The following is a 67,328-nucleotide window of genomic DNA, read 5'->3' as shown; positions in this document are numbered from 1 at the left end:
GTCACGCCTCTGTCGTCACTTCGTTACGCCCGCCTTCTGACTCTACACTTCATGGTGATTGGTCCGGCCAGTTTTAGGAGAATCCAGCCTCGAGCCTTATGGAGGGTAACTAGACCCACCCTGGCAGAGAATTAAATTCGTTGCCGTGGGTTGTGTAGCGCGGCTAGGCTAATATATATATATATATATATATATATATATAAAATCAGGGTTTCTGCAGGGCATTATAAAGCATTAATAGTCATTAAGTTGATTTTGTGAAAATTACGGCTTTAAATTACATTATAAATCATTGAATTTGATTCTCAGTGGCATTAAAAATTCTTTCTGCAGTTTTCAAGAAAAATATTTGACAATAATAACATGTAATTATAGACTGCGATTCGTCAGATATGTGCATCCATGTAAACATGCTGAAAAATTGCGATAATTGTTCCAGCCGGTCAGGTACATTGGCCAAAAGCTGCATGTTTTTTAAAGTGATCGGCAGGCTGGACCAGGTGGAGGAGAGCTGGGAAATGGGGAAATGCAAATTCCAGAAAAAATGGCTAGAAAATGTGGAATTCAGAGAATGACTGCAGCCCGTGGGTGGTCAGGGGTGGTTTCGGGATTCAGGAACAGTGAAATGTGAAAAATCATCTTTTACAAAAAAACAAACCTGTATAGTTTGAGTTCAAGTTCGTGGCATTAAAATTGTTTTAGAAAGAATTAAATTTGACTGGCTGATTTCTGCAGAAACCCTGATAAATATATATAAACTCTGTGACGTCTAACTTTTTATGTATCAAAGCAAAATAAAGTAAATTTCAGCAATGACTTAAAAGAGAATCCACAGAACATCTAAAGCAGCTAATATCTAGAGTGAAAAATAAATATTTTTCTTCTTAGCAATGTTTGATCAGAAAACAGAAGCACATCTCGAGCTTTAGGAGTGCCAGTAAAAGTGCTTGTATCAGTCGTGTGGTACATGCAGACACTTTTTCTGATACGCCCTTCATCACTCACACACTTGTGGGGCAGCTGCACCATTGCTTGAGGGGAACAGTGGTTTGAGCTTGTGATTTCATTTGTAGGTCAGCACATTTTTATTGCTGCTTGGGCTTTTAGTCCTTCACGACAAACAGAACAAAATGTTCTCGTTCAGTGAGCAGAGAACAAGAACAGCAATGTGGAGCCTCTGTAGATGAAGGTCTGATGTGGGTAACAAACAAGAGATCTGATTGCCGTAGGGATGAAGTCATTCATGGTTTTTTGACTCATACCTTCTGGTCTGTACTGTGCAACAGCAACATATGCATTAAATGGATTTCAAAGTGAGTGCTGAGGTTGTGCTGTCTGTGTGCAGGTTTCCAGTCTGGAGCAGCAGCTGGAACGAACCCGGTTATCTCTGCAGGATGAAGTCAGGAACAGAGAGCAGGATGTTCAGCTGAAAGACAAGAACCTGCAGGAGGTGAACCAACAAAACGCACAACTCTCTGAGTCTGTCAGGTAAGAACACCTGCACAGGGACACTGACAAGGACATAAGATGCACAATTTGTTCAATCAGATTCATTTTATGTACTAGGACAATGATTTGTGACGTATCACTCTAAGACTTAGACTTTAGACTTCCACGTTTAGACTTTATTGTCCCTGTGGGGAAATTCTTTTCCACAGCACCATTCAGCTTGACATTGTTCAACATGTCAGTGTAGTTTTCACTCTGGACAGATCACCTTGGCTAGGCTTTTGCTTAGTCGTGCTCATTTGCATCTCAAGGTTCTGTATCTTTGTCCTGAGGGGAGGGGGGTGAGGTATGTGTTCAGTGGGTGTGTTATGTCCTGTTCTATTATGTTTGCAATTCATGTAATGTCCCTGTTCTTTAATTCTGTGAGGGTTGGTGTGGGAAGACTGATTATTTTGGAGACTGTGGTTGTAGGAGCAGATTTGGAATTATTGTAATTATAGTGGTGTCAGTACTCGCAATTGATTGTCAATTTTGCCTATAAAAGGTAGGAACCTTTGTGGCTAGGTAGAGTTTCCAGCCGGAAGGGACAAATCAGTTTTTGACCGCGGAATGCTGTATTTGGAATGCTGTACACGGAATGCCGAACTGTGAAAGACAACTTATGAATGGGAGCTTGTGCACTTTGGAGTTTTTTGGAAAGCCAATAAAGACACTGTGTGGAAGGCAAGTTAAAACGAGTTGGACATTCATTTATTAGTACGGTTATTAAGCGCGTCAATTACGTTTTTATGATTCCCGGTTGGGCGCTCTCAGTGGCTTAAAGCTTTGGCTTAGCCCCTTTAAGAGTGGTGGTTACGCATATGAGTTTGGTTTTGTTTGTAACAGTGAGCATGTTACAGAAGCAGGTGGAGCAGTACAGGATCATAGACTGGATGATGGTTTGATACAGCAACAGAAGGAGATGAGGGCAACATATAGTCCTTTCAGTTTATGGATGGCTGAGATTAAAAGCTTGTCATGTAACAGAATTGCTTAATATTACGTTCAATGACAGATGTCTGTAAATGACCTGAAAAACTATGCTTCCCCTAAACTTGTAGTCAAATGTGTATTTAGAGCTGTTTATTACAGTTTGTGTGGAGCTTTTGTTGCTTGTGTGTTCGGGATATTTTTACTAGTGCTCTGTTCTTCAATACAATGAAACTCCTTTGGGAAACAGTCTTGTGATTACACTGGATCCCGTTTGTCTTTAGGCGTGAAGCAGCCCTCCCCTTACCTCCCCCATGATACAGGAATGTGTGTATATAAGTGGGGATCTTACTTGTAATTTCACTCTGCAGGGCTGCTGGCTAGTTTCATTTCTGTGATTCTAAAAGCCGGATAGAAAATGTTGGACATGCTGGGTGTTTAAATGACCCGTGAAAAAGCTCTGTTTAGATTCTGCAACATTTCTGGTGGGTTTTTCTTCTCTATTACGCTAAGATGGGAGCCATGCTCACACTGAGGTAAGAAAATGTTTAGAAATGGTAGAGAATATGGCATGTACCCTGATTAATGCTGCCTAACATTTTTTCAGTATCCTGTCGTCTCTTTTTTCAAGCAGATTTTTTTCAGAACAGATTTGTTTGGCTCGTTTAATACTTGTAACTTCTGTTCAAACACACTGTGTATTGTTTATTTTAAGCATGTGTCGCTTTTGATCTTTGCCTGCTGCAGCCATCTCACATCAGAGATGAAAGAGTGTCGAGGGGAGCTGGTGTCTAAAGACTCAGAATTGGAGCGTCTGAGGAGGGACGTCGCCATCAAGACTTCTCAGATCAACAGCCTGGAAGAGAGTCTGCACCACACGAAGGGCCAACTTGTCAGCAAGAGTGACATGGGTAAGGCTTGTAATTTTGGCGTTACTTATATTTAACATTTTTTGGAGGTGACTCACTCTTTGACCTAGAACAGAACACACTGTGCTGATTTAGCTCTTAAGTTGGTTTTATAGTAACTTAACCCAGACTCTGAGGTGGAGCTGGGCTGCTTCGTGCTCTCCTTTACCGTCTGTCTTTGTCTCCTCTTTCCCCTCTCGCTCCTCCCAGTTATGGATCTTGAGGAAAAGCTCCACCGCTGTGAGGCGGATCGGCTCGGCTCTGTGCAGCGGGTCCAAATCCTGGAGGGCCAGCTGCAAACGGTGCGTGGAGAGTTGGCGGACACTCTGGAGCAACTGCAGGAACTCAGGGACATTCTGCAGAGAACCCAGACCATTTCAGATGAGCGGCAAGCCTCAGTGGAAAAACTGACTGTTCGGCTTAGGTGAGGCCCTCATGTGAAATATACTTCTGCACGCAGGGAACAAGTTTCAAATGGAAGGAAACCTCCTTGTACTGTGCTGTTCAGATAACATCCTCCACTGCGTCTGACTCATCTGTGTTTTCCACAGCATCCGCATTGTACATGTGTATCACAAGCACAACAACAGACACACAGTCATCGACCTTATTGTTGTTTCAGGTTCCCACTAAAAGTCTCATGCTTTGTCCCGACTACATGAATATCTTCATAATGTCATTGCTTTTTGTTCTTAAATTGAAACTGCTTCTTAAGTCTGGCCATTTCCTGGTCCAAAAGTTTTTTCAAATCCTAAAAGCAAACAATTAGTGAGGCACAATTGAGGGTTTAAAGAGTATAAGTTCTGTCAGCTCCTACAAATTAGTAGTGGCGGTCAGACATCTGTGAAAAAGAGAATTAATGGGTTTGGAGTAAGTAGTAAGCTAGTTGATATTTAAGGCTGAAGTATTCCTGAAAACACAAAATGCTGCTGTAATGTTGAACATAAGCAAAGATGAAAAACTAAATGTCTGTTAGCAGGTTGTGGAAAGTTAGTGAAGTGAACCTACATGTCATAATAATAATTGTCCCCCACCTACCCCAGCTATTGTAGCTACAACACTGGCAGTGTCTTCTAAGGTGTTGGGGTGAAAATGTTTTCAGTAAATGTGCGAATTGCAAGACACATCACTTGTGAAGGACCAGTCGGTAAAGAAGTCCCAAAAGTGGACAAAGTTGCAGCAAGGAGAGTTACCATGATACCATGTACGACACAAAGTTAGTGTTTAATTAATTTGTACTGATGTTGTTGCAAGGTGTGAATTATTCGCTTCCAGAATCCTAATCCTATGCTGAAACCTTGGTCGACCAGACAGTAATGAGTTAAATAGTTTACAACACAAGTGTTTTAAAGCTCAGCTGAAAGGTGTGGTTTAAACAGATGGCGCCAATAAAAGGCAGAAGAGTGATAGAATGACACTTGAACCCGGGTGTAATCAAATAGGAAGGGACAGAGAAACCTCAGCCAACACAAGTAGAGGCTTGAACCCAGAAACCGTGTAATCAGAAGCTCAACACGTGATGTCTTAACAAGCTGATATGACTTATGTGCATTTATTCTGACAATATTCTTTGTTCTTTAAGATTTAATACATGAATCTTTATTTATTGTCTTTATCAAAGGTGAGCTTGTTTAATGTGTCATTGAATTGATTAATTTACACGTATGCTTTGTCATGGGATATTTTCTGTTTAAAACATCGACACAGACAAAAACTGTGTACATTTAAATCACATATGTTGTGCAACACTCATGAATGAACAACAGAGATAAAACAGGATGCTGCATGTCGTTGGTCTCTTTATCATTGCTTAGATTCTCTTTAGTCTTATTGTGTTCCAGAGACAGTAAATGTCACATGCTGGTGACTTAAAGAATAGACATGCAGAGGATTTTTGCAGAATTTAGGCAGTTGTCATGATCCAGATCACAGTCAGCTCCTGTACATGTGAGAAAGACACTGAGATGTTAATTAGATTCTGATAACCGTCTTAGTAAGAGGATGTTTGTGTGATTTTACAGTGAGACCCAGAGGGAGCTGGAGGAGAGAACTCACGAGGTCTTAGACCTGGACAATGCACTGAAGGAAAGACAGGGGGAGCTCCAACAGAGAGCAAAGCTGGTACAACACCATCACATGATCTGTGTACATTTAATTTAATTTGCAGACTGTGTTTTACTGCCATGTCTCCTCTTTTTTTTTTTTGTCCTGTCGTCCTCAGCTCGGCCAGCTGGATGTGGCCATCAAAGAGCACAAGCAGGAGATGGACAGGAAGGTGGAGTCTCTGCAGCAGAGGCTGGAAGACAGAGCGAGCGAGCTGAGAGAGGCACAGAGGCAGTTCACAGACAGAAACATGAAGGTCAGGACTCCCAAAGAGCAACACGATGCAAGAAAATGTGGTTTATGTGTCGCTATGCCAGCTATAATAGATGTTTGAAAATGATTTTTGTGAACAGTTTTTTACTACAAGTTTTGGGGGGAAACCACAACTGTATTTGAGAAGGTAAAATTAAAAAATAGGAAGATAGAAAGAAGGGATTGACATCACATAATGATGTGTACTGAACAATAGAAATGTGAGTAATAAGCGTTGTGTTCTATGTGAAATATAACCTTTGGTTCGCTCAGTGTGAGGCTCCACTTGAAAAAACAACACAATAACCAACAGGTGGGAGTTCAGTCAAACTTACACTCATTTTTGTATTAGTCATTTCTGCACAGTTTGTTGTGCAACAAAATGGATTGTAGTGTTTTCATATTATGATTTAACAAACAATAAGTCATTATAATAAAACAGTTATCAATAATTATTCATAATTAAAAATCATTTTTGCTCCCACTGCGTGTACTTATCTATTACCTCACTGTCTGATCTGTGGAGATGTTCACAAAGTGTTTTGTCTCACCATTAGGAGTTTTCCTAGAAGCTTCTACCAAGTTTCACTTGCTGCCTGTAGTGATAGGATGTAGAAATAAATTCAAATTCACTAAATTAAAATTTTAAGTTGCATTTAATTAAACAATTTCAAATACATTTTTAACAAGTTATTAAATATTTTTTAAATGTTCACAAATGATTAAAGTATACAGTTTATTTTCAAAATATAATTTGATAAATTTTTATTGCATTTAAAACTGAATGTAAAATGTATTAAATCATATCCAATAAAGAAAATACATAAATAATTAACCAATGTTTTAAATACTTTTTAAAACCATGTTAACTATAATATTGACTTTTTTTGCCTTAATAATTTTTCTTCTGATGGAGTATCATTTAACACAGAATCCACACGTCGTACAATGATGACCATGAAATCTAACTTATTCAGTGCTTTACAAATTAAGGAGGATTCAGCTTTAGGATCAACACCCTCCTTATTTCTAAGAGTTTCTCCTAACTTACTAGTTAGGAACAAATGTTTGCGTTTTCATTTATTCTGTGTTGAAACTTCAAAGAATTTCAACAGTAATATAGTCTGCATGTTTTAAGAAATCTGGTGCAGAGCAGTTTATAGAATTGAAACAAGCAATTGAAATGAGATGTTACGATGTCGATAATCACACTGTACTGAAGTGAGCTCCTGTGTATGTTTGTGTTGATGGTTTTAGGAGTCACAGGAGTTCAACCAGCAGCTTCACGTTTATCAGCAGAAACTTCAGAAAGTCCAAGAAGAGCTTGAAGAAACTCAGAGTCACTGTGAGGCTCTGAGCAGAGAGCTGGACTCCACCAAACTGCTGACCAAAGAGACGGTAACGATCATGAAACCATTCTACACCCACCTAGGGCTAACACTATGACAGTCATGACACGGCATCTGATTTGAGTCAAGAAAAGAACCAAGACAAGATTTCAAAAGTATCGAGAGGTCACGCCGTTGGCAGAATTCATCAGAGGAGTTGAACATCTTAACTTTGCATCCCTGCTGTACTTTCACTGCCAGTAATTCGGTCGTGGTGTGTGTTACTGCAGGAGGCCCAGCTGTGTAGTGTGGAGGAGGAGCTGACTCTGAAGGAGGCAGACTGGCTGCAGTCGGAGGCCAGGCTGAACAGCATGGTGGCGTCTTTGGAGCGGGAGCTGGAGCTGGAGAGGGAGCAGCACAGCAAGGAGGTACAGTAGCTGCTGGAGCTTCATGACTGGTGTCCTCCATTAAATGTTCCAATTGGAAGTTCTGTTTAGACCACACCTTAAACTTTTAACTAGGGCTGTCGAAAGTACCGCGCTAATGTGGATTAATCCTTCATCATGATTAAAAATTGTAATGCAGTTAACCCATCTGCAGCACGGAATGACTCAGAATCCCTGAAACGTCTCTGGTAACGCATTTCAGGCAGTTTGTCCAAGTAGCCTTGCCGTTGTTTACGCCGCTGCACAAACACAAATGGGCAGTTGATCCGGTAGTGGCAGAACCAAGCAACTCCACATGGAATACGCAAAACAGCACGTTGGCCGTCCCAGTGAGAAATGTGAACGCTATACACATATATAGATGAGAAACATGATTAATTTTGATTGAAAATTAGTGATATTTAAACATGATTAATTGACATAATCCGCAACAACCCGGTGATTAATCTGATTAAAAATTTTAATCTTTTGACAGCACTACTTTAAATGTTATGCAGAAGAAAATCTCCAGCATCAGTGTGCATTTAAAGCAGGTTTTGCTGGATTGCGGGTTTGTTGATTAAGTTTTTTTTGTTTGTTTGTTTTATTTCATTCATTTGTAAAATAAAAAAATGTTTCATGTAAATACAAACAGTCACCAAACAAGAATGAAAGGGAGCAGAAAGAAGACAAGTCTTACTATGTCTGATGTGTCCTGCTCTGCTGTCTTGATGAAGCAACACCACTTCTGCTCAGAAGAATGTCTGTCCGTGTCTCTTGTGTCAGTGCGGTCTCTGTCTATGTAATGACGGAGTTCTCAGGCTCTGTGGTCGTCACTATTGTTCCTCATCATCCCTTTGTCTGTCTGATTTCATTTCCTTATTTTTAAAATTTCTTTTTGACTAATGTAAGCGATGCATCATGAGTTCCTTGTTTCTTCCTCATCTCTTTTCCCCACTGCTGAGAACATCTGAGTTCCTGCTTCTGATTTTGATGTTATTATTAACTTCTTTGAGCTCAGCAGATGAATCATAAGGAAGCTTTATATTCATGTGAATATAACGACACATCATCGATCAAGCAATCGCCACTGTGATGTTAAAATCCACACACCTGTAACTCGTTTTATCTCAGCTGGTGTTTTAATCTTGCCGGAAAACCGTTCGTGTATCAAAAATATTATTTATTTACATGAGAAATGTCAAAGAAAATTAAACTAGCTTCAACACAGGGCGAGCTTATTAACACAAAGCCGCTCCATAAGCAAAACGCCACACCTTTGATTTTAGCAGAACGCGAGACACCAGCACAGCCCACTAGCTGCTGATCCGGCCCACTGGCTACGATGATCACGGTGGCTTGGCTTTTACCCATCTCCACTGATTGTGAGGTAGCTGCAGGTGCACCTGGTCACTCCCACTGGGCATAATCTGTAAGAACGGGGAGAAAACAGAAAAAAAAAAACACACAACCGACCCTACCTACTCACATAAACACACACAAAGGAACGTACCACTCTCCTTGTAAAAAAGCTCCTCCATTTGTTTCCCTCCCAGCTGGAGTCTCTGCAGCAGACCCGAGGTCAGCTCCTCAAAGTGTCGGAGCAGATCTCCTCCTCCATGCGCTCTTCCCAGGAGCAGCTCACTGTTAAACTTCAGCAGAGCCAAATCCAGCTCTCGCAGGCCAAGGCCCACTGTGACCGGACCAAAGCCCAGCTGGACCAAACTAAGACTGAGCTGGATCGCACCCGGAACCAAAGCAGTCACCTCCAGACACAGTTAGACCAGAGCCAGGCTCAGCTCCTTCAGACTGAAGTCCAGCTGGAGCAGAGCAGAGTCCACAACAGCCGCTTACATGTCCAGCTGGAGCAGCTAACCGTGCAGTTAAATCAAACCCGGGTCCAGCTACACGCCTCTGAGAAGTCTGTGCAGACCTCCACTGACTCTCTGCTCATCAAGGTAGACTTTTTAGTGTTACTGAAATAAAAGCTGCTCACTGGAAGTTCTTTAGAATATTTAATCAAACTCTCTGTTCTCATTTTCCGTTAGGAGTCTGAGGTAACTCGTCTCCAAGCCAAAATCTCCAGTCTGGGACGAGCTGCTGACCGACAGAACCTCTTCAATCACGCGCTTTCTCTCCCTTCTCTGCACAAACTCACTCCAGAGCACTCTCCTCCTTCCTCCCCCAGTAAGCTCCAAACCACAGTTCACTCTCCCTCACGTATTCACTCAGTGCTCCTACGCTCCCCGACACACACACAAACCAGCTCATCACCTCCTGATCACATACACCTCCAGCCCGGGTCAGCCGTTCTGTCTGAGAGCAGCATCAGCTCCTCTCTGGACCTTCCTCTGAGCCTGAAGGCCACACTGAGGGAGGCTCTGAGCAGCAAACAGCCGTGGGAGTCCTGCTCACTTTCCAATTCCTCCTTCTCAGACACAGTGGACCACAGCTGGCAGGGCCTCTCTGCTACCGAGGCCTCAGCAGCGTCTGACCTCTCCTTCAACCCGCTCACTTACATGGTGGACAAACAAAACGTTGATATGGAGGCTACCTCGATGCAGGAGGAAGGAGACGAGCCTCTCAGTGAGTCCAGGAGGGATTCTGAGAGCACACTGGTGGGTCAGGAGGAGGAGGTGGACATGAGCTCACTGACGGGGATGCTGAGGTTTGTTAATCAGACGTTAGCCATGCAGGAGGATCCTTCTTTACGGAGCTCCACAAACCCGTCACAGACCTGACGCAGCCTCACACTCCAGGTAAAAACACTCATTTATTCAGATCAGATACTGATGATCTATGGAGGTTTTTCTATCTTATGACATCGTAAATAATACATCTTTGGATTTTGGATTGTCAGTCAACACATTGGGCTCTGGGAATTTTAGTATTCTTTTTTTCTAATATTTATTGACAAAATATTTTTAAAAAATTGCCCCACCAGATTCTGTAAAAGCGAAATCTCTGGTGCAGCCATGAAGCCATTAAGGGAAGCAAATCAAGAATGGAAGTATTGGATATTATAGTATGTGGAGACAACAATTGTTTTAAAGGGGAACTTCGTGTTTTTTTCAACCTGGGGTCTGTTTTCATGTCATTTCATACATGTGAGTGATGGAGAAATGTATTTTCGACACAGCTCCAGTATTTAGCCAGGCAGGCAGCTTAGCAGCTCAGCTAGAAGCTCGGCTAGCGAAAAGTATGGGGCAACTTGCCCCCCCCGCGTCAAAGTCCGCCCTAATGTGCTTTTTGCCCCACACTGACCGGCTCAGATAGCCTCAATGAGTGTCCCACAACATACTACAGATGAGAAGTGAATGAAAACCTCCACATTACCTGGCGATCGCTCTTTGTTGTGATCTGTATCCAAATCTCTCTAGAAAGCAAATCTCATTCCGAAATCGCGCGAGAGCTCGGTAATGTGGAGGTTTTCGTTCACTTCTCATCTCTAATATGTTGTGGGACACTCATTGAGACTATCTGAGCCGGTCAGTGTGGGGCAAAAAGCACGTTAGGGCGGACTTTGACGTGGGGGGGCCAGCTGCCCCATACTTTTCGCTAGCCGAGCTGCTAGCTGAGCTGCCTGCCTGGCTAAATACTGGAGCTATGTCGAAAATTAATTTCTCCATCACTCACATGTATGAAATGACAAATGAAAACAGACCCCAGGTTGAAAAAAACGAAGTTCCCCTTTAAGTGTTGTTGATAACATCTGTAGTTGATTCCAGGTGTTTTTCCTGAAAACAAAAGCATTTTTTTCTTCTTTATGACTTGTGGCAGTGTAACTTTACATTCAAAAAACTCAAAAGCGCTTTTGAGTTCTCTGACGGGAGCAAAAAATTCTCTGCTTGGAGTTCACAGACTCAAAACCCAGCTTTAAAAGAAAGCTCTTCAATTTCCTTCTCAAAATATTAGGGTAGCGTGCCATCCTGATACCAAGAGAGTGTGTTCAACAGTTCAGGGGCATAAAAAGACAATCCAGCCTTACTGGTTCTTTTATGGGACACATGAGGAGCATGAAATTATCTCTGATGTAGGGAGGAGCAGAGTTATTTAAAGCTTTATAAACAAATAAAAGCACTTTAAAATCAGTCTTACATGTTTATTTTTTCCTTTTAGGGGGACGTCAAGGAGCGTAGTGAAGAAGAGCTGTTTACATCGATGTGTGTCTGTTCATGTATCGTAGTCTCATATTTATTAAATCTGTCTTCTTGGTGTGTTTTTACCATCAAACTGTGATATTAAATGATCACATGAATGTAGCATTTTGTATTTCATGTTGTATTTTTTATATATTTGTACAGAGTTTTAAATAAGGTAAGCGAATTAAAGAGTTTTTTTTCAAGTTTTTCTGTGTTTTTAATTCTTTATCTATCGTGTTAACTCTTAGTTGCTCTCCAGAGGACCGTGAAACTCGGCTCTCAGTAGAACTGCTTCAGATGTTCCCAGGCTGCTGGGTTCTGTGGGGTCGTGTTACCAGAACAACTGGCTGTTTGCCGTCCAGCAGAGGAATTTTCTGGCTCAGAACTCTGAATCTAACACGGGCTCAGGCTGGGTAAATTGGATTTTGCATTCACGTGGTTACATAACGATAACACGAGAAATGTTTGGCTGTTCAGGATTAGTTTAGCTCCTTCTACACTTTTTACTCACCAGATTAGCTGCTAGTATGATTGTTTGTATGAGTTTAGCCATAGCTGTGTGAAAAGAATTCTGTTCTGTGTATGTTTTGTGCTGTATGTGGAACACTTTCCTGCTGTTAATTGCAGATTCTCAGTAATCATGTGTATCTGCACAAGACTGATTGTCTTTTTGAAGTTCTTATTAGCGTTTTCTCTTTGGGGAAAAAAGACTTTCCTTATCTTGTTTTGTCTCCTGACATCTTTTCAGATGCACAACAGATAAACAATCTTTTACAATACAACACATTGTTAAAGTTTTAAGCCATGTTTTGTGAACTTTTAGGCTTCTGATGCCTTACAAAAAACAGTGTGTAGTCAAGATCACATTTTAGTTGAGGGGATTTTTTTCCCTTTAAACTTCTCACATGGTGGCATTTCAGTAAATGTTTGCATGATTCAGTCTCACCAAAAATCAAAGATCAAACAAAGACCAAAAACTAAAAGAGACAGCTTTATGGATCAGAACTTTATTTCTTCTTTCATCTCATGTTATTGAGCTTCAAGTCTCTCAGATTTATCAACAGTCCCTGTTTGTGCAACTGCATTTAAGTAGTTCAACCTTCCAGCCACTACAACAGTAATTACTGATATTGTAATGACTTTACTTTGACCACGTTTTGCTGAAGTGCTTCAGTTTTGTGTGTAACTTACAGAACAAGTTTTTAGATATCTGTATTGTTGCTCTTTGCTTAGTAAAGGATGTAAATTTAGTTGCCTGAAGTCAGCACAAATACTGGAAACATGGACAAACAAAATCGGCCTTCTGGCACCTCTTCAGTGGTTTGGTGGTTGCCTGGCAACCTGACCATGACAAAAAGAGTCCAGGAAGTCAAAGCAGCCCGACAAGAAATAGTTCAGTACCGAACCTCCTGTTTAAACCACAAATAGTGGTTTATACGTTGCTTATTTGCAGAGCACCGTGTTGATAAGAAACATAAAAACACTTTTTAAAGTACATGCTAGGTTAATAAAGAGTCTAATCAAATACAAGGGGATTATTTGGAATAAGATAAGGTGCAAAAAACCTCTCACGGTGCAAAAAAAGTTCAATGTCCAAAGGTACATTTGTTTTGCTGTGCCCATTTGGGTACAACTTGTCAAACGTGCTGAACTGTTCCTTTAATACTGAGTACAACATGATTTAGACCAGACCTTAAGACGGCATAAAAGCTAAAGTCACAGTGAGATTGCGTGTTCCAGATCATTTAAGGTCATACATGAGGTGTTTGCTGTGGGAGGAGGACCATCAGTAGGCTGGTTTAATGACACCGAGTGATTTCCTGTCTACATACGAGGGGTCCAAGGGGGGCGGCTGTCCATGTTTACACTTGCTCACCGCTGGTTACTGCAGGTTTTCTCTTTGAGTTGTGTGCAATAGAAGGAGACAAAGGCTGTAATCATTTCGGTCAGTAAGCCAACATGCTGGGAGGCCTTATGTTGTATGGACAGATCACTGAAGCTGCTGTGAACCATCATTTAGGCCTTCTCTCTTACTTCTAGCATATATATAGTTCTAGACAGCCTTTCTGTTCTCCGTTTTTTGTGTGTGTTGAAAACCTTTCTGAGTGTAGAGGATGTGGTTCAGCCAGCGGTAGGTTGCGTGCAGTGGAACTGTGCTCTAGTTCCTCAATGAAACATCCTACGTGTTTGTAACAGCAGTAAGCCTCTACAGCTTGTCTGCATTACAGCTACATGTTCTACGTTTACACAGATATATCACTTCTCTTTTATTGGAGTGGCTGATAACATTTCACAGAGATGATGTATGGGTTCCTACTTTCCCACCGGCCAGGATTTGTGGTGGAAATTACAAGTTATGTTACAGTATAGGACTGTTTCTCTGTCTGCTCTCAGACCGTTGGTACCGCTCAAAGAACAAAACAGTGCACGGATGACTCCTAACATCCACTGTGTTTGTATATAACAATTATATGACTGCATAAGTTGAGTTCAGGTGCTCGTATTGACACACTTGGCAAGACACCAGACACCAATGTGAAGTAAAATTGGTCATAAAGTCACAAGTTTAATGTTGTGACTTCTAGTACTACAGGAAATGACACATTTTAGAATCTTAACGGTGTTACCAAAAACAAACTTTGAACCATAACATAACAGAGGTCAGATTTTGTAGACAATAATACCCTCAAAGCAGCTAATAGTTTCTTAGAAGAGGCTTGTACACACGTATTACTGTTGTTTCATGTTTTATATTTTGTGTGGAAAAAAGACTAAAAACAAGCAGAACTTTACTTCTTGCTTCATAATCCAGATTATTATCAGGTTAAGGGAGGTTGTCAGACAACCACAGTGAAAGCTGCAGGAAATTGATTCTTATTACAAAAGTCTGGTGCATAATGTACAGTAAACCATTAAACTGTTGGTTGAGAAGAAGTATTCAGTGATTAAAATATCAATTTAAAAGGTAAAATAAGTGATTCACCACCTTCAAAGTCAGCATAAGTCCGTATTTGCTAGATGGAACTTTGCTGTTGCAGCGGTAAGTATGTATGGATTGGTCTCAATCAGCCCAGCACACCTGGAAGCTACAAGTTTACCTACTTTTTTCTTCGCAAAAATGCTTAAACTCTGCCGGGTTGATCATGAGAGGACTGCTCTATTCGAGTCAAGCAATAAATTCTCAGTTGAATTGACCCCACAACAGTCACCTGTTGTCTTTAAACCATTTATCTGTAGCTTTGGCTGCATGTTTCGGGTTGTTTTTTTTTTTTACTGGAAAAACTCTCCTAAATCACAGTTCTGCTGCACACCGCTCCTGGTTGTCCTCCAGGATTTCCCTATGCTTTGCTGCTTTCATTTCACTCTCTACCTTGCCAAGCATCCCCACATCATGATGCTGCCACCACCATGCTTCACAGTAGGAGTGGTGTGTTTGTGATGATGTACACCAAACATAGTATCTATAGCATCTGATGGCCAAAAAGCTCTAATTTGGTCTCATCAGACCAAATAACTTTCTGTTGACTTTAGAATCTTCCACATGTCTTCTGGGGAGCTCCAGTCAAGATGGGTCTAATGGGTGGCTGAAGCTCGGTACTCCTTTAGAGAAATCAGATTTATCTTGGTGGCCGCCCTCACTAGTTTTTACTGAGGGTTACAGGACCCGCACTAACTAGCTGCTGCCTTTAACTTCACAAACAATTGGTTTCCCTCAAGTTTAAGTTGAATTTGGACTGCAAGACTCTGACCTTTAAACATTTCTACTACTTCTAAATACATCTTTAAGTTCTGAAGACACCCGATTCTGTCTTGATTTGGAAAGACTAGACTAGGTTGAAGTGAAAGCGTTTGGATGGAATAACTGCACGAAAAGTTTGCACAGTCATGAGAGCGCATTTTCAAAACGACTAGACAAAGGCATCTGCACCCGTGTTAACCACATTCGAGGCAAATACACGAGAGCGGCAGGAAATAGGAGTCTGTCTGGCACACACCTGAACCACAGTGCACGAGACAATGGTGAACGGTGATTATCAAGTAGAGCACATTCTGCAGGACACTGTACAAATAAATGATAGTGTCATAAATAAAGCAATGAGATCCTTGTTTGCTCTTGTCATCAGGATGTTGGCTAGTAAACTACAAAACCCTCTGACCTTTAGAATCACAACATTGATAAGACAACAGTTTAACCCTCGTGTCATCCCGCAGGTCATAATTGAGCTGTTTTAAGTTTGAAAATGTGGAGAAAAAAATATGTTTTCACAGTGAAACTTCTGATGTCCAAATTTTCAACATTTTTGGGAAATCTTGGAACATTTTTTTGGTGGAAGAAAAGAAATGTTAGAAGTGTTTAAGAACATTCACAAAAAAAATCAACCAAAATCCAGATTTTGGTTGATTTTTTTTTTTTGTGAATGTTCTTAAAGAAAATATTAGAAGTTTTACTGATATGTATGTAATCACTTTAGATCACTTTGGATTTTTTGGAAGATTTTTACTCATTTTATGAAAGTATTTACAAGAATTTTCTTGTCCAATTTGGAGGATTTTTTAATATAAAACTTTTAAGGGAAACTTTTAAGGAATTATTGGAATTTTCTTTCTGAAGGTTTTGCAAATTTTCAGAAATTTTGGGAATTTTTTTGCTGATTTTTTGGATTTTTTTCAAACAAGGAAACAGTATTTTTTGGTCTCCATAAATGAAGACAACAGGAGGGTTAACTTCCTGTATTTACTCAACCAAAAGTATAGATGCTTATTGAGTTCCATCTACTGCTGCAATTTTTCTAAAATAGATTCAGTTTTGGTGGTAAGTCTGCCAGGCTGCCTCACATAAATTTATCCTGGGGTCAGTCTGGTAGACAATACAGGTTATCTTCATCCAGGCCTCTGACAGCTTCCTTCATAGGATTCAAAATGACAAATGCCTCTCTGTAGCGGTCGCCATGGAGCTGAGCTCTCCTTATCTGATTGCCCACACACACAGAGGAAAGGTACCTGGTCACACCCTCCTTCAACTGAGTTTTCATGAACTTCCTGGACCACAACAGTCGATCACGTGTTGTTTCATCAGCTGGAGCAGTGAGGTTTGAGTCAGCGTGATGAAAAGGAACCTTTAATGGCTTAAAGGTTATCTCCTTCCACAGCGGTCCACTATCACCAAAGTGCAGCTCACTGGTTCTGGCCTTCCCCTCGTTTATTTGAACTTTCATAAGACGAAGTAGGAGGAGGAGGTAACCTAGTTATGTTTTTTATGACAGCTAAAGGTCGGAGACATGTGCTTCTGTGCCTCCAGCAGGTTGTGTTTGGCTGACATTTCTGGTCAGTTCTCAGTGTTTCCCAAACTAGTTATCATGTATTTACTGTGGACTCTTTCTGGTACAAGTAAAAGGCAAACAAGTGAACAAAATCCACATTCCAGCCCCTCTCTATTGTTTAATATGTACAAAAATGGAAGTGTAAAAACAGCACATTGTGGTTTTACAGGCCTTTATGTGCGAGACTATTTCTTGGTTGAATGCAGGACTGTACATTAAAACAAAAACAAAAACATAGCATCCAGGTCGGACAAATGAAACTAACATGAAAGTGCTTTGAACTTGTATTTTATTATAACAGCCAGCAGGGGGCGACTCCTCTGGTTGCTCAAATCAGATTGTCTATGAGAAAATGATTCAAATTCTCACTTGATTTGCTACCTTAGTAAGCATTTTCCTATTGACTTTACAGCCTTAGTCGCTAGTTTCAAGACCCCTTTCAATATGGCATGCTGTTTATTTTGTAAAAAATATGGTCCCATTTAGTGTAAAATACTGATTGAAGCAGGATATGTTGTGATTTCAGAGCATAGTGTGTCTGAGTTCTCTGTCAGATTCATCCTCGCTCATTACACTACGTTTCAAAACAACAAGTTAGCAGTGGCAAAAGTCCAAGCTAAAGTTTCATAATGGTTGTGCACAAACCAACGTATATGTCGCAATGACCGTGTCCATCTTTTATGTACAGTCTATCGTCTGACAGTGTTAAAACAGTGCAATACACAGTGCTTATTTTCATATTTTGAACCAGCAGATGTAAGATTGGTATTAATCTTCTTATCTTGGTTTGAAAATGAAGTACTTTTCCCCTCATGAACTATTCCTTGAAGTTGGTTATACTGCATTTACATCTCATCCACACTTCAGCAAATCCATTTTAACCAATAAAGATTATTGTTTTGGTCGTTTAGATTTTGTTTTACATCCAGATTATTTTTTGCATGAGCACGGGCCACACTCCTGCTTCATTCGATGAACTTTGGTGGCATCTAAGCCTCGGACGGTCGGAGTCTAATCCATTTTGGGTTGGTTGTATTGTCGCTGAGGATGTGCATCAGCCAGCTGTCAGTGTGTGGTACAATGGGCTTCTGGCAGCCAGCCATTCAGCCTACATGTCATGTCCTGTTTGATGATAAGACTCCAGCCCCCGGTCTGGCACCAGCGAGGGCCCACAGATAAACAAATGAGTTCAGAGCATGAAGCAAACTCCTCACTTGTGACTAAAATGAATGAATCGGATCAATTTTAAGGAAAACCAACTCATTTATATGAAGAGAATGGAGGAAAGTGTTGATCTCAGGGGATGAACGCTGCAAAGACTGTGGCACAGATGTTTCCTCTTTTGACTGATGCATTCTGCTCACTCAGTTAAATCTGATTTGAATGTTTAGACGTGAACACATCGACAGAAATACATGCTGCTCTGTTGTGATGTGGGATCCCTTTTGAATTCTAAACAAAGGACTAAAATGTCCATAAAGCCCGGCCGGCCTGCATTAGAGACACACTGACACGGCAGCGAAGTCAGTAATAACTTTAGGAAGATTTTTTCCAGCTGTAACAGGCCGTGACTAGTTGGAAAGCAGATTAAATATAATTGCATTTAACTGGCTGCTTGCTGTGGTGTCGGGCAGTGACTTTATGTTGCTTGGGCTTGTGTCTGCGTTACGTTCACACTTACACACGTGGACAAAATTGTTGGTACCCCTCAGTTAAAGAAGGAAAAACCCACAATTCTCACTGAAATCACTTGAAACTCACAAAAGTAACAATAAATAAAAAAAATTTGAAAATTAAATAATTAAAATCAGCCATCACTTTTGAATTGTTGATTAACATAATTATTTAAAAAAACAAACTAATGAAATAGGGCTGGACAAAAATGATGGTACCCATAACTTAACATTTTGTTGCACAACCTTTTGAGGCAATCACTGCAATTAAACGATTTCTGTATTTATCAATGAGCGTTCTGCAGCTGTTAACAGGTATTTTGGCCCACTCCTCATGAGCAAACAGCTCCAGTTGTCTCAGGTTTGATGGGTGTCTTCTCCAAATGGCATGTTTCAGCTCCTTCCACATATGTTCAATGGGATTCAGATCTGGGCTCATAGAAGGCCACTTTAGAATAGTCCAACGCTTTTCTCTCAGCCTTTCTTGGGTGTGTTTGGCTGTGTGTTTTGGATCGTTGTCCTGTTGGAAGACCCATGACCTGCGACTGAGACCAAGCTTTCTGACACTAGGCAGCACATTTCTCTCCAGAATGCCTTGATAGTCTTCAGATTTCATCGTACCTTGCACACTTTCAAGACACCCTGTGCCAGATGCAGCAAAGCAGCCCCAAAACATTACTGAGCCTCCTCCATGTTTCACCGTAGGGACAGTGTTCTTTTCTTCGTATGCTTGGTTTTTGAGTCTATGAACATAGAGTTGATGTGCCTTACCAAAAAGCTCCAGTTTGGTCTCATCTGTCCAAAGGACATTCTCCCAGAAGCTTTGTGGCTTGTCAACATGCATTTTTGCAAATTCCAGTCTGGCTTTTTTATGAGTTTTTTTCAGCAGTGGTGTCCTCCTTGGTCGTCTCCCATGAAGTCCACTTTGGCTCAAACAACGACGAATGGTGCGATCTGACACTGATGTACCTTGGCCTTGGAGTTCACCTTTAATTTCTTTGGAGGTTGCTCTGGGCTCTTTGGATACAATTCCAACGATCCGTCTCTTCAATTTGTCATCAATTTTCCTCTTGCGGCCACGTCCAGGGAGGTTGGCTACTGTCCCGTGGGTCTTGAACTTCTGAATAATATGAGCCACTGTTGTCACAGGAACTTCAAGCTGTTTAGAGATGGTCTTATAGCCTTTACCTTTAAGATGTTTGTCTATAATTTTTTTTCCGATGTCCTGGGACAATTCTCTCCTTCGCTTTCTGTTGTCCATGTTCAGTGTGGTACACACATTTTCACCAAACAGCAGGGTGACTACTTGTCTCCCTTTAAATAGGCAGACTGACTGATTATGAGTTTGGAAACACCTGTGATGTCAATTAAATGACACACCTGAGTTAATCATGTCACTCTGGTCAAATAGTTTTCAATCTTTTATAGAGGTACCATCATTTTTGTCCAGGCCTGTTTCATTAGTTTGTTTTTTAAAATAATTATGTTAATCAACAATTCAAAAGTAATGGCTGTTTTTGATTATTTAATTTTCAATAAATTTTTATTTATTGTTACTTTTGTGAGTTTCAAGTGATTTCAGTGAGAATTGTGGGTTTTTCCTTCTTTAACTGAGGGGTACCAACAATTTTGTCCACGTGTGTAGTCACGCCTGCGCAGATAGCATTTATGGATACACAGTTACGCTGCTCATCACCTCCGAGGCGAGGAATCTGTTTGTGTTAAAATAAACAGCCTTCCTACAGAAAGAGAAAGGCAGAGGCTGGGTGTGGTCTGTGTGAGCATGTCTCCAGGTCTGTACAGGGATTTGATGTGTGCAAATGATGAGCTGTTCAGCAGGTTCTGGGCAACGTGGCGGCAAACAGAAAAGAGCTGCTTTAAATAATGTGTTTGGTCTGTGGGTAATGAGACGGTGCTAGTCAGAATTTATATTTTGCATCCTCTCTTAGTGGTGTCGAATGTCTGCAGAGGTGGTTTTTAAAAAGTGACTGAAATCTCCATTAACCCTCCCACCAGAAGGGTTGAAGAGCCAATTGTAAAGTGCTTTTCCCTTGGATAAATGAAGCAGATCTAAGTCTCTAGGATACATTATCAAATCATCCATGAATTAACCACTGGCACCAGAGTTTTAAAACTATTAAAAAAATATCTGCTTCTTAGCCAAATTGAGAAACTATGAATGACTCAGCTGTGGCGGTCATATGACAAACATTCTGGCCAAACTGCAGGCTATGTTTATACAGAACAGAGAGAAGGGAAGTACGGAAACAGAGGAGACTGAGAGGAGAATAAATCCTACTTGAGCAATAAAACAAATACAACATGACTTACAAACAGTACTTTCTGTTAGACGACACATTCAGCGTTGTGAAATGCATCTTTAATGTCAACGTGCAGAATTGTGTCCCACTTTGTAGAAGCTGTAAAACTGAAAGTATGTATGGTGGTGTCACTTTGTAAAAAGCACTTGCATTCAAAAGTGATGCTCATGTTGATTCCGTTTGTTTTTTTTCCCCAGAGTTTTTGTAACTTAACTAGTGCTGGTTAATGATTAACATTTGTAATTGCAATTAACCGCATGATTTTCTGTGATTAATCGCATTGTTACATAGAAAATTAAAGAATGGATTTAAAAGTAGTGTATTCTGCACTTAGATTTTTAAAGCACTGCTATATGAACACAGATGCAATCACATTTGGTTTGCAAACACTTTAACCCTCCTGTTGTCTTAATTTACGGGCACTAAAAAGTATAGTTTCCTTGTCTGCAAAAAATCCAAACATTCAGCAAATAAATTCCCCAAATTTCTGAAAAATTGCATAAATTGTACTTCTTTTTTTTGCCTTTTTTGGCTTTAATATATATAGGACAGCAGAGAGGGACAGGAAATGCAGAGAGGAGAGCAAATGACCGTGGGTTGGACTCAAACCGGGTTTATATCATCACACAAAAACCTTCCAGTGATGCAGGTTGAGGCTCATACGTGCCGTCCATCTGTGTGATCCTAAGAACGTTGCTCATCTTCCGCAAAACTAATCGGAATGCAGTCTATAGTTAACTACTTCACGGGCTTTTGTTAGTTTGTCTTGTTTTAGTTTATCTCTACTTGTGGTTGCATCCAACCAGTCTTGAGAAACCTCCCTCCACTTTTATTATGATTTTATGACTATTACTATGTTTATTGCTACAAAAGCTGCTGTAACAATGTCAATTTTCCCTGGCGTGGGGAGAAACAAAGGACTATCTTATCTTATCTATTCAATAACACCTTAATAATGTTGAAACATGCCCAGCCCTAAAATTAATGAAAAAAACCAATTCAACTTTCATTTTGTCCTTTTCTCCAGGAAAATTACAAAAATCTAAGCTGAAAAATCATGATATGTCATCACTGCTCCTCAGTGCAGTCTTGAAACCATTAGTGAGTGGCAGCGGTTTAAATTCAGGCACAGAACTAGTTTTCATTAAACAACAAAACTTAAAATAGGCCTGTTTCAGTTACCATTAAACTTATCAGATGTAACTGTTAAAAAACAACCCAATCTAAGCTAACAAGCAAACAAAACAATCACTTTATGAGCCGTTTATGGACACTAGAGAAATGTAACTCTCGTTTATACTTTTTTATGACATTTTTGACTTATCTCTACTTCTAATCGTGGCTGTGTTGTTTCCGTAGAGATGCAGGACTTTATACTGCAGTGAAAAATGATTCAGCAGTGACTAAAAAGATGACAGGAAGTAACAACACTTCAGAAGCTGCTCAGTTTAGCGGGTTAAGTGTCAAACCACATGTGTCCATGTTAAAATTAAACCATTTGAAGTAGAAACTGCAGCCATCCATCCATTCTCTGGGGGTGGGGGGGGGGGGGTGCTGGAGCCTATCCCAGCTGACTCGGGCGAAGGCAGGGGACACCCTGGACAGGTCGCCAGTCTGTCACAGGGCCACATATAAGGATTATACACATATACGAATTTTGAGTGATCAATTAACCTCAGCATATTTTTGGACTGTGGGAGGAAGCCGGAGTGCCCGGAGAAAACCCACACATGCACAGGGAGAACATGCAAACTCCATGCTGAAAGATCTCAGGCCCTGGCTGGGATTTGAACCAGGGATCTTCTAGCTGCAAAGTGAAAGTGCTAACCACTATGGCACTGTGCAGCAGAAACTGCAACCATTTCCTATGAATTCATATGAATGCTGCTGCTTCCTGGGAATCAAATGTAGATCCTCACTGTAATTTTTCCAGTCACAGAATACCTTAAATCCAAAGTCAAACACACAGCTGTTTATTAGAATGTAAATGAACTTTGTCCCTCCTTTCTGCTCTGCACTGACAAACCTTTTACATTTTCACAAGACATTAAAAAGCTTCTTTTGCACAGAATCATGTCTAAAGTGTCCTCTGTGCTGCTGTCGACCAATCAGTGCTTCCTCTCCTCCTCCTCCTTCTCAGACAGACCATAAACACTCCCCCACCACCACCACTACCTCCTCCTCCCTCTCCTCCTCCCCTACTACACATTAAAGAACATTAAAGCTCTTTACTCGCGTCACTCCCACATCTTCAACCTCCATCAGCGCTTCGGATCCTCTCCTGATTCATCTTGCAAACTGTAAGTTCACTTCTCTGTATTTTTCCCAGTCGGCCTGCATGCACATGTGTTGGCACATTCAGGACACTGGACGTGAATCTCTCACTCAGTCTACTCAAAAAGAATTTAAAAAATCCGTGCGTAAAACCTCAGATTAAAGCTGCACAAGTCGCGACGTTCACTCACGATCGCAGCCGCGCTTTTTCTGCATTTTTATTTATTTATTTTTAACTTCTTGAAGTTTGAAGTGAGTGAATTTTCCAGATGTGGAAAGTCTCCGTTCATTTCGCTTTCATGAGTCACAGCAGCCACGGAGGCGAAAACAGAGGATCCAAAGCAGCTCATGATGGAAACACTGACTTATTGCTTATTTTGGAGGGTTTTTCCTGCTGTCTTTATTATCTGGTATCATCTCGTGAATGAAAACGAAGCGCAAAAGCTGCAAAAGAAGTGCAGGAAGTAGTAGTTTGGATGTTATGTAATACTAAAAAAAGGAAAGGATGGAAGCAGCTCCATTGATTCCTGGATTCATAATTTTCTTTTATTTTGAAATCTATGCATGTGCAATATTCCACTTAAATGAATAAGAGAAGCAACACAGCCAGCTTTTCTGATATGTTCAATCAGAAAAGCTAGCTTAGATGAACTTAGAGATGCTCTTCCAGCAGTTATCCCCACAGACCTGCAGTAATAATCTCTTCTGGTCAGTGCATCTGATCCCAGACACTTAATGCACATGAATCCTCCAGACATTTGTGCGTGATGCAGCACTTATCGATCAGAGTGTTCCAGGAAATCCACTGGGTGTTGTCTGGTCTCTGAAAGCTGAGCTGCAGGCTACTCATTTGGAAACACAGCTGAGCAAACTCCACAACAACAGTATTCCCTCATGAGGCGGTGATGTGTTTGGATTACGTCTGTTTGGTGTGAGCGACAGGTTTTTCACCGTGTAATCTCCTAATAAGTGTAAATAATGAGCGGTAGAGCGTTAACTGCGCTGTATGTGGATCAGAGAGGACAGTGGATGTGTGGAAGAAGCGTTTTTTGTGTGTGTCATCACAGGCGACGTCAGCTACAGTAATCCTGCTTCCACACAGACTGGTAATCTGGCTCTTGTGTAATCACACCGAGGGACATTCTATATAATCTTTCAACCTTGGTGGTGCAAAGAGATACAGTTTGATATTAAACAAAAACATCCTGTAATTCTGAATGCCAGCTTGCTCACAGTTTATCAAGACAATCTGCACATCACATAGTAATACAAATATCAAGTTTTACTTCCCGACAGCTATTAAAAAAAGATATTACTTTAATTAAGTGGGTCATGTATGTGTGGCTTTGTTGGTACCAGGGTGATAATCGTGTTTATTTTAGTAGAGATATGATTTACTGATTAAATATCTGCTCATGAAGGTGCAAAGTTCCTGCATCAGTTCGGTTTTGCACTTTAGAAACACATCTCAGACAGTCTTATACAGCTTTACTTTCATAAATGAAGATATTCTGAAAGGCTTTTTGCTCAATTGTTGAATCCACTGTGACAAAATCGATGCAAACGTGACCCACAACCTGAAAATTAGTCAGCTTCTCTTTGCAATCGGTCGAATTTGGAGCTGATTTGAATGCATTTTTTGAATATCTAGTAAGAAAAACCCATGCATGAGTATTTTATTCTGCTCAAAAATAAGTAAATGCTCAAACTACAGCACGGTTTTCACCTGTCTCGAACATAAAGTTGACGTCGAATACAAAGAATGTGAGAAAGTCACGAAATATAAGTGAACAATTTATACATGTGACATGAGCAGCAGTAATTGAAGGTTTAGAAACTAGTTTGTCTGGTTTTGTTGGCACAGTGAGGCCTCCTGTTGAGGTAGCACATGTATTTTTACTCACTGTGGGTTCTCACTTGTTACGCACAAGCATGCATTGCTCAGGAGGTACATCATCGTATTGATACCGGTCAGCCTCTCTCACTTTGTGTTTTGCATTCTCTCTGTTGTCTCTGTGTCCTCAGCTTGCATTAGGATTTACAAGAATCCATTTGCAGCACAGTTTTGCAAGGCAAAAATCATTAAAATCACTCCCTCTGGCTTCCTGCACCTCCACATCATGTCTTTGCATCCTGTGTTTGTCTCAGAGCACCATGGTTTCCCATAAGGAGTTTGAAACTGCAGGGAAGGAGCCGGGCCTGCAGGTGTGGCGCATCGAGAACTTGGACCTCAAACCAGTTCCCAAAGCCCTGCATAGCGGCTTTTACACCGGAGATGCCTACCTGCTGCTCCACACGACCTCGGCACCATCGTACAACATTCACATGTGGCTGGGTAAGACGTCAACACACAAGATGGCGCTTTGTGGACGTAATTTAATGATCCCTATTGAGCTATTTGGAGCTTAAAATACAGCTGTGTGCATTACAAAACAAGCAAAACAAAGAATCTGTAAATTGAAGTCCTCCTGTCTCTTTTTGGATCTCAGTCATGGTTTCAAAACAGGAACAGCCTTGCACTGTGTTTGACAGTAGAAGCCACTGAACTGTGACATGTTCCCTAAACGCTTTCACTTGTGTTCTCCCTCCCAAATTCTGTTAATTTTTAAAATGTTTTATTGTCTGACAAATATAATTTTATGGTTTCACTGCTTGCTTAATGCCTCTGTGTGACTGATTCTATGATATTTTGAAGGTTCTGCTTTGGGAACCCTTTATTTCCCAACTTTTTTATGGTTAGAAGCAACAAATACAACATTTATAAAGCTTTTGATGTAGCTTCTATTCATCTATGTTCCTGTTAGTATGAATATGAATAATAATGAGCCACTACTGCCTGCTTTCAGCACTAAGAAGGGTTGGGTTTGTTCTTCTGGTTTGTGTTATGGTAGTCGATTCTGATCTTTGAGGTAAATTAAGTTAGCTTAATAATCCATCTATTAATCAGTGATTTGTCGCTTTCATGCATTAATCATACATTAGTAACACCTTTATTTCACACACAATGATGAAGACTCACAAAATTAAAAGTGCAAAACAGTATACTGTCAATAAAATTTCACAATTCATGCTTTCAGGGGAACTTCTATCTCTCATCGGTGTGTTTAGTTGCCTTTTGAAGTCAGTTTTAATCTTAAGTGACACATTTACAGTTTTAAAAGTCACTTCCCCCAAAGTTGATGCATGTACTGTGCATGTACATACATGGCAGAACTTTAAACTCCAATGAAATTTGATATTTACAAGCCTGCAAACATTCTCATGTACTGTAGCTTTAGGTGTGATGAGACTATAGAGCAAGTCATGCTTCATCATGTTGTTGCGACATTAAAGCTGCGGGTTTCAAGATCATATTCCTGATCTCGGCGATGAAACATCCTCTGTTGTGTGAGTCGCTGTAATTTTCTGCTCTAACATCGCACCAGTTTGTGAAATTCCTCTCCGCTGCGCAGCTCTCTGCTCATCCAGCCTCAGTTCATGCAGTGTCGAGCAACTTTAACTACTTTTTTTCTCAGCTACATTTTCCAGCCTCGGTAAATTTTCTGTTGCATAACGAAAACAGTGAGCTAAATGAATAGACTGCATGACTCACATCTGGAATACCCCAATAGGCCACAAGAGACGGGCCCTAGTCCCAGCATGTTTTTGCTATTTGGACTCGTCCAATTCTCCCCCAGTGCTCTGCTGCCACTGCAACCATCTGTAAGATGTTACAGCAGAAATAACATGGGGACACAATTAATCCCTCTGTCTGGGAAGTATGTTAGTCATGTAAAATTATGAACTAGTTTTATCCATGCTGTGTGCCATCTGACTTTAATAGCAGGATGCAAAGCAATTCTGCTGCAGCTGTGGTTGATGTGATTTAAAGTCGTGACTCAGAGGTCCCATCAGGTCACTGCAGAGACTAAAGTGCTGCACTTTGTTCTGAGAGAAACGCCATCTTCTGAGCATCAGTGTGAGGAAATTATTTATAAATGTGTAAGTAGGAACGTCTGTTTTTCTTAAGGGGACGAGTGCTCCCAGGACGAGAGCGGGGCAGCGGCCATCTTTGCCACACAGCTGGATGACTTCCTGGGTGGAGGGCCGGTGCAGTACAGGGAGGTGCAGAACTGCGAGTCCAACACGTTTCTGGGATACTTTAAGACAGGCATCAAGTACCAGGTGAGCTTCACTGTGCAGGTTCCCAACCCGAGGGTCCTCACAAGAGATCCAGAAATGATTACAGCTGTAGAACATAAGAAAAACTACATTTCCTGCATAAATTTAGAATATGTTTATATATAACCTAGAAGTATTTTCTTTTTTGCATGTATGGCAGCGTTTTATAGATCCGCCTGCCACTTTCAATCCAAACAAGATCTTTTTTAAGTTTAAAAGCCATTACCATCATGGCTTACAGATCACATCATTAAATACCACTTACAACACAAGACACTTATAGAATGACACCTAAATTAAAACTCTATCTATCTATCTATCTATCTATCTATCTATCTATCTATCTATCTATCTATCTATCTATCTATCTATCTATCTATCTATCTATCTATCTATCTATCTATCTATCTATCTATCTATCTATCTATCTATCTATCTATCTAGCATTATATGATAAATACATAATGTCCAATAGATAATAAAATATATATATAAATGTAAAAAGCTAATTAATAATAAATAAATCAGTGTTTGCATTAGAGGTGACTGAATGTTTTCAGCTTCGTTGGTGTTTATCTTTCATACCTATTTTAAATCGAGATGATTGCTCACAAAGTTCCTTTTTTTTCCAACAATATCTTAATTTTTTTTCCAAAAAAACATATACATATTGAAAAATAATTACAAGGAAGAATAGAATACTATTCCTCTCAATTATTAGATGGTAGTACATATTTATCGTACTAAGTCTTCCATACACATTCTTCTCAGAATCTGCATGGTTTACAACAAGCGACTACAAAGTTCCTGCTAGTTAGTGTCGGGTTGTTCAGTATCAGTTCACTCTTCCAGTTCCTCATGTCAATACCAAACATAGTATTTTCTGTTCTGTCCGACTGAAATATCTCCACAGCTTGGAGAAGGTAGATTCTCATGAAGTCCTGGGTCCTGATGGTTTTGGTGATCCCTTAACATCATCAAGCAGCATCGTCAGTTTAAATTTGTAGTTTGTTTAGTCTCTGAATTCCTCGAAAGCTAACTGTTAGAGCTAATTGTTATGGTTAGCATAGACGGTGTGATACCATGTTAGCATTTAGCTTCAAGTATTGCTACTTCTGAATCCAGTATCACACTACTGGGTCTGCAGGTTTAATTTGAATAGTCTTTTTTCATTTGGAGGGTTCTTTTCTGAGTGAAGTGACCTGGAAGAAGTGGCTACTATGACCAGAGCTAGCCAAATTCTCTGAAAGCTATCTGTTATTATTTACCCCCATCCTAACCAGTGGAGGCAGATCTCAGCCCTCCCTGAGCCTGGTTCTGTCAGATATTTTTTTTGCTGTTTGTTCTAACTGCTTCCAGTGAACTTGATTGAAGGGGAGTTTTTGTATTTATTTCTGTCTATAACATAGTCTTGTAAGGTCTACACCTCACAGATGACAATTGGTGCTAGGGTATATAAATAGAACTTAACCGAACTGAACCGAGGAAAAGTGCTTCGATGCTTCTTTTCTTAGATCCCTTTAACATAGGACACATTTTACTGTCCGTTACCAAAGGAAAGGAGATAATTCAGTCCCAGAATTTCTTGTGGCAGCAACATGAATGTTCACTGTCATGATTTATGTAGCGTACTGCTGGGTTTTCCTAGTGCCGCAGTTGTGTTTTCCTACGTCCTCGTGAATTCTTCGTCACATCTTTCCTAGACCTCAGGATGTTTTCCACTGAGGTCAGGGAAAAGTGTTTAGGAAAAGACAGGACACAGTTTTTCTGACTCTTCAACCACAACCTTGATGACAGGCTGCAGGTAGACAAACATGACAATCTTAGGAGCCACTGCTCGAGACCAGTGACTGTATGAAAAACAACAATTCTGGAAAGATTTCACGTCTGTTTTGTTGTACTTTCAGTCTGCAGTTAAAAAAAATACACTCTATAAACTATAAAGTAAGAATAACTCTCATAAACAGTGACAGTTCTGATGACTAATATTACACACAAGGAGCAACAATCTGCCCCAGAAGTCTCTGTGACCGAAATATAGCTACAGTTTAATCATTGTCCCATGAACTTTGGCTTGTAGTTAAGCTGATGAGTCTTAAGTTCAGAGAAAACACGGCATTCCCTCTCTGCTATTTACATCTCAGGGTGTGTCCGACTGACTGATCGACTATAACCCAGCAACCAGCCTGTTCAAAGGACGTCATTTTAAAGCACAAGCAAAGTTACTTTTACCAGCCATCTGCTTCTCATTGCTATGAAATGGATCCATCCCCCGTCCTGGGTTTTAGCTGAGTGTAATTATCCCAAATACTTGTTTACGAGTTCTGTTGCGGGGCTGAAACTCTGCTCTGCACATGTTGGTCCATGCACTCACACAGAGGAAGCAGGCAGAAACAGAACCAAACCTAATTATCTCTTCATAGTTTTGGTGGTAACTCCACTGTCAGGAAACAATCCATACAATAAACAGAGCCTGCATTGTTGCCATGGAAAATTTTACTGGTCCTCGGCACAAAGACAATCAGCGTGAATGTGGTTTTCATTCTGGAGGTCTGAACGGTCACTCCTCCAGATGCTAATGCTGAAGACTCTGTGTGGAGCTGTGGAGGAAGATGGAAATGGACAGTTTAGGAAGTAGGACATCCTCCTTTGTCGCTGGTGTGATCCCAGCTTCAGTTTCAAACCCATAGAAATGGTAACGTCCCATCTTTCTGTTGCTCATTTGCAGTGTTTCATTTGCATTTGCTTGTTTTGCTCAATGGCTTACCCAAGGACAGCACGTTACGCCGCAATCCTCGGCCTCAGGTACGACGCTGTTACAGAACAGACATGATCCTCCCATCCAGAGGGCATCATGTTAGTTTCATTTGATGAGATTTACTGTCTTCATTATCTGTGACCATCCCCTTTTTTGGCAGCATAATTTGCAGCCCTTTGTTCCTTGTGGTTTTTCAGTGCCTCCTTGAAACCTCATTTCACCCCCACAGTTCTAAGATTATCTCCACATGTCATGCGTCAAACCTCAGTCCTTGTAGCTAAAACTGTGGATGTGATATAACATTTGTCCCTTAATCGTGCTCCTATACACATTTCCTTTATTGCTGAGATTTTAGGGGAGTTCTCCGTGCATTAAACTTCATCCAAATGCTCATTTTATGTCACAGAAAGGTGGCGTGGCCTCAGGTTTCAAACATGTAGTCACCAACGACATGAACGTGAAACGCCTGCTTCACGTCAAGGGCCGCAGGGCCATCAGAGCCACTGAGGTGGAGTTTTCCTGGAGCAGCTTCAACAAGGGAGACTGCTTCATCGTTGACCTGGGAAAGGTGAGCTAATTTTCTCTTTTAATTTCACTACATGATGAATCAAAAATAGTCATTATGAGAATCTTGTACTGTCTACTATGAAGAGAGCTGGCTTTAATATATGACTAAAATAGGGAGCGTACAAAAATATGTTTCTTTGACAGGAACAAATCATGTTTTCCACTACATTTAAGGAAACACATATTGAGGACTATGTAGACGTGTTATGCATGCATACCTCAGCTGTGACTCTTAAGTCTTTGGATGCTGTTTAGGGCTCCACACTAATATCCATCGCTGCTAGTAGGTATAATACTCGTCACTCTGAGATTGGTGGCCCTCACTCTTATTAAGGCATGACAGATGCTGCTTTGATTTAGTTATTTAAAAAATCCTCACTGGGTTTGTCCCATTTAATTTCTTGCATTTTAATGCCGGCCCTTTCCAAAGCAATAATCAGATTGTGTTGTGCATGTCAGCTGTTTTTTCCCTCAACTTGGAAAATCCAGTTTCACTTAATGTGCAACTGCAACCTGGAATAACCTCCAGAGCAATCTGGAGCATGACTCATTATTGTCCTCAGGGCAACTTAGGTTTTTATTTCCCTCTTATTATACCTCAGGATGTTCTGATCCATTTACATTGAATTTAGATTCTCTAAATATTCATAACGGTAATGTAGTGAAATCTGCCCTTTTAAATCGGTGTACCATCATTCTACCATTAAGTTTGTTGTATTTATTTTCTTACTTGTTAATATTATAAATAATCCTCAGTAAAAATCAATTTTGAATGAAGAATTGAGTGTTTAAGATTGTGAAATTGCAGCAAAAGTCTGTCTAGATGTACTTAAAATATCAAAAGCACATTTGTTCAGTGCAGAGAATGACAGCCAGGCATGCTACATTGCTACAGTATGTTGGTGAATGCAGATGCAGTATTGAGTTAATACCATTTTACAGTTTGATTGTTTAATCTTTTTTGATGTAACATATTTTAGGAGCTCATCATATACTTTATACTCTTAATCTGAAAAGTAATCTGTCAAATAAATGTGGATGACCTCTCAAATGGTGCAAAATGGTAGCAAATTACCACTCATGTATCTTTTTTTTAAACTACAGTTTATCATATATGTCCATCAGTTACTGTTCTGCGTATGTTACTAATAATTACTGCGTATGTCAGTACACTCAGATGTTTGCACTGTGATGAATATGTTTTCTACAACCTTTTAATATTCCCTCTCTGTGTTGTTCCTCTCTCCTACAGGACATCTATCAGTGGTGCGGCAGCGAGTGTAACCGGTTCGAGCGTCTGAAGGCCTCTGAGCTCGCTATCGACATCAGAGACAATGAGAGAAACGGCCGAGCGAAGCTACACAGAGTGGAGGAAGGGGACGAGCCGGAAGAAGTCATACAGGTCAGTCACACGCATTCCTCATTTCTGCAGAACCCTCATCAAACTTTACCCTCCAAGCTGATCGCTGCAGAAGGGAAGCTGTAAATGTGATTAATGCATGTCATTGCTAGTGAGTTAGACAGCGTGGGAACCTCTGGACACAATGCCGTCCTTTGTGACGTGCCAACTCTGTGCCAAGGCGGCATTGTAAACACTTCTTTACAACAAGGGCAGAGGGTGAACTGCAGAGAGGCCTAATGAGAGAGAAAGAGGGAATGAGAGGGTTACAGAGTTTAATTTCAGTTTATCAGAACCTTTTTTTTTTAATCCATGTGGTGCCGTAGGACAGATCCTGCAACACTAATCACTCCTCCACTGTCTGTATAAAACTAGTGCTAATTCTGACACACGTAGAGATGAATTCCTCTGCTTGTTTTGCAGGCTCTCGGGCCCAAAGGCACCATCGCTCCCAGCACTTCGGATGACGAGAAGGTGGAAACCGGCAACAAGAAGAAGGGTGCCCTCTACATGGTGAGAAGCACAAGTGGCAGTCAGCTGAGTTAAATTATCACGGACTTCAGGTTACAAAGCAATATTTCCACTGAGCAGGATTGTGCTGTAATCCTGTGGAGCTAATTTGAATTTTAAAGCCTTCATCTAGTCCCTATGAGCTCTAAAGATGCCCACATATTTGACTACGCTGACCACGACTCACATGCTGTCCTTGTATGCGGCTCACACAATATAAAGTGTACATTTCAGGGCCTTTTGCAACAATTAAAGGACGCTGAAGAAATATGCATTCAGTTAACGTTGCACTTTGAGAGCAGAGCTGGTAGCTGATGCTGTCCCTTTGTTTTTATAGATCTCAGATGCATCTGGTTCGATGAAGGTCTCAGTTGTGGCTCCTTCCAGCCCCTTCAAACAGGCCATGCTGTCTCCTGAAGAGTGCTACATCCTGGACAATGGGGTGGACAGAAACATCTTTGTCTGGAAAGGTGACAGCAGCATTGTAGACCTTAAGAATGCTCCAGAAAAGATTGTGATTAAACTCCTTAAATTAGCTTTTAGCTTCCCTCGCTGTCCACATGGCGATTTTTTTCTAGAAAATGTGTGTTTACCTCTTGTTACATCTCTTAGGTTTAGGTTTAACAAGTGTAGGACAGCTGCTCTGTCTGTGATTCACAATCTAATTCTGGTCAATACTGAATTTCATAGACTTTCAAGCCTCATGGTTATATCATAGGTCAGTCTAAAATAATAATGCCGTCACAATATCAGACTTTCATTACATGATTATTAGTATTCACAATAACAATACTATTGCAATATTAATAGAAAATTTGATTAACCCTCGTGTCATCCTGTGGGTCAAAATGGGCCCGTTTTAAAGTTTGAAAATGTGGGAAAAAAATATTTTCAAAGTGAAACTTCTGATGTCCACATTTTCAACACTTTTGGGAAATCTTTGAACATTTTGTGATGATATAAAGAAATGTTAAAATTGTTTCTTTAAGAACATTCATGAAAGAAATCAACCCAAATCCAGCGAAATTCTCTGGATTTTGGTTGATTTTTTTAATGAATGTTCTTAAAGAAGATATTACAAGTTTTACTGATATGTATATGTAATGACTTTAGATATTTTTAGGATTTTTTGGAAGATTTTTACTCATTTTTTGAAAATATTTCCAAGAATTTTCTTGCCAAATTTGGGGATTTTGTTCTTTAAAATAATACTTTTAAGGGAAACTTTCAAGGAATTATAGGAATTTTCTTCCTGAAGGTTTTGCAAATTTTCAGAAATTTGGGGAATTTTTTTGCTGAATTTTTGGATTTTTTTTCAGACAAAGAAACAATATTTTTGGTGTTCGTAAATGAGGACAACAGGAGAGTTAAAGCAGTCGCTCAAATTTTTCTTTGTGTTGCATTTTGGATCTGTTTTGCAATTGAATAACAATACTGTAATTACTGGCACTGGATTATTTATCATCACATGTATATTATACAGAATATCAATCTTATATTATTATTTTTTTAAATATTAGGGATATTGTCATTTCTAGCCATTTATTGCAACACCTCTACTCTGAACAAAGCCTCTTTATGTATATATTTGCATTATAAACCTGCCATTGAGTGAAGATGAGTCAGAAGATACTGCATTCTTATTATATTATGTCTTATCTGACTCTAAACAGGTCCCAAGGCCAACGTAGCAGAGCGTAAAGCAGCCATGTCTGCAGGTCAGCAGTTCATCAAGGATAAGGGGTATTCCAACAAAACACAGGTAAACCTGCCATGCACTTAATCACAAAAAAAACCAAGATAAAATCTAAATGTTCTGGAAGGAAAATCTTATACAAGTTGCACTAACTGAAGAGTCTGACCTGCAGATCCAGGTGCTCCCTGCAGGAGCCGAGACGACTCTGTTCAAGCAGTTCTTCAGCGACTGGAAGGACAAGGATGAGACCACAGGCCCCACGAAGGCCTACACCATCGGCCGCATCGCCAAAGTGGAGCAGGTGCCCTTCGATGCCTCCTCCCTGCACTCGAACAAAGCCATGGCCGCCCAGCACGGCATGGTGGACGACGGCAAAGGCAAGGTCCAGGTAGGAGAGAGTTCAAAAAGTGAAAAACATGGCACAGATTAACAGAGCGGGGGGATGTTTGTACAGATTGTGGTTTCTGCTGTTCAGATCTGGCGCGTTGAGAACGGCGACAGGGTTCCAGTGGATCCCTCCTCCTATGGTCAGTTCTACGGTGGAGACTGTTACCTCATCCTCTACAGCTACAAACAGCAGGGAGGCAGGGAGCAGCACATCATTTACACCTGGTGGGTTAAATAAGAGACCCAGGAGTAGAATCTGTGTAGCAGACTGTTAATGACAAGCTGTGGCAGACTGTGCGCACTTTATCCCACCACACCCAGTCTGAGATCACACCTGTTCATGACCCAGAGCTGGATGTGTGTTACTCTGTCAGGCAGGGGCTGAAGTGCACGCAGGATGAACTGGCAGCTTCAGCGTTCCTCACAGTGAAGCTGGATGACTCAATGGGAGGAGCCCCAGTTCAGGTTAGAACTCGACTCACTGATCACATTCACATATAGAAACAAGTCTGTTGAGTTCTACATTACGCAATATATAGCCCTTCTTCACTACATTTCACAGCAAAATGTTGTGCTTTCTACTCCTCTATATTTAGTTAACAGCTTTAGTTACTTTTCTGATGAAGATTCAACACAATGGATAATTTAACATGCTTCTAAAACACAACACATTGGTAAATATCAAGCCAGTGGTGTCTACCTCTGTGGCTTCAAAAAGCATTCTGTAAGTGTTGTTGCTGTAAAAACTGAAAACAAAATTTGGTTTTATCTGTTGTTTCTGTATTTAAAACTGTATTTAAAGTAGTTCAAACCTGCAGCAGCTGCAACAGCAACATGCTGCTGACACACTATTAATAATCTAATAATGTGGTTTACAATGATATGTCAGTCAGAGCAATCAAATTTGTACTTTTACTTTAAAACTTTAACTTTTCATGCACAAGTTTTACTGGAGTATTGATTCATTGCTGTATTAGTACCTAAATATAGGACTGGAACACTGCTGCCACCACTAGAATTAAAGGAATAATAAAAACACTGCAGTTAGGATTAGTGGAACATTTTTCTTTGTAAGTTATTGCTACTGGAGTTCTCTGACTACTAGAAGCAGAAGGTGGAAGTTGAGTAAGAAGTTGCAGCAAAAGTGTTGTAATCACCAACTAACCTGAAACTTTCACAATTGCTTATGATGTTTACTTTTTTTTTTTTTTAAATAAAAAGAAGTTGTTGATCAACATTTGCACATAACTGGTACAAGGTTGTTTTCTGAGGTGCTGTATCTGATGAGATCACAGAGACAGAAGACTGTAATGTTTGGCTGATGAGGGTTCAAGTCCCTGAATAGTTAAAAAGGATTTACTACAGCTGAATTATGTCACCACACCCCTCTGTAAATGACAAACTACCCCGGACAGCCAGCAGATGGCAGTGTGTCTTTAGTTTTCTGCAACAGTTTAATTTAAAATGTACAAGAACTGCAAGAGTCAAGCTTCGAAATATGATTAAAAAAACTTCTCCTTTAGTCAGTGATAGTTAGGACTAATAATGAAAACATCAAGCTATTTCAGAGGTGTTTTAGTATTTAAAGGACCGTACTTGTACTTGCAAGGATTTGGAAACCATGCAGCTGTGTTTGAGGATTTTAAATGCACTTTTTTCAGTTTTGTTTCATTATGGTATGAAATTGAGTTAGTGGAGTGTCCTAATTTGATTTAATCGTGCAATCATCCAGTGGTGCAGGAAGCATTCAGATCCTTTACGGTTTACTTTACTATTAGCCTTTACTATTACCAGCATGGTTAAAATACCACATGAAAACCCCTACTCAAGTAAAAGTACACGAACATTAGGAGTTTAGTTAAAGAATTAAAGTAAAAGTACTGTTTTAGTCCCCCTGACTGATATGTTGTGACATTATTTGAATATAATTGTAAAGCATCAGTGTGTCAGCAGCATGTTACTGCTAGGGGTCAGAAAATAAAAAACACGCACATATTAAAATAATTATAATAATTCTTTGTTATGTTCGGAAAACCCGTTTGAAACTCCAGAACTATTTTGTTTTTGTGGTACAACACCTGTTCAATCTATTATGAAAGTTGAGCAAAAAAACATATATCTTTTTTCATTTTTGTGATCAATAACTAGATTTAAAAAGTGTTTTGTTTTGTTATTATTGTGACATGCTGCTTCATGTGGTTCAAATGGTTCACTTCCAAACAATGTGGCTTCTGCGGTATCATTTTTTTGTTTGTATGTCCTCAAAGATAGAACTTTGCACAACGACTTCAATTTTTTTTCATATTTCAACTCAGTCATAATTATAAAGTGTTTGATCTACTTGTCTAGTCTTACAAATGCTCATTCACTGGCAGTATAAGAAACAACTGTGAAATTCGTTCAAACGTAACTTCAGATTTTAATGTGCAAAAAAATCTGCTGCAAGTTTGTTTACAGGCAAGTACTTGACAGATCTAAAATTCCACAGATGCTATTTTAAATATCCACAGTTTGTGATAAAAATAAGCAAATCAGAAAGCTTCTGATGATTTGAGGTGGTATGACTGTATATTAATTGTTTGTGCTTCACTTATTCTGTTACTCTTTGCTTACTTGAGTACCTCCAGGTTAAACTAGAAAAGTCCAGAAGCTTCATCTCTTTCTGCTGAGTATTAATAATGATTTGGCTCCACCCATCCACAGGTACGAGTGACTCAGGGTCAGGAGCCTCCTCACCTGATGAGCCTCTTCCAGGGCAAACCCATGATCATCCACAGCGGAGGAACGTCTCGTAAAGGTGGACAGACGAAGGCCGGCACCACCCGCCTTTTCCACATCCGCCAGAGCTCTTCTCACGCCACCCGAGCCGTGGAGGTAACCTGGTCAGCAGAACATGAGTTTATGTGTACGTTCAGGAGGCGTACAGAGCTCTGATCTCCTTTTCTCATCTCTTCCTCAGGTCGACCCCACTGCCTCCAATCTGAACACCAATGACGTGTTTGTGCTGAAGTCCCCGAAGGCGCTGTTCGTGTGGCGAGGCGTTGGCGCCAGCGATGAGGAGATGATGGCGTCTAAACATGTGGTGGGCTTCCTGGGTGGAAAGGCCACCGAGGTGTCAGAGGGCAAAGAGCCAGGTGGGCCGCCAACACACTGCATTTATCGCAGTTTAAATGGCAACTCTCACTTGCCATTAAAAGAAAGTGTTGAATGCGAGGTCATTTATTCATTCAACTTCTTTTTTAACTTGGACACTGCAATGAGGTATGAAGGCCTAGAAGATAGAATAAAATATGTCAGCACATAAATAAGAATATTAGATAGCAATAAGGTATTAAAAGTCAAGATTAGACAGCATTAATTGGAGCATTTTAGTTTTAAAAACAAAAGAATCACCTAAAACAAGAGCAGCTGGAAGTAAAACAAGACGAAACTAAAAGTCTGAATTACCTAAATGATAAAAATGAGTTGTTGTGCAGATTGTTCAGGTTGCAGAACTACAGTGAGTCAGTTCAAGTGCCTTTTTTTTTACTCTATTTATCTAACAAAGGTGATGTTTTATGGAATATTTTTGACCTCCAGTCAAGTCAGATTTGTTTAGTTTAGTCCAATTTTGTCAGCTCAACTCTTTAATTTGCTGTTTTAGGATTGTGCTAGTCATCATTTTAAAAGTTAAGAGTGTAAAAGCTAAAAATCGGATCATGTCTAATTGCTGCAGGCTGTGTTTAGCCATTCAGATCTAGCTTCTCTACCCAGTTACACTAACGACTGATGACCCGATAAGACATAACTACCACATTTCTTCGCTGTTTATGATTACATTTAAAAAGATAATGCTTCTTGTTACTCGCTGGCCCACAGAGGTTGTTGTTCATTTCTTGTTCGATAAAACAAAGCAGCGATTGTATGAAACTAAGCCCTCATAGATGACTGCACTTGTGTTTTTCCTTCCTCCCAGCTGATTTCTGGTCTGATCTGGGGGAAAGAAGGAATATCAGACCTCAAAGAGTCTGCAGACCACGGTCAAGCCTCCACGTCTGTTCGGCTGTTCCAACAAAACTGGACGACTCATCGTAAGTCAGGGAACCAAACAAAATACTGACAAATACACATTAAACTGCCCACAGTCAGTCTGAGTCTTCTTTTGTTTTGTCTCTCAGGTGGAGGAAGTTCCAGGAGACTTCACTCAGTCGGATCTGGCCACTGATGACGTCATGCTCCTGGATACCTGGGACCAGGTAGGATTACCTGTCTGCCACATGTGCGGAGTCATGGCGGTGCTAGAAACTATGCACACCAGATAGAAGCTGAGATTTGTTCTGTGTGACCTAAATGTAAAACTCTGCTGCGACCTTTGAGTGACTGTGGATGTGTCTCTCCTCCCTGTAGCTCTTCCTTTGGGTTGGGAATGAGGCGAATGCAGAGGAAAAGACCGGAGCACCGAAAATAGGTTTGTTGCACTACAGCTCTAAAGGGAGAACTAAATAAACCTCTCAGATTGCACCGTCTTTCATTAGATTCATGCCGCTGGAGACATTTCTGTTTCATAGCAGCTGAGTTTGGAAAAAGTAAAAGCTTGATAAGGCTTCTTGCACACTAAACACGATGACAATTAACATACTGTTACCAGTACTGCAAAGAATAATGACTCTGCTTACTACAGATATTTTACTAACATTTACAATTTGTTTTCATAATCTGCTCTGTGTAAACACAGTCTGCAGTTCAACCCATTTCAGCCGAAAAGTCCCTAAAGTTCTGTCATGCAACTCTCAGTTGCAGCTGAGTGACTAATGGCATTGAAGTTGTCCTGAGGAGCACAGAATTTTTTGTTCTTAACGAAATCTGGATGCTGTAAATAAACCTCTGTTTAAAGCCATCTTATTCTACATGCCTTTTAAATGAGGCATGTTGAATAAAGTGGCTTTCAAGTTTAGATCAAATGAAACGACACGCCAAGGTCCACTGGACTGTTTTTATAGCTTCTCTCAAAGATAAATGGTGTAATTTGTGTCATTTTATAAAAGAAATGATGCCTTTCAAACCTGTAGTTAAACTTTTAACAGGGGAAATCTTTAAAATAGTTAGAAAAATTCAACAGTTTTTGCTGTTTTTTTAAAGTTCAGTCTGTCAACTGTCAGATTTTGGCATGTTTTCACTTTCTTTCTCCTTCCTTTGTCTTTTCCTTCCTCTACATGTTTTTTGTGATACAGCTAAAGAGTACGTGGACTCAGATCCATCTGGTCGCAGAGGACTTCCCATCACCACCATCAAACAGGGAGCAGAGCCTCCAACTTTCACTGGCTGGTTCCAGGGCTGGGATGCCAAGATGTGGGACACAGATCCATTGGAAAGAATCCGTGCACGTTTCTAAGCACAAAACGCCAGGCTCTTCCTCTTATTTTGACTCCTTTACCTGCCCAACACTCCTCTCTGCCATTTTTGTTCATCTTAACTCTGATCCCTAAGTGCCAAAACCGATGTTATCACTGTTGTCAGGCTGAATGGCTGCCTCTATGCCTTGCTTACGGTGCAGTGCACCGGACTTTGTAAACAGGAATGCATCACATCAGTAGTCCAGTACTGTCCTCTGGTAGCATTATCTTTAATTGGGAGAAGTAGTTTATTGATCTGCTGCATCCAATAGTTTGTTGCCTTCACGTCTTCAGCAAATACCCACTGAGGCCCTCATATGACGTGGAAATAAGAAAACAGGAAAGCCATTTCATGCACTTAGAGAAATCCTCTGTTTGCTTTCACTGTAGTGCTCTAGTGTTGAGAAGAAACCACCATACTTTCCTTCTGTTTGCTTTTCATAATGAAATAGTACAGCATGTCGAAACTGTTTCCTTCCTAACTACATGTTTGCATGTTTTAACTGTTACTGGGAGGTTGTACACTTATAAACACTGCATGCTGCATTTTTTTATATTGTATTCTGTGCTTGTGAATTTGAAAAGGCTTACAGTGGTATAAACACGTCAGTTGTGTTGACTCTTTGTTAAATGACCCTGAATTTGTCCCTGAATGGCTTTTAAATAAAACTCCCAGAGTTTCAAACCTGTGCTTTTATGAACAGAAATAAATGTGCACTGCAGCACCAGCATGTTTAGAATTCAAATCAAACCTACAGAAAGTGTCATAAGAAACCACCAGCCTGATCTCACTGAGTTTCTCTCCACTCTCTCGGGAGGAAAGACTGTTTTTGCAGCTCACAGCATCTGTCTAAGAAGGAAGAAGACATGAAAGCTCAGCTCACAGCTGCGCTGTCCTTCAGGACACAGATTTCTTCGAGAAGAAACAGAAGCAGCATTGCAACCTGGAAATGTCTATTTTTTGCCATGCTACTTTCAGCTGTTATACAGAGCACTGAGCGGTATGTTGCAAGCTAAATCTGAGCAAAAGTGGAATGTCCAATACATCCTGAGATTTTAAACAACTGTTTTCTCATGAGGAATTTAATAATTGACTTCAGAGGATGTGTGCTAAATAAGGCAAAAGTGTGCTTAAAGTAGCTCAAAGTCACAGAAGTATGCATACTTGAGATCAGTTGTTAGTAAAAGTAGAGCTACAGGTACTGTGTAATGAAGAATCAGTCATTTTTATTGCTAAGTAGGTTTTCACATATGGGGAATTTGACGTGTTTAGGAGGAGAAAGTCCCCTCCCAGTGCAGCAAAGCCTTGATACCCTCACTGAGACTCACATCAGAGGATGAGGGCAAATACTGTACAACAACTCGGATCAGATTTCTGGACTCTTCAAACCAAGCATGGAAATCTCAGGATGACGGATGACCTCTGGCTCTGTCGTCAAAGGTTCGTTGTTGCAAAAATGAAATTCAAATAGCTGCAGTAATCCTAAAGCAATACGCAGCTGTACAAGAAACAATACAAATCTATAATCAATGTGGAATATCAGGCTGAAAAACTCACCGTGGATCAGGAACACATAATCAAAATAGTGTGTTTTGTGTTACAAGTTAAATCATAAGCAAGTGTAGAAAATGCAAAGAATTATAAAAGCAAGAAAAAGTATGATATGGGCTAGTCAGGACCAATACCGATGTTGATTAGTGATCAACAATGGTCAATATTGGGAACTGATTTACATTAAGTGTAATGTTTTAACATCGTGTGATAGCAGAGAACCTGTCATTCACATCTAAGCTTCTTCACTAGTAAGGGTGACTATAACTACATATGCAAAATAGAAATAGGAGTGATTAAATCCTCTGTTTATGTGGGATCTACTGAGATTGATCCGTTTGTCTCTTGCTGTTCTTCTCTGTGTTCTTAATCTTTCACTGATCTATCACTTTCATTGTCCACTAAGGTTCAGGTCTTAAAGCAAGAGTAATTATTGTTTTCCAGACTCTGCTTCAGGGTAATCTGTGGCTGCCTTCTAACTTAGCTGCTAACTATTGGCATAGCATTAGCCAGTATGAGAAAAGCTAATGTCCTGGATTGTTATAACAGCTTGTGCTTGTTGGTTTTGCAGTTTCTGCTTAAGAGACATTTCTGAGACCACAGAGTGAGAACAGACAGAGAAAAGGCTGCATCAGACCTGAAGTAGCGCATTTAATTATCAAAAAAGGGTCAATAAAAATGTAACAATAATCATCCAGGCTGATAATCGGTCTGTCCCTAGTGAAGATGACTTTAAAAGGAAACAGATCAACACACATGGTGCTTGGCCTTTTGTGAGGAAACATCCATCGAAACATTTAATTATATTTCAATATTCAGTCTTAAAATGTAGATTTACGAAATAATCAAGGCAGTGAATGAAGTGAGACATTACAGATGTTTTCAATTACTGCTATTATTTGAAAAATAAAGTAGGACCAGTTATACAGTGATATTCTTGAGGCCTGTTCTTCTGCACAACTTTCTAATCTGATAGAAAACTATAGTACTAACACCCAACATAAGATGTAATGATTTTAAAGTCATGCACCCACCAGTGTATGATCTGTTTAAAGAAACAATGAGTTTCAAGCTTGTCAGGGAGTTTTGTGGTTAGAGGGTTGATACACATTCACACTGTTGGATAAATAAGATTATATTTTTCAAGTATTTTCAACATTTGTTGAGAAAATACTCTTTGTGAGTGTCCCTAAATCATCCTTAGTGTCATTCTTGACGACACTACCACGGTTCTAGTAGGAGCCATAAATCAGATGTGATAGTAAAGGAATTTGTTTGACACGCCTGATGTAGAGAGTAAATAAGACCTCTTCTTCTTTTCCTTTCGGCTTTTCCCTTCAGGGGTCGCCACAGCGAATCAATTGCCTCCATCTAACCCTGTCTTCTGCATCCTCTTCTGTCACACCAACTACCTTCATGTCCTCTTTAACCACGAGTAAATAAGACCATCTAAGTGAATGAATGAGAAAAGAGTCCTAATAGCAATTTCAAGGGTCACTAGGTCATAAAAACTGAGTGAAATCTGATTTTTATAATGTCTTATTGTCATTGCACAGCCTTGAGAAGCAGTAATACAGTATGAGCATGTGGTAGTTTTAAAACTGTTGAATCTTGGATAAAAGTTGGATGAGTTTCCCTTAAAAAAAAATAAGGGAAAGTACATCTAATATCACAGATCATGTTATAAAAAGGACTCACACATAGTTAATCCTGACGTGGTTTAAGAATAGCTTGTGAAGGACAATGTGTTGACGGCTATTGAGGACCAAACATGAGATGGGACCCTCCTTTAAATAGCCCCTGCATGCTGCACAACAGGGGCGCTATTAGCGGCATTCAATGACACAGTAACCTGCATTACCAGCCTCTATTGCAATGCGGCGGCGCTCCACAGACCTCTGCTGCTGCTGGATAAAGCTGAGCGCTATTCGGTCATGTGATTCCTGTTTTTTTTCCTCCTCTTTTTTTTCTCCCTCCTCCTTCGAAGTTGAAAGGCAGGAGCAGCGCGGTGGAGGGGGCCCAGCTCGGCTTCAGACTTGCCGTGGATGCAGCGATTTTTCGTCTCCTTCTTTTTTTCTTCTTCACGTTAGTGCCGTTTTGTTTCTCGCTCCTGCGTGACATTTCCACTCCGTCGCGATGGCGGGGGCTATTATTGAGAATATGAGCACCAAAAAGTTGGTGATAGTGGGAGTTATTCTGCTTTTGTTCCAGGCGTTTGCCTTCATGGTGGGCGGTTTAATTGGTAAGTTATTTTTTCTTCTTTTTTCTTCTTCATCACTTTTTTTCAAGATCTGCCGTTAGCTAACATTTCGTCTCCGTACGCGCGTGCCTGTAGAGATTTAAACGTCCGTAAAAGCTACAAAATCAATCAAAGTTTCAAGTTGAGTTTTTCGCTAAACACCTCAGTAAATGTTTGCGTAAGGACAAAAGACGACGGCCGCCAACTTTTAGCTGTATTTTTTTTTACTTGTTTAGGGCTTGAACGAACCGTGTTTTAACACTGCTGCACCTCGGCTAAATCACAGCTTTGTGTCAAGGTGTTTGCAGCCTGCGTGCCTCAACGGCTGCTTTGTGTAGCTAAAACCAACACAGGACAGCTCTAATTTTTGATTTCCTTCACAGAAATACTGTAGAATCCATCCAACATTTGTGGTTTTTCACTTCTTTGATCCAAACTCGAATGTTCTTCCCCTTTCTCCACTCATACCTCCTCCCATATATATAATGTCTGTCTGCCGTGTGGGGCCCCAGGCAGCATCTCTACCTTCACTTCACTCCTTCCTCCCCCCTTCTTCTTCCTACTTCCTCCCACCCAATGTGTCTCCCCTTCTCCCCAAATCCCCGTCGCTCTCGCAGGCACAGCATTCATGTTCCTTCCCCCTTTGGTTTTCATTTGCGTTGAGACAGACAGTGGTGCACAAAAACACACACACAGCTGTCAAAGTTGCGTTTTTGCCTTGAGGTCTGTATTGGAGTTGCTGTCAAGTTTCTTCAAATCCACCCACACAGACACAGCGGATGGAGTCCATGTGAAAGATGCCTCTCTGTGGGTCTGGAAACCATCCACCAGCCAGTCCCTCTGTGTCCCCGGCAGCCCCTCTCGCTCTCTACATGGCTGATAAATTAGCTTGTTTGGTTCGTTCCTGGCTGAGATGGTTTTAATGAAGCCAGATTCCTTTGTGTTTGCTCGGTGGCCGGGGGCGGCGGGGGTAATTGAGTAGAAAGGGGTTTTTCTCCCCTTGTTTCCCGACAAACCCGGGAACACGGCATGGGGTCAGCGGGCTGAGGGGATGGCCATTATTCTGGACACACTGTGGTGGAGGCTACTGGAGCCGGTGTGCCGCTGGACTCACAGGGTCACTTGATAATTGAATTCCATGGGGTTCCAGATAATTCACTTTGGTGTGTCATCTTTGTTGATCTGTGTCTGTGTGCATATGTATGCTTTTTATTCCATTTTTACGCAGCTATTAGCACTCCTAAAGATTGCCCTGGTTAAGTTTTATGACTGTGTGGATTGCCTGTCACTGATAGGTGTGATAACCATGGCATCTGCCCTTTTGCGCTCTGTTGTTATGGGTGAACAGATATGATAAGATGTTCAGATAAGTAACAGGCTCGTTCCATACAGGGATACAAAGATCTCTAATTCATACCTATACTGTGTTCATGGGCCTTTTGGAAATGCTGGAAAACCCAGTCTTCTCACGAGTTGGTGCTTGCTCATGTAGAAGCTGTGACAGTGATTACAGCTTCCAGTCTTCTTGGATATGTCACTAATCTTTTTCATAAGCTGCATCTGAAATCTCAGGCCTTTCATGTTTAACCCCAGTGAGTCAGTGCTTCCCGCTAGTACTCTTGACAGTGATTGTGGCTTATGGAGTCTTCTTAGAAACGTCACTAACAGCTTGACACATTCAGGACTGGAGTGTTTCTCTTTCAGATTTTCCCAAACATATCGGAAGCATCTGCATATTTGTCTTGAAGTCTTCGACGTAGTTGGTTCTGCAAAACTAGGACTTGTTTTGAAGGCTTTTCTAAGGTGTTGTGCTGGAATGATTAGAATCATTGCCCTGTTCATATGAACTATGATCCAAATATCAGAACCTTGGGACTCAGAAAGGGATCTTTTACACGACAGTATGGGTTTTTGTGTTTCCAGCATAACAAGAATGGTGTATGATGGAGATTTGAGTTGTAATGATGTTATACATAAGTTTTCATTCTCTCACCAAACAATATTTTGACGTAGAAGGGGTTTATGCAACTCCCAGGTGCCTGTTTGTTCGATTGTACAGTTCACTGCCTGTCTGCTCAGTTTTGTAAGCAGTCAGATTGCAGGAACCGTCTGTGTGGTTTCATGTTTTTTTCACTTTGCTTGATGTGCGCTTTTTGAAATATTCCATACTGATATATTTTGTTTAATAGCTGCAAATAATGATTATTTTTATTAGTTAATCAACTTCTGAGATGCTTAAATCATTCAGTGTTTGGTTCAAAGTAAGAGAAAAACTATATATTTTGGAACTTTTTATAGATAAATGTTTCCTTTGAGTTAGTTGATTACCCAGCTAATGTTTCAGCCTTACTTTGCTTTTCTCTGTCAGGTTATGTCCACACTAATACAAATTCATTTAAAAATATAATGATCTCCTTACAGACAAGGGTTTCAGAACTTCAGAAATAATCTCTTTTCGCATGAACACACTTGAAAACTCAGTCATTCGACGTGCAGGTGTAAACATGAAACGGAGTGTTACGGTACTACAGAGGACAAATTGCAATAGCAAAATGTAAGACCAGAGATTTCCTTAACTGCACAACAGCTGCTAGCATAGACAAATATGTAAGCACCACCTGTACTTGGATATCAAGGTTGTATTATCCACAAGTAACCAAAGCTTATGTCTTTGTTTCCTTTTGGAAAACAGTCAGTGTATTAGGACCGTGATGAATCAGGGAGCAGCATGTGGTGCTGGGTAAGACTAGTGGCTGGTGTTTCTGAATCTTTTCTCAATCTGTATTTTGCATTCTACTGAAATTTTAACTTTGGTGTCTGTAATGACGTGTTTTACTTAAACCAGAGGTGCAACTATAGTATTGAAGATGAAGTAGACTACTGCAGCTAGGGAAAGCTATGGTACAACCCACGACAGAAAGACAGAGGAAGCATCCAAGAAAAGTTATTGATGATCCACATAAAAAAGAAACTCTGCGTTCAGACGAAGAATTGCAGTCTAAATAAAGAACATGACCTACAGCGAGGCACACGTCATAAGCACAAGTCAAGTGTTTGTTCAATTCCTCTCACTGCGAGGAGACACATTTCTGCATAGCGAGTTTAATGAATCTGCCATGGATTGTGACATGAATGCTTTATAAAGTTTGCTAGGTTGCAATTTAGGGATGGTTTTACTTGCAAAAAAGACCCCATGTTGTCTATTGTGCCCTTAAATTAACATGCTGATTGTCTGACATCATCACTTCATGAAAACGTTTTGTCTTGAGGCTACACCTGAACTCAGAGGTCTCTCAGATGTCGTTCACATCAGACCTCTAGCTTTCACAACAGGAGACCAAAGTTTTGGTGTTCTCTTGACAATGGCGGGTTTTTTTTCTCAGGCATTGCTACACTCCTGCGAGCAGAGACTAAAAACACCAGTCTTGTCAAGCTCATGAATCTCAATATGTAAACAGTATAATTGGTGCCTGAGGACTTTCAGGAATTTCCTTCCCCATCACTTCAGAGAGAGAGCAAGCCCAGCTATGAGGCATTCTCTAAACAGTGTTAAAGTAATTGCTAAAGTGTTTGGACTGATTTGGCTGTTACCCAACCTGTTGCCTGTTCCTAATGGTTGCTAAGATATTAATATTGTCTGCGCACAGTTTAATGCACAGTGCTCATGTTTTATTTATTGATTTCTGTTCAAACTTTTTGTGTGATTTATTAATGTGAGGGTAAATTCAGCTTGGCAGGAGCTTGAGACATTTTGCTGCAGTATTTCACTATGACACCCAGTCTAACATCTCTCCCGGTTTGTTTTTGTCTCATCAGCTCCCAGCCCCACAACAGCAGTCCACTACTTGGCCACCAAGTGTGTGGACACAGTGAAAAACCGACAAGACTCAAAGTGGTTTATGCCTTGGGGTCCCAACCAGTGTGAAAAGATCCGCTCCTTTGATGAAGCCATGGCGAAGAAGATCGAGGCTAACAACATTGTGTTTGCTGTCCACATTCCTCTGCCTAACAAGGAGATGAGCCCGTGGTTCCAGTTTATGCTGGTCATCATGCAGTTTGACATTGCATTTAAGATGCACAACCAGATAGGTGAGAATCAGTACTTAATTATGCATTAAAAGAAAAGGGGAGAGGACAAAATATCTCATGTGTCTCACCCAGGACATGGCTTTACAAAAATGTGACTAGATAGTAAGAATACCTCATGAGAACCAAAAGCCATTCGTGTGATGAAGCTCAAGTAACAATGCCTTTGTTATTCAAATTTTCACATTTAGATGCCTGTTCTTCTGTGTTTGTGAAGTCTTTATTTTGCATATTCAACACTTTTTTTTTTCTTCCTGGCAAGATGTTGTGGTTGAGTGTTAATTTGGATTCTTATTTCAGTCTATTCAGGTCGACGCTTGAGGAAATCACAGGAATGTGTCTTTCACAGTAGATTGGATTTCTTTTACACTGAAAGGCAGCAAACAATGATGGATGTCCTGCTGTTTGTTCTCTATAGCCGCACAGACCTTGGGGATTTAGCAGACGAGCTTGTCAGACACTGTTCAGACAGGTGTAAACAGAGAGGAGAGATCATCTGGACCCACAACACTGTTGTTTGAAATGTATCGTGGATAGATCCATCTACAGCATCCCAAATATCTTAGAGATGCAGGAGGAGGAGGAGGGAGAACACTGGTGTCGCCAAGAAGACAGGGTTTGGTGTCTTGGCAGGGTGCTTGGGATCCTGAGAGAAAGGATTAGAGAGGATGATGAGAAAGTCTAATAAGTGATTGAAACCCTGGTGGAGCCTGAGCAAGAAATTTAGACTCTATTACATCTCTCATTTCAAGGATTAGAATGTATTCTTATGTTGGGTAATTTCAATTCGAGTGTTAAAGCAAACTTCTGATGTTTCTACACTGGCTTGTTCATCTGGATACTCATCCATTTTAGGCCAGTTTTCATAAACAGAAAAGTGATGGTTAGAGTATTGGTAATGATGTAGAGAACAGAGGGCCTAAAAGTTTGTGGTGTTATTTAATGTGACCCAACCTTTCTGGTCTGGCTTGTCCAAACAGTCATGGTACAATGGCAGTCTAGTCATCATCATCCTTTGCTTGGCCTCAATAGAAATGTGTCAGGCGGCTGTGGGTTGTTTACTGCTGGGCTGTCTAACTGATGAGTCAGTGATTCAGCCTAAACCACAGACAAATCTTTATTTTCCAGATGCTGTGGACTCATTTTGATCTTTCTTAGATACATGAGGTGCTGCAAGAGCAAGTGGGTGCAGATGTAGCAAATGGCTCTAGATGCTGCATTTAGTAGAAATTGGGCAGTGTTGGAGCATGGGGATTTTCAATTCAAAACTTAAAGATTTTCAGACAATGTTTAACCTATTAAATTACATTCCCTTTCCACTTGGAATGCAGTGTTCCTGCATTGTCATCTATGCTGTGTTGCCCTGTGACAAGAAAGGCTGAAATGAGAGAGAAAAAATGTGAAAGAGCTTAGGAAACTCACAACACACGGCATTTTAGTTTGAAAAACATTATTTCTGTTACATTAAAGTATTCTTTTTTTTAAACACAACTGGGTTCTCATCAGTTTGTTTAATGCTAAATTCAATCCAGCAGTACATTAATAAACTTTACAGTTTTTATTAATGCCTATGTCTTGACAGTAAAAGAAACTACTGTATTATGGTTGAGTTCTCAGTTTTATTTTGGTAAAATACGCAGATGTTTGTCTGAGTCTAACAGATCTGTCACTGAATAACTGTCTAAGCCTTTGTCCTTTTTAAAAGAGCATTATCCAAAACATTTAGGTACTCATTGTGCCAAATAGCCAAACTTTATTTTGTTAACTCGTTGCTCATTAAAATGGCTAACTAAACTTAAACAGATTTTGTAAAGACACAGAGCATTTCAGATTATATAAAAGGGTTTATTGTAGATACTAGATTCAGATTTAATGAAATGCTTACAAGCAACATCACAGTGAAACAATGAAATCATGTCAATGAAGAAAAAAACTAGTTTTTTTGTTCAATCCCGTGCCAAAGGTGGACAGATTCTGCTCTGTAGCTGTAGAACAAATGAACACAAGGACATCTCTTCCGTAGCTACCTTATCTGTGAAACAATGTTCGTCCCAGAGTAGAGCGTCACCCTTATTAACCACTCCACCCACCTGCCCCACTCCACCTCGGCACCAAGCACCCCTTGGCCGGTGTCCAGCAATAACACAGCTGTTGAGGAGGCTTAGTTTCCGTGGCAATGGCCACTGGACTGAAGTGGAATGTTTGCATGAAGTGAGCTGACATTTTAGGGCATCTGGCTCGACCAATGGCTGGGGAGAGGGCATTACAGAGACAGTCGGCTGCCAGTTCTCATCTGGTTCCCTCTCTCTCTCTCTCTCTCTCTCTATTTTTTTTCCCCCTTTCTTACAGCACAGGCCACTGGGTTTCTTTCTCTTCATTCCAGCTTGTTTCATAACGGCACAAGAGGCACTTTGGAGGGCTGGAGGAGAGAACACTTGGCTTTGTAATGTGATCTAAAGATGCAGCTTTAATAGCTTGGCTTTGGATCTTTTTGTTCGCTGGGCTGGGCTTATGGAGACTAGCTCAAGGTTTTGTTGAACTTTATGTCATGCAGGGAGTAACCTAGATTTGCCTCACAGAGCAGGATGAATAATTTAACATGTTTACATATGGAGAAATAATCCTATTTCTCTGACCTTGAATATATTTTACTTTAGAATAAACCAACCATAGCCACTCAAGTAAAAGAGGTTGTCTTTTTCAATGAAGTGAATGATTGTTATGACAGACATCCGATTTAAATACAAAGTGTGTGTGATTTAAATGATCATGATGTGCATCATCACGTTCCACTTGCTTTCTAAACATTGTGTCATTGTAAAGTACATCAGCAAATGAAACCTGAGCCTGAATATGCATTTAGATAGCCTAGCCGCGCTAGACCCATGTTTCTGAAGGCACAAGGGTCTAGGGCTGCTCGACAGGGAGGGAGGCGGGCTAAAAGGTTGTCTATCAAATCACTCTTCAGCAAATGGGTAGGTATACAACCAATCAGTGCAACGAATAGGCTGACGTAGTTCCTAGAGCGCCGGCGGATTGTGGCTAAGTCCCATTAGCTTCCCAACCAGTATATTACTGGTATATTAAGGATTTGCCATATCCCGTCGGCATAAGTCCAAATACGTCTTTCTTCTCAATGAAACACTTCAGTGCCGTCCTTTGTTTATCTTTCAAGTTGAATTTTAGCTTCAAATCTTTAAGGGCTGTGGCCAAAGCCGAGTCGAAAGATAACTGTTTATTGTGCGCTGGTTGTTTCTGTCAGAATCGTCGCGCCTCTGTCATCACTTAGTTACGCCCGCCTTCTGCTTCTACACTTCATGGTGATTCGTCCGGTCAGTTTTAGGAGAATCCAGCCTCGAGCCTTATGGAGGGTAACTAGACCCACCCTGGCAGGGAATTAAATTCGTTGCTGTGGGTTGTCTAGCGCGGCTAGGCTAGCAATTAGAGATTGTAGTGGGGAATGTCAGTGCTAGCTGTGTTGTGACGTTGCTGGTCTTATAATGAAAAGGCCATGGCTGTCTGTCACCAGGACTTAATTGTTTCTCATCATAGGATGTTAACAGGCTGCAGGGTTGTGCAGTGATGTGGTATAAAGTCTGTGAAGGTTCTCATTCGTCCAGGTCATCTTAAGGTGAAGTGTTTAGTTCAGGCAACTGGACTTATTCTGGTGATCTTGAAGACGTTTCGCCTCTCATCCGAGCGACTTCTTCAGTTTTAAAAACTAGTTTGGAGAGTCCCAGGTATTTTACCACTAGAGGTGAAAGTGGGGCTAAGGCTGATGGTATCTGCTGAAAGACTAAAGAAATCTTTCAACAACAGGTGTTGAATCCCAGTGAGGTATTAATATGTTAACAGAGGGGCCTGGTGAGAGTCGATTTAATGGCCCACTGAGTAGCCTCCTACCTATGACTCATCATCATCACTTAGACCCATCGTCAGCAGCATCAACTCCACCACCTACAATATAGCCAAGCATCTTGCCACCATTCTGGCCCCACTGGTGGGCAATACCCTCCACCACATAAACAACTCCACGGATTAAGGAGCTTAAAATGGAACCTGATGAAACCATGGTCTCCTTTGATGTCACCTCCCTTTTCAGTGTTTCCTTCAGCCTGAACTAAACCCTTCACCCCGATGTGGTATAAAGCACATACAGACATGCATGAATTCATTATTCAGGGCTTTTTGTGATTTTGGAGAACACGTCTCTCCCTGTTTCAAGTACTATCTGTTCTTAAGATGTGTTAATTTTGGAGCAAATAAAGTTTGAATTGCACAATAAAGAAAATTTAAACACTCGCAACTAAATGTCTACAAAATATTACACAATGCAAAAGTGAATTGTTGCTGTGGTGATTCTTCTGTACAGAGGATGGAGCAATGGTGACCATTGACGTCGGCCTGGCATACAGAGATGACACCATCAGTGAGTGGACGGAAATGGCTCATTCTTTTGAACAGAGGAAGCTCAGCTGCAACTTTACTACTGCCAAGGTAAGGAAAATACACTCTTGGCTTATTTTATTGACTTGGCACAGAGCGCCAGAGTCATGTCACGTCTGGGCTTGCCTCTGTTTCATAGCTTCAATGACTCGATACAGTGTCTCACGCAGCTTTTCTGTACTGCTCTGTCTGGAAAACTGAAGCTTAGGAGTTCATTGCTGGAGGTTGTTTCCCATATCCTGTGACAAATCTCCGTCCACTACAGCACTTAGTAGAATAAAGTTAAATGGCAGAAATGACTGCAGATATTTGTGTTATGACAACTTGTTTTTCTCCTGTGGTTACTGTAGACATGTTTGACCTAACTGCAATGCCTCTACTTCCTTATGGACTCACTTTCTCTGATTAATGACATTTGGCTTGTGATCGTCTAGAGATAATGGAAAATATTTTTTCTTTTTATTAATGACTCCTGGAAAGCATACAGACAGGTGTAAAATTATAGGAAAAAATCTCCAAGTCCCTGGAACTCTACTAGAGGGATAGACGCCATTCTTTCAAAAGATAGTCCCTAAATTAGTGTTTCGATGATGCCGGTTGAGAGCATTGTCTAACACTTTGGCCCAGACACTCTCCTAAGTGTTCAGTGGGGTTGGGATGTGGTGTCTACAAAGGACATAACATAGGATTCTTACAAAACCACGAAGGGAGCCCTCATGCCCTATGAATGGAGAGATTGTTCTCCTCGAAGAGACCACTCCTATCAGGTAGAAGTGTTTCATCATAGGAACAAGTGGACCCAAACCTTGCCAGCAAATTGTCCCTCACAACATGACAGAGCCTCTGGATCCTCTCACTGTCGAGCTCAAATATTCAGCCTTTTCCTTTAATTTGTCACCTGTTTATAAATATTGAATAATGATTAATAATAGGCTGTTTTTTTAATACTTACCGAGACATATAGTGAACCAGTTTTTAGTTGCTGGTATTTTGCAAATGTCTGTGAGCTTTTGAATGAAGTTTTCTTACCACTGTAACAAAACCTAAAAATGCTTGCTTCACTTGAGTTATTTTAAAAAAATAATATTCGTTACTCATTTGCACGGCTATCCCGATGTATTGCTAGAACAGTGTAACCTGTTATTTGTCAGTTTCTTGTGAGGGTTACATCTTGTCAGCTTGCACAGTAAAAACAGGCAAGCATAATTCTATGATTAATCAAATGTTTAATGTAGTGTCTGGATGAATCTGTGTAATCAGAGTCCTCTGTCATCACAATGCTTACCGTGAAAGCGCTTATTGCTGCGATATCAAATCTCGAGGAAAGGTCTGTGTCTAAACAAGTTTGTGCGCCATCCCAATGTTATTATTACCAGCAATTTAAGAAGCCATTGTGATCAGTTTATTTTGTTTTAACCTGTAACTGTGTGCTCCTGTGTTTTGTCTAGACCTATGAGAATGAGGGTCGCTACTATGAGTGTGACTTGCTGCCGTTTATGGAGGTGGGGAGCGTTGCCCATAAATACTATCTTCTCAACATCCGTCTGCCCGTGAACGACCGCAAGAAAGTGAACGTGGGGATTGGAGAAATCAAAGACATTCGCCTTGTTGTAAGTTGTCCTAATCGCCCTGTTCGGTATCACTGAGTGAAACATTTGGCTGTGTATTAGTCATATGACATTAGTGTTACCACTTACTTGCCAAAATAAAAAAGTTATACTCATGGTTTTCTTTCCTCCCATCCCTCCCCCCTAAAGGGCATCCATCAGAACGGAGGCTTCACCAAAGTGTGGTTTGCCATGAAGACCTTCCTCACACCCAGCATCCTCATCATCATGATCTGGTACTGGAGACGCATCACTCTCATGAGCAGACCTCCTGTCCTCCTGGAAAAGTAAGGCCTCATCATCAGTGGTGTTTCTTAAACCGTTTTAATTTTTCCATTATAATTCCAGTCATTCTCAGAGGACCATTGATGGAGGCTCAGCTGTAATGAAGGACAGCAATAGTGTAAATATAAGTCAGTGGCACTGATTTGGTGCATCTATTGGGTGAAAGCACATATTAACTATAGATGAAATGTACAAGTAGGTCATGCTGATTGTGTGCAGTATAGATCAGAGTGCGTTGCTCATCAAGCGTCTGAAGAGGAATGTTATTCAGGATCATGAGCAGGTCAAACTCAGGTTTGTAGCTCATGTTAAAGAGCTTGTAGAGTGGCATATGGAAACAAATCTGAGACATAAAATGAGACTATCAGTTTCTGATTTCAAAGAAAAACTGCTTCTTGTCAGATTCAATGACAAAAGGCTTAATAGGAGAAAAGGTGTTTGTCATTTCTACTTCTAGTTCAGAAAAAAAGGCTAAAGTCCCGAGATATTTATATTAATTCCTGAACCCAAGTGCATGCAGTTGTGCTTGAAGCAGACAGTTTGAATTCCATGCTGTGAAAAGTTGAAGCTCTGAGCCCAGTGTTTGTCTAACCCCCTGCTGTGCTGGGAAGACAGATCAGTAAGAGGCAGCGTTCTGCGCCACAGGAAGCGCCTGGCCAAGCGTGAAACACATTACAAAATCTGCAAGCTAGCACTCAGCTGACACATGCTGCACACACGCATTCAGGACAGAAACACACTGGCTAGCAAGACACCACATGCACACAGACACACACAGCGTCTCCCTCCTTCCCTCTGTCTTTTCCAGCTCAAGGCTCTTATTCCCATGTGACCAGCAGGCTCTCAGGAAGTGCCACTCGTACCCTATTTGTGGACAGTGAATGATTTTTTCATGCTGTAAAAGCTTTACTAGAGTCTCCTGTCATGCTCGCTCGCAGAGGTGTCAGAATGGTAAACCTCAGGCTTCCTCTACGCTTTGAGGATGGATGTGAGAGAGAACTCTTATTGTGGAAAATGGCTCAGCATGGTATAATTCATAAAAAGAAGAAACCAAGCTATTAAACACACACCTTCCTTATCTTGTGACATTAGAAACATTTAAGCTGTTGAAATGTCAGACTGATGGTAATTGCTCAGGAATGCATCTCCCCCAAATGGAACGCAGACATAATTGTCCTGTTGTCATGCTACAATGTTCAGTGAAATGGCTCTATGTGGGACCTCTACCACATCAACTTCACAGATTTTACACCAAACATTCGTGCAGATATTTTGCAGATCTTGGCTTCCCTCTCCGTGCTGATGGTGCTCAGGACACATTCCCTGCATACCAGTCAAATGTGGTTTCACTCTGTTCGCTCTGCAGAACAGTGCTGTTTGAGGTGTCTGGGGTAGATTTGCTTCGAACCAGTATCAGATTACTTGTTTCGCCCGCAGTGTTTGCAGTAAATGTTTGTACCCACATGTTTTAGGTTCACCTTTTATCGTCCGCTTTTTTTCCACATCTCTTTCTTACACACAGACATGGACTTTAGCTCTGTTTTGCCCTCTTTACCGTCTATTTACGATCATCCTTTCATCCACTAGTGGCATGTAGGGACCTGCTGCAGCCACAACGAAGGCTTTCTGTGCACTAATTATTGTTAGTTCACCGACCATTAGACTATTTTTTTCCCCTAAATATCTGGCTTTTATAGTTGAGGGAGGTTTGCCATAATGTGGTTACTTAGAAAGGTTGGTGAATTATTCAGAATTGGATAGGTCAGTCTTGTGTGGGGACATACTGTGCTTGTAGCGAATAATCTAATCAATAATGTCCTTAGATCTGATAAGCGTGCTTCAAATTTAGCCTTTCCCTGCTACATAGATTGCCTCTGTGTAAAGATGCATTCTAGTGCTCTCTTTATATGCTGAAAATGGAAGTGTCCTGCACACTGACTTCAGATATCTTTTAAATATTATGGAAATATCATCTTTTAGGACTTTTTCCTTTGTGTTTTTACATTTTAACTTCATTGCTTGGTGCTTTGCTCATCCATTTTGATGTATGTGTTGTGTTTTGTCATGAACCTGTCTGTCTGTAACTCAGTGTTATATTGCAGTGTTATACTGTCTAGTACAGGCAGGTCCCTTAGTGGTGTTTGTCAGTGACTCGATGTTGTCTTGTAATGTTATATTGGGACAGATTTCTCTTGAGAATGAGACCCAGTGTCTCAATGAGATTACCTGTATAAATAAAGGTTAAATAAAAATTAAAAAAATATTAGCAAAAAGGGGGGGGGGGGGGGGGGGGGAGGTGGAATGGGACTTTCTAAGGATGGAATTTGCAGCTTTCATTGGTCCTCAAGAAACTCCATGGATTAGAGACAGCACTGTTGGAAATACACCGGAAAAGATATTGATATGCCAGAAGCAGTGTGACCCGATGGGGACAAATGATTTTCTCAGTCTGGGATTGTCCCAAACTAAGCTTGTATTGGAACTGCAGTCACAGAACATCAGGCGCCGTATTCAAGCCTCAAATATCTCTTTGAGACCCTTCATCTGGGCTATGTTTTGGTTGGGAAGCTGAGGAGGGATATAAACCAGGTGCAGTTGGTTTTGGCTGCATGTAATAAAATCAGCCACATCTTGTGCAACCTAAATTGGAAGACTGTTCTGGTATCATTTTTGAAATGGTGAAAATGAAAAGCTGACTTTTTCTTTGAGGATTCAAAAAGACAATTGTGGATCAAATAGATCATGTTTGTAACCCCAGTGTTAACAGGTTTTGTATGACTAAACCCTCGTTTCCTCATCATCCATGATGGCAGTATCAGAAGTGTGAGTTCTCTTGGCTCTACTGTATAGTTTAGTGAGTATAAGATGAGCATATGTATGAAAAGTAAACATAAACATTACTAACCAACTAATGTAGAATGAACCATCGGTACAGTAGATATGAAATGGGTACACCCCATGTGTATCAAATGTTTCAAACTTTTACCTTACATCAGTTGCTTTGCTGAAGATAATTGCTCTTTATGTAAAACCGTAAACTAACAGATTAGTGTCACTTAATTAGCAATACAGGTCCCACAGCAGGAATTTAGTACAACAGAAGTAAGTTCAGTCTTCACAGTTCTGAGCCAGGTTATTTTTTCTTTTTTTGGGAACAATCTATATAGGTTGATGTTATAAACTGTCCTTCACACTGTCTGAGCTATTAGAGAAACTCTGATTTCCACCGAACCCAGTCTGAAGCAACTGTTTGTCTGTTTTTCAGAGCTAGATTGTGCAAATACTGTACTCTCTGTGAATATGTAACAAGTGTATTTACGTTTGTCGTATAATGTTTTTGGTCTTTTGGAAGTATTTGTGTTTGATTTTCCAGAAGAGGAAATACTGTACTAGTCAGCTTACAAATAACGCATTGGTTGAGAGCTGCTGCAACTTCATTTGTCATTCATTTGAAATTTAGGGGATGTTACACAGGGCTGTACTCACTGCTGTTGTGTACTGTAAGGATTACATACATGTGAATATGTGAGTGGTTTCACATCTGTAAGTGAGAAATGGACAAATGTAGAGACTATACACAGATCAGGCATAATCAAATGTGGTCCAAGGAAGGAACAGTGGTAAAGTGTGTAGTGTTCTTTCCAAGTTTTAAAAACAAAAACATAGTCTTAGATATGTAAAACCTGTCAGTAAAAGTTACTCTAAATTTCATCTCCCAACATTGTTCAACTTTTTTAAAACTATCAATAAATTAATTCAACTTCCTGATGGTTGTAAATTTAGTCTCAGCCATTTATTTTTATTTACCAAACCAGTGCACATGTAAATTCTACATGCATTGTCCTTTTGGATATCATTAAAGTAACATCAATAGATTTAATTTGCATCAACAGTAGGTTATGATGCTGCACAAATATTAAAGATTATTCCCAACCTACTGTTTGCAGCCTTGAAATCTAAACTAACCATTTCCCCCCTTCTCAGGGTAATCTTTGCTCTGGGCATCTCTATGACATTCATCAACATCCCAGTAGAGTGGTTCTCTGTCGGCTTCAACTGGACCTGGATGCTGCTTTTTGGAGACATCAGGCAGGGCATCTTCTACTCCATGCTGCTCTCCTTCTGGATCATCTTCTGCGGAGAGCACCTCATGGTACTGTACACGGCGAAATTTAACTGAATCTCTGGCATGTTCTGTGTTTTTCTTACTGACCCGCTGGCTTGCTTGCCAACTGTGATCTCACAGCCGTTTAGCCGTTAAGCTCCTTCAAGTCTTGTCACAGCCATCCTAGGATGATTTTATGGCATTGAAATGAGTAACATTAACTGTGTTTCAGACACATTTTAGAGTGAGTGCTTGCTTGAAGGAATGCTTAAGTGGCTGTGCTTCTGTTCCCGTTCGTCAATCCAGACTAATGCGAAAAATAATAGAGCATCACCATGTTGGCCGTACAGTCACCTGACAGTGTCTGGATTTTTGCGTTTCATCTTTAAGCCTTCTGACATAACACTGTGAAGCAAAAACTGCAGCATTTTATGAGGATAAGGGTGTATTTTTACACACACTTTGCATCTTAATACTCATCAATCTGCAGTTGTCTCCAGTTGCTTTAACCCTTTTTGCTCCTGTCACATTTTTCTTCACCGTGGGCTAATTTTTCACTGCAGTCTAAAGTCCTGCACCTCTATGGAAACAAAACAACCATGGCTTGAGTTCCAAGCAGAGAATCTGAATTTTAGCATTACAGGATTCTCCCATAGATTTCTTTTTAGGATTCTTTAAGTGGAGACTCCCTCAGATGGCACTTTCAGTTGCATATTTATTGCGTTCTGTTTTTAGAGACGTAAATACGCTTTTGCCAATTCTCCTCTTGTCTGTGCTTTTGGCCTCCTTGCACACTTTTTGTGACTAAGTGTTCTCTAATAGTTTACTACAGTGATCCAACTGCTTACGAAACAGATTTGCCCATACTCTAGATTAAATAATAGTTAAAAAGTCCGTTGTGTCATGAATAATGTTAAAACCTACCAATCAAACCGTAACATTAGGTTCCTTTATGGAAAACGGTTTTGCCCATTTTACCTCGTTGTCATTTTGTCCAGGAAACACAGTTCTTTGAAGCAGAGGTTCTGGGCAGAGGAGAACTGAAGATGTGTGAGCTCTGTCTACCAGCCATCAAAATCTTCCCTCAACTTGACCTTCCTACAAAAAAATTGCAGGTCATTCTTAATTGTAATGTAGCTTAGTTTGGGGCAGTCATGGAGGCTGTTTTTCTTGCTGAGCAAAGAGACAGTTGACTTGAAGATGTCTTGGATGAACTCCATGTCTGCCTCCGACAGAATGATCGTGTCTTTACACCTCAGCTCTCTGCAGCATATTCTGCACATTAGGCTTCTCTCTTGCTGGCTGGCTGGCTTTCCTCTACTTGCTTATGCGAAGAGGGTTTCATTTGTTTCTGAGCTTCAGTCAAAGTAGCATGTTTAGGTTTATGCAAGGATGTTGCATTAATACCTTGATATGTTCTTTCATCTATTCCTAAGCCTGGTTGCTTGTTCTCAAGGCTCAGTGCACATTTGTTGAGAATCTCCTCCGTGTGCCTCATTGTACACTCTTGTTTGCAGCACCTCACTTTCTATCCCTCAGTTTTTATATATTAATAAAATGTAATGTTTGTGACTACGTACATTACATGATGTAGTGTTCTAGTCAGTTTTGCATGACATTCATTCGTCAGTGCTTGATCACAGCCAATTTAAATATTAGCATTTAATTTCTGTCTTTATCCTCTCATAAACTGGGGCGATGTAATTTTTTATTTCTCAAATTTCCAAATAGTTTCCTAGTTTAAAATTGATTGGGTTTTGAGAATTAATAGAAATGAGTAGCGTATAATTACTGCCTCTGGATGGATTGGAAACGGGTGCATTGTAAACACGTGATGCAAATATTGTCCAGTTTTTTCCAGGATGCCTCAGGCATGTGTATTTTTATGCAAACTACCTGCCTAATATGTTGGAGCAGAACTCCAATTTGTGCACCATGATCAACAACCTTGTACTTAATCACAACAAGCAGATGAAGGCTTTGAGGAGCTGAGTTGTCATATGTTAGCGGTGCTGGTAAGCAAACCCCAGAAGACGGTCATGGTACAGTGTATTGGGTATTCAGCCCCTTTTGAACTTTATCATGTTTTTGGTTTACAGCTTCGAATCACTGTAATAAGGGATTTTGCGACTGATCAGCTGAAAGATTTCTAGACGGGTCACTGTGCGTTGATCTATCATACCTTTTTTCACAGCAGGTGTTTTGAATTGTCACAGCACAAAAAGATGATCAGCTGTAACATTAATCAATGAAGTAATAACATTAAGGATGACTCTGTAATGGCTTTGTGTTGCAGACCTTCTTCTGGCATTCTTTTTGAAAACGCAATTGCAGGAAAAGTGCATCTGTGTGTACTTTACACATCTGAATGATGCAGTTTTCCTGCATGCTTGAGTGCAAAACTTTATAAATTGCCATGAACAGTAAACAGGGCTGAACCCGTCACAACTTCTGGATTGTACTGAGCGCTGACTGCCATCACTACTGCAACACATTAATATTGTCATCTTAAGTCCTGTTGCAGCTTACATCATAATGGGTTTTAGGTTCAGTCATTCTTGTTAAGCTCCACAAGCCTTGTAGAGTGAATATGTCAGCAGCAGGATGCTTTGATCACAACCGTTCTTTGTGGAGTTGATCTGTTTTGTTTTTTCCATCTCATCTGACTATTGAACTTTTTTTCCACATAGCTATAGTACATAGTTGTGGAGAGAGTTTTATTTTCAACACTTAGTTTGTGTGAAACAGCAGACATCTTGAGCTCTAGTAGTTTTGAAACTGAATTACATTTACAGCAGCTGATGGAACCAACAAATCATTATACTGTCATTTTATGTTTTTGTGTTACTTTTATCCTACTGATGTATACTGTACATCTGCTTCATGTTAGTTTTAAACAAAGTGTGAAAAGTCCAAGGGGTTGAATACTTTTCATGGGCACTATACATCTCGAGGATTATTGTATTTCTTCCAGCACTGAAATAGAGGGTGAAGAGGCAGACACACCTTGTTTAAGGTTTTTCAGTGGATCATACAGTTATGACAGAAATTCTATTCTTATTGTTTCTCGCCAGTTCCAATTATTGATACAAGCTCTGCATTTTTTTTTTTTTTGGATTTAGTTAATGAACTCTTAACAAATTCAGAATACCCTTAGAGCAGTTCCTACAGGGCTTTTCCCCCGCCAGCCTGGTAACTTTCCCACACGGAAAAGCATATCAGTTTTACTTATGGCATGACCATGATTGAACAGACTCTATGTAATCTAAGAAGTGTAAAACCATATATCCAGTCTGTAAGTCTGTTTTGTGCTCATTTCTCAGGACCAGACGGAGAGGAATCGTTTCTCAGTTTACTGGAAGCAGGTCGGACCCATTGTGTTTGGCTCCTTCTGTCTCTTCATCTTTGACATGTGCGAGAGGTGAGAGGCTTTTTTCTTCACCGTTTAGAACAGGAGATGTATTTTAGAAATGGTAACAAACTATAGATCTTGTGAAATCTGTATCATTTTATTTCGGTCTGTATGCCTTATACTAACTCTACCTGCCAAGTGGTGTGATTTTCTGTCAAATTCGACTTTATTTTTCGTTGTCCTCTCTTTTCTGTCACTAGAGGTGTCCAGCTTACAAACCCCTTCTACAGCATCTGGGCGTCTGATGTGGGAACAGAGCTGGCTGTATCCTTTTTTTAAAAACATTTAACCTACAGCATGAGGAGAACAGTTTGTCTGGTCAAATATCAAACGGATACAATGATGCTAATGGCGTAGATAGATGGACCCTGTGGGAGTGTAAATGACCAGAGCATGTCTTTCACTTTAGCAGCCAATAAACATGTTTATGGTGGCTTTTCTGCTCCAGTTGCAGTTGTTGGAACAAATTCATTTCTTCAGTAACACTGTGTCAACTGCCAAACTGTTCTGTTTTTCTTGGCTTCGGCATTAACAAGAAACTGGAATCTCCAGACTAATATGGTGACAAATTATTCAGTGATGCCATATGTGAAAGCATCGCCTGGGGATGGTGTGTTGCCGTGTGTGTGTGTCTGTTTTTGCCCTGCGTACTGATCCAAATGATGTAAAATTCATCAGCACACCAAACAGCCAAGCATTCCCATTTTTTTGTTTTTTGCTTCCTTTTTCCTCGTGTACCAAAAGATTAATGAAAAGTGATCTTTAAGGTCCACCTCTGATCTGTTTTAGCAGTAAATTCTGTTGAGGGTTTAGAAATGAGACACAATCGTACAAAGCACTCAACAGCTGTTTAATGTCATTGCTTTTTTACTTATAGTTTAATAAATATGGGCTTCAGCTTATAACTGTAAGCTTTTAAAACCATCATGTCTTAATATCTCACTACTTCCTTGACTGCTGCTTGCTCAGATGGCGTTCATAATTGTGGCAGGGATCTGTGCCTGTCTCTATTTCCTCTTCCTCTGCTTCATGGTTTTTCAGGTCTTCCGCAACATCAGCGGCAAGAGGACGTCCCTGCCTGCCATGTCCAAGGCCAGACGCCTGCACTATGAGGTCTGTGAGATTTAATTAATCTGTCACTGATATGTTTTCATCTCCCAAGTTGTTCGTTATCGCTTAGACAAAACAGTGTCTGCAGTACAAAGGCTCCTCTCTGAAACGGTGTGCCTTAATGAGCTGTTTGTTACTCAGTAATCCTTTTTATCTCCTTTAAGGGTCTAATTTTCAGGTTCAAATTCCTCATGCTGGTCACTTTGACCTGTGCTGCTATGACTGTCATCTTCTTCATCATTAGTCAGGTGAGTCTCACTCATTATGAGATTTCTATCCGCTGATGTGATGAGAGCTGACCTCTGAATAATGACTAGTTATGCAATAATGGGTGGCTCTAAAGAAAAAAAAAATCACTGACTTTTTAACAGCCGTTTTGCTATATTTGCTGTCCAAAAACATACCGTCTCTGATACAGATCTTCCCCAAAGGAAAAACGTTCATATCAAAAATAAGTTTGCCTTTTGTCTGTGGTCAGGTGAATGAGGGTCACTGGCACTGGGGAGAGCACACAGTGCAGGTGAACAGCGCCTTCTTCACTGGAATCTACGGCATGTGGAATCTGTACGTCTTTGCCATCATGTTCCTCTATGCACCGTCTCACAAACGCTACGGAGATGAACAGTCAAGTGGTCAGTGCATCACTGGTAACTACATTTTCCTTTTACTAGCTTTAAAATAAATCGGAGAGTTGGAGCACATACAACATGGGCACATGTACCAAGAGGGGTGTACTACGAAGCAAGCTTGACATAGCCAGGCCTTCTTTTTATAAGATCTCTCAACAAGATCTAAAACTCCCCTCAGATAGTATCATGACAATATTCTCTGTATAGACTAAACAATTTACTAATTTGTGTTCTGTTAGCTGCAATACCAGTAGTTTACAACAGACTTCGTAGCCAATCAGGGCTCAACATGAAAACATATTTATGTATTTTCTGGCATGCATTCTGGTTGTGCTTTTGTACCTGCTCAGTTATGTTCAGTAAAATACAGATGGACAGGTTTGCAGACGTGACTTATTCCTTCAGCAGAGAATACGGAAATGGGAGCAGGTTAATGCGATGTTTAAGTTACCATGGTGATCTAGCAGGCTATAAGAGATCCACCTTTGTGGCTACGAACAGCACTGTTTTACTAATCCATTTAAAGGTCACTTCGTAGTACAGATCTCAGATTTGCTGCAGTTCATTTTTTGCATTCTCTCACACATTTTTCGTCTTCCTCTTCATTGTCTCTTTAAGAATGTTGCAATAGTAGGTGATTTTTTTTTTTTTTTCAAGAAGAAATGGGATTGATGAACTTTTAGAACTCAGACATAGTCTAGATTACCGCTGCTGTTTCTGTTGGGTTGAAAACCTAAAAAAAATCTAAGCTTACGTTTTAAACAATAGGTCAATAATCACAGTAATCGTGTAAATGTGGAGTATCAGAAAGGAATCCAATCCAGGTAATGTCTGATTTGGTGAATATCTCCTCATGATCTGCTAGATGTCAGAGTGTGTGAACTGAAAAACACAGTCCTGACTTTGGGCAAAAAAGTGGCTTGGACTGATCCACACGTCATTAATCCAGCATGTTCATGTACAGGACGTGGGGAAAAGGGGAAATTAGGGCAAGGATCTGACACATGCTACCTATTTAAATATGCTCACTAGCTCTCCAGAATCACAAACTACACTTTTGCTAATTATCGGTTAATTTGTGTGATTTACTTCTAGGCTCAATTACAACTGAACTCCAACAGCATTATCTCCTTATTGTATTCAGCTAATAAACTGGTTAAATTTGATTAGTATTCCCAGCAGCTCTCGCTTCATTCTGATGGAGAGCAAGTGTCTGTCCTCTGCTACACAGCTGCCTATTTATGCAGTTAGTTTTTTGGAGGGAGGAGGGTGATTGAGAAAGGACCCAGGTTCCCAGGGGAAAGAAGGGTCTCTTTGGACTGAGAGGGTGATTCTAATGGACACCAGGCTTCCTTCCAGGCAGAAAGGAAGGGAACAGTGAAGAGAAAGGGGATGGGGACGAGAGCGAGGAAGTAATGAAAACCATCCATCCATCTCCTGACGTCAGTGACATTGGGGGGGAAATAGAGGGTTTGAAGTTGGTGAAGTTTTGCCTGCAGTCAAGCTTTCTCATGGGAGGAACAGCTCGCTCCAAGTTCCAGTCTCTGTGGTGATTTACTGTTTCAACTCTTGAGTTTCACTTCTGTTTTGCGCCAGCTCGGAGTGTTTAAGCTGATGAAATTCAGTGAAAGCGACGTGATGTGGAGGCTGTAGTAATGGAGAAATGGGCAGCTACACAACTAAATGTACGCTCTTGATTATTATTGTACATTTTGTTCTTGATGATTTGTTTTAGTTTGGTGTCGTGTTCGATGCCTTTTGTCCAATTTCAGCTGGGATGGACGCCAACCCTCTATAGAAGAAAGCAGAAGCAGTTAATTGATGGTTGTGTCTTATTTCCGTGTGCAGGTGATGCTGGAGCAAACAGTGGAGAAGACATCCAGCTGACCACCACTATCACCCATGTTGACGGTCCCACTGAGATCTACAAGATGAGTGGCAAAGAGGCACAGGAATAGATTCCACACTGTTACTGAGACTCCCATCTACTGCTCCAATGATATACAGTCTGTCTACTCAAAGGGGTTCCTCTCTGCATATCCCCTGGCCCAAAAAAGGCGTTCAATTAGCATGTAGCTACCAGTCCCACAGTTGCTGCCCTGTTTCTAGCACCTGAGCTTGTTTACATGCCACCCTGTTCCCAGAGTCCCTGTTGTATCTGTTGGAATCTCAACACTCCTATCAGTCCTTTTCATTTCATTGTGGAATTTCTTCTTACATTTCATACTTTACGTAAGCTCAGTTGTGTTTGTAGGTGTTGCACAACGCCTTTCACGCCATGTCAGGTACTGAAAAGCTGCTTTATTGAGAAATTCAAGTGTAAACAAAATCATTTCTTGGTGGTCAAGAAGTTGCAGTCGCACTGTTTCACCGTGTCGTTGGTAAAACCTGAGCTGATGAAGATGGACTGCAAGATGTTTTAACCATTCGGTCTGATATTTTTGCTTTATTACTTCATATACTCATTCAAGGCCTTAGAACCTGTCATGCATACATATTTCATAAAAAGTAGATCATGTGGAATACTGCTGTCGCTCTTAGTCGTCTTTTTTTATATCACTGGGGATAATGTACAGACCACATAGCCACTTTGGGGAAATGCATACTTTACGTTCATCATGTTACAATGTAGATATCTATTTTTTATAAAGTGCTTATTTTCAACTTCACAAAATATACGCGTCAAGCTTTATCAATATTTTTGAAGTTGACTGTAGCCTATTACACATGGTTCTTTTTTTGTTTTGCTTTTTAAGCTAATTTAAATAAAAAACTTTTACTTAATATGCGTGTGTGTTGTCATGCTTTTTGCTCTGAAAGACTTAGTGATTTTTTTTTCTGCCAAAGCTTATTTTAATTTGGTAATAATGTAAAAAAAAAAAAAGTCACCACAGAAGTCTGTCATTGTAACGTAGTGTTTGTACTTATTAGTGAGTATAGAAGTTCGTGACCCTCTTTTTAGTGGGCAGAACGTAGTTTTAGTACTTTACTACAGATGAATCGTCTCAGCTATAACACTTAATAATTAAAAAAAAAAAAAAGAATTCACCTGAATAAGGTGCAGCATGTAATCCTGAATGTAAGTATGTATTGAAGTAGGGAGAGTGCGCCTCTGCAAGGCTGGTAGCAGAACAACAAACCTGCTGTCAACTCATATCTGTCAAGTTAGCCAAAGAAAGTTGGTGCAACACAGGAAGTTTTGGTATTCTAGAAGAGGTAAGAATAATAAGCTGAATTGGGGATAATATGAAGAGAATCATAATTATGCCTGGAGGAGTACTTGCTACAAATGCAATTTTCTTGTGTTGTTACTTCCACTGAGCATTACGTATTCTAAAATGTTGAAAACTGCAATTAATAATTCTTCAGACTATTACTAGAATTATTATGAATGGTAAAATCAATATTATCATGAATATGGTTTTTGCATATCATGCACCACATGCTGCCCAAAGTGCTTTGACATTCAAAATGTTGAAAATAAAAATCCAAATGTATCTCAGCTATGTTTTTTACTTTTAAAATCAAAGCACTTTGAGCTGCATGTGATGCACACAGTATGCTATATAAATATATTATTGTCATCCATTATTATTTGTAATGTTATCAATAATGCTAATATTTAATTTGCAACTTTTATTAAATGCAATAAATACAGATCAAAATACCAAAAATAGAAAATAAAAATATTTTTTTTTAAAAATCCAAATATAAAAACTGTAAGAGACAAAAACAAAAAAACTAACAAACTTAAAAAAACCCACTGAACTCAAGATTAGTGTTAAAACTTGAGGGGAAAAAATATATTTAACAAAAAAGAGCAGACAGTTTTAGAAGTTTAA

The 67,328-nt window shown here is 40.3% G+C and overlaps 3 protein-coding genes across 4 annotated transcripts in view; all 3 read left to right on the top strand.

The window, feature by feature from the left end:
- ccdc18 (coiled-coil domain containing 18) overlaps nucleotides 1-11,782 on the top strand; it is a 22,675-nt gene extending 10,893 nt beyond the window's left edge. Inside the window, exons 18-27 of the mRNA XM_051953562.1 lie at nucleotides 1,346-1,488; nucleotides 3,166-3,329; nucleotides 3,537-3,750; nucleotides 5,348-5,447; nucleotides 5,548-5,685; nucleotides 6,939-7,079; nucleotides 7,300-7,437; nucleotides 8,991-9,392; nucleotides 9,483-10,193; nucleotides 11,554-11,782. Of these exons, the coding sequence (XP_051809522.1) occupies nucleotides 1,346-1,488; nucleotides 3,166-3,329; nucleotides 3,537-3,750; nucleotides 5,348-5,447; nucleotides 5,548-5,685; nucleotides 6,939-7,079; nucleotides 7,300-7,437; nucleotides 8,991-9,392; nucleotides 9,483-10,175 (2,133 nt within the window). The 3' untranslated portion in view covers nucleotides 10,176-10,193; nucleotides 11,554-11,782. The remainder of the gene's footprint in view (nucleotides 1-1,345; nucleotides 1,489-3,165; nucleotides 3,330-3,536; nucleotides 3,751-5,347; nucleotides 5,448-5,547; nucleotides 5,686-6,938; nucleotides 7,080-7,299; nucleotides 7,438-8,990; nucleotides 9,393-9,482; nucleotides 10,194-11,553) is intronic.
- Nucleotides 11,783-23,049: 11,267 nt separating this feature from the next.
- Nucleotides 23,050-40,700, top strand: scinlb (scinderin like b). Its single transcript, XM_051953575.1, is given in 19 exon segments — nucleotides 23,050-23,191; nucleotides 25,314-25,500; nucleotides 27,175-27,329; nucleotides 30,099-30,131; nucleotides 30,491-30,652; nucleotides 31,904-32,053; nucleotides 32,474-32,563; nucleotides 32,898-33,030; nucleotides 34,234-34,322; nucleotides 34,429-34,644; nucleotides 34,732-34,868; nucleotides 35,018-35,108; nucleotides 37,347-37,517; nucleotides 37,603-37,777; nucleotides 38,599-38,613; nucleotides 38,616-38,713; nucleotides 38,801-38,878; nucleotides 39,030-39,090; nucleotides 39,854-40,700. Coding segments are annotated over 18 exon segments (2,196 nt in total). The 5' UTR covers nucleotides 23,050-23,191; nucleotides 25,314-25,319; the 3' UTR covers nucleotides 40,015-40,700.
- Nucleotides 40,701-43,544: 2,844 nt separating this feature from the next.
- wls (Wnt ligand secretion mediator) lies at nucleotides 43,545-66,270 on the top strand. Of its 2 annotated transcripts, XM_022212332.2 has the most exons (13): nucleotides 43,545-43,809; nucleotides 47,623-47,895; nucleotides 52,265-52,389; nucleotides 53,787-53,948; nucleotides 54,096-54,232; nucleotides 58,215-58,383; nucleotides 59,334-59,450; nucleotides 61,659-61,756; nucleotides 61,948-62,011; nucleotides 62,717-62,860; nucleotides 63,022-63,105; nucleotides 63,336-63,504; nucleotides 65,335-66,270. In XM_022212332.2, the coding sequence occupies exons 1-13, from the start codon at nucleotides 43,704-43,706 to the stop codon at nucleotides 65,442-65,444; spliced, it is 1,758 nt and encodes a 585-aa protein (XP_022068024.1). In that variant the 5' UTR covers nucleotides 43,545-43,703; the 3' UTR covers nucleotides 65,445-66,270. The 2 variants fall into 2 exon arrangements, with proteins under 2 accessions (XP_022068024.1, XP_022068025.1); XM_022212333.2 differs by lacking the exon at nucleotides 59,334-59,450 and having other exon boundaries at nucleotides 43,546-43,809.
- The last annotated feature ends 1,058 nt before the right edge of the window (nucleotides 66,271-67,328 follow it).

This window comes from Acanthochromis polyacanthus, chromosome 9, assembly GCF_021347895.1.
Source record: "Acanthochromis polyacanthus isolate Apoly-LR-REF ecotype Palm Island chromosome 9, KAUST_Apoly_ChrSc, whole genome shotgun sequence".
In the NCBI taxonomy this organism is placed as follows: domain Eukaryota; kingdom Metazoa; phylum Chordata; class Actinopteri; family Pomacentridae; genus Acanthochromis; species Acanthochromis polyacanthus.
This window is presented reverse-complemented; position numbering and strand designations above follow the sequence as displayed.

Bases quoted from the DNA above. Each gene is read 5' to 3' on its own strand.
- wls (XM_022212332.2), top strand. From the start codon at position 43,704: ATGGCGGGGGCTATTATTGAGAATATGAGCACCAAAAAGTTGGTGATA. The intron at 58,384-59,333 runs GTACTGTACACG...CATTTTGTCCAG, and splicing joins TCTGCGGAGAGCACCTCATG to GAAACACAGTTCTTTGAAGC. The intron at 61,757-61,947 runs GTGAGAGGCTTT...TTCTGTCACTAG, and splicing joins ATCTTTGACATGTGCGAGAG to AGGTGTCCAGCTTACAAACC.